Source organism: Chrysochloris asiatica, unplaced genomic scaffold, assembly GCF_000296735.1.
Source record: "Chrysochloris asiatica unplaced genomic scaffold, ChrAsi1.0 scaffold00003, whole genome shotgun sequence".
NCBI classification, from domain to species: Eukaryota; Metazoa; Chordata; class Mammalia; order Afrosoricida; family Chrysochloridae; genus Chrysochloris; species Chrysochloris asiatica.
Genome location: NW_006408521.1, coordinates 32145779 through 32217867, shown reverse-complemented (window position 1 = coordinate 32217867; position 72089 = coordinate 32145779). Strand labels below are relative to the sequence as shown.

Genomic DNA, 72089 nt, shown 5'->3' with positions numbered 1-72089 from the left:
TGGGACTCCATGAGGAGGAATAACTTATTGGTGACTGGAATTCCAGAATTAAAAGAGACAATAGAAAGTATGTAGAAAATTATAAAAGAGTTGCTGAAAGAAAACTTCCCTAACATCATGAAAAATGAGAAGGTAAACCATGCTGAATGGACCAAAAATAGAATATACTTCAAAAGAAAATCACCAAGACATATCATAATCAAACTTTCCAAAACCAAGCACATGGAAAGAATCCTGAGAGCAGTTCAGGAAAAATGAAAAGTTACCTACAAAGGAGAACCAATAAGACTAATCGCTGATTATACAAGACGGCAACTCCATAAAATCTGAAAGAAAGAAAATGCCAACCCAGCAATGCTGTCTTTCAAATATGATGGCCAAATTAGGGCAGTTTCAGATAAATAGAAATTAAAGGAATTTACAATAGCCAGATCAACTTCACAAAAAATACCAAAGGTTGTTTTTTGGATTGAGAGCCAACAAGAGGCAACAATCTGAGATTAATATAGCTGACACCACCACCTACAACTCAATCCACATTTAGAAGTATCCAAAGTGAAAGAAACTTATAAAACTGAAAATAGGGAACCAGAGATAACAACTCAAAGCCAGAAGTAATACTGTAGACACGAGGTAATACTGTAGACACGAACTTCCAAATTGCGAGGAAGTCCAAGTAGGTTTTGAGATAAAACAGATTTTTAAATGGGGAAAAATTATTACAGGGCAGACAAAAAATTTAATGCACCTTCCCATCAAAATAAAAAAAGAAGAAAATCAGAAAGATTTAGTAAACATTAAAACAATAGCAATGAAGAAAATGAAAAGAAAACCTAGAAACAAAATGAACTCACTGCAGAAATTTATGTGGAACAAACAAACTAGCAACACCACAAAAAACACACAGCAGAATGACAGCAATCAATTCGTACCTACCAATAATAGCACTGAATGTAAATGGATTACATGCACCAGTCAAGAGACAGAGTGTAGCAGAATGAATACAAACATTGGTACATACACACAGTATAACACTAAGCAACATGGAAGAATGATGACAAATTTGCAAAACACCTCATCACATGATGAACCCAAAGGACATTATGCTGCGTGAAACTGGTCAATCCCCAAAGGACAAATATTGTTTAAGATCGCTGTAGTAAAAAGTTAGAAAAAGGTTTTCTTGCTAAAAGTAAGATTCTATGATGGTTACCAGGGGTGGGAAGGAAGGGGAAAACATTCACTGAGTAAAAGGTAAACACATGTTAACTTGGGTGCTGGGGAAGGCAATATACAAGAGGGATATTGGCACAGGAAAGATGAAGGTTCTGGGAGGAGTGTAAGAGTTAAAGTGGACAGAATAAATACTGCTAACTGATGGCACATGGACGGGATTGCAATCATTGTAATGACACAAAGTGTATGGATTTGTTGAATGTGGGACTGATGATCTATCCTGTAAACCTTCACTCAATTCACAATAAGAGGTAAAAATAAATAAATAAATAAAATCAAGGTAGGGACTCATTTTCTATTTTAATAAAGTCATGTTGGTTACAAGACACAAAATGAGCAATCTTGAGGGTACAGTCAGGATCTACTGCATTCTAACTCATCTGAGAGTGAGGTCTAGGCTCTAGACTAGTTTTCAAATTCTCTCCCAGTGTAATGATTTAAACAAGCTCTACTATCAAAGATCTGGGTTTAAATCCCAGGCAGGCCACTTCCTAACACTGAGACCTTATTCAAGGTCAGCTCAGTTTTGTCAGCTGTATAATGGAATAATAGCACTGTCAATCTCATTGGGTTACTGATGAAAGCGAATGAAAGACTCCTGGTGATGAGGCTGGTACGACATCTGACTCATTGCACATACACACTAACAACTGCTGGCATGTGTGTTCATTTTTGCCCAGAGGAAACTCCCCAACTAGACCCTTTCACCATCCAAGGTGTTGTTGTTGCTAAGTGCCATGGAGTCAGTTCCAACTCATAGCAACCCTGTATTGGGTTTCTAAGGAGTAGTTGGTGGATTTGAACTGCTGACCTTGGGCATAGCCACCCAGTGCTTATCCTACAGTGCCATGTTGTTGTTGTTGTTAAGTGCCATCGAGTCGGGATCCGACTCATAGCAACCCTGTACAGGGTTTCCAAGGAGCAACTGGTGAGTTAGAACTGCTGGCCTTAATGGCCCACACCTACGTTGCAGTTTACCGCATTAACCGGCAATGCCACACCACAAGTCCATACTCTCCCTCAAAATGGGTTAACATAAATAGACATGCAACCCCCTCCAATAAACATTCAAGGGCATGAACAAGATAGTTAAAACCATTGCACAACTACACATTTACTAAAAATCATTTAATTGTATAATTATAATGGGTAGATTAAATGGTATGTAAATTATGGCTTAAATGGTTAATTACTTGACTACCAAGTGAAAAGCTGGAGGTTCAAGTCTACCCACAGGAGCCTCAGACGATAGGCATGACCTATTTCTGAAAAATCAGCCATTGAAAATCCTGTGGATCCTAGTTCTCCTCTGACACACATGGGGTCGCAATGAATAAGAGACGACATGGTGACAATCTTTAAAAAAATTTTTTTACTGCAATTAAAAAAATACCCAAAATATGAATGCTACAAAACATCCAAAATGTTAGCTGACGGAAAATTAGGAAATGGGATGAGATTTCATAAATTTATAAGCTATATGGTCTGGATGAGAGCGGAGGCAAACATTCTTGCCACTTCATTTCATTCTCTTTAAATAGGGCCATGTGACGTACTTGCTTAAGGCCCTTGACCCTCTGCTCTGTGTCCTGTGGCTGGGAGAACAGGTTATGACCCTTTAAGGCAAGAGTCCCACCTGTTTCCACACAGGAAATTCACTATGCTGCTTATCCTCCCTCTCCCCTCCCCAAAAGATACTGACAAGAAGAAACTGAGTGGAAATGAACAGTATTGGAGAGACACTTACCAAGAAACCAGACCCAGGAGTGATCTTGTTACTGAGCTAGGGGAGAGCTACCAGGAAAAGGCAATCCATTTTACCTAATGTTCACTGGTCCTGACAGCTCATCTCTCCCACACACTCATTCCCCAAATATTTATCTACCTTGCTTCCTCTCTGGGTACACAATGGGGCCTCTCTCACTGTAACAGAGATGACATTCTCCTGAAAAACGCCTTTTGCGGTGATGTCGGCACTCTTACTTTGGGAACAGCAGACATCTGGATGAGGCTGCAGGATGGCTATTTAGAGTCCCCCGGGCATCTTTCACAGGCACGATGTCTCTGCTTCCTCTTCATTCTCCATCTCTGTCCCATTGAGGTGGGCACGATCCAACCAGCATCAAGGTGGCCATAAAAGGAGGGACATAACGGGGCTCTTCACCTCTCCAGCTCCCTATGGCTCTGTTTTCTACCCAGTTCCTCTGCCTTTCCTCAAAATTGCACCTTCAACCTCACATGGTATGGTTTCTTATATCCTACTGAGTATTCTTGGGGATAAATGAAGTATAATTTCTTGCTGTCATTTTTTTTCAACAGCTCCTCAGCAAGTTTAACACAAAGCAAAGGACGAATGCAAACAAGAGCCTTAGGACAACCCCAGGGGGTCGCTGAGATGGGCAGATTGTAATTACCCTTGCTGGAGTCAGGCCAGGGTTTGGGCCAACACGGCCAACATGTCTGATTAAACTAACAAGAGCCAGACAGACCCAAACTCCCACCAGGGACCTGGATTTTCTCTCTTATTCAGGGGCAGACTACCCAGTAAGCCAGGTGTTCAGGGTTTACTTGTGCTTACTTAGTAATCTTTAGTGAACAATTTACATGGATTTCACCACACCATTAACGTGGTAAGAAACATGTGAGTCTGTTCGTTACACATTAGTAAGTAAGCCTGATACTCCATCCCTGTCAGAGATTGTAAATTTGAAAAGCAGCTTTGATTCTCTAGGAAGGTGCTGTGGGGTTAGGAAGCCGGTACCAGCCAGATCTCCGAGCAGAATCTTTGATATGGTGAAGAAACATAAAAGCGTTCACTACAGATTTGTAAGTAAGCTCATGCTTATCCCAGATGCCTTAAGGAACTTCGGGACGTGGTCCTGAAGCATCAGAAGTGGGGAGACAAAGACCCAGCTAAGGACAAAACAGCAGACACAGAGAGCCCAGGCTTCTCTCTGATTGTATACGGTTTCAGGGTTTCAGGAGGGCCTGGTGTGGCACTCTAGGATAAGCACTGGACTGCTAACCACAAGGTCACTGGTTCAAATCCATCAGCTGCTCCTCAGAAACCCTATACAGGGTCACTATGAGTCAGAATTAGCTCGATGCACTTAGCAGCAACTTTCCCATGAAACAAGCCCTGGTAGCACAGTGATTAAGTGCTTGACTGCTAGCTGGTAGGGTGGCAGTTTGAATTTAGCAGCGGGAGAAAGATGAGGCAGTTTATTTCTGTAAACTCTGTGGGGTAGGGCAGTTCTGTCTTGTCCTATGGACGTACGGTGAGCTGGCATCGACTTGACAGCAATGGTGTGTTTTGTTGGTTAACCTTCCATTCCCAGGACCTCCCCCACCTGACTGTGTCGTCAGAACGTTTCTGTCCAAACAGACCAATCCTGTGCTGTGTTCTTCAGAAGCGCAAATGCTGGAGCCTTCTGCCCTAAGGCCTCAGGTACGCTTGTGCCTACTCTTCAGTAGCACCTGTGGTTCAATGCTCTGGCATCTCCCTGAGCACCAAGGCCCGTTCCATCGTCCCATTTCCCCACCACCTAAGGGGACTCTTCATTCTTCAGAGCTGCCTTGCTGGTAGTGCAAGATGATGAATCAGATGTAGATTCAAACCTTGGCCTCCTTACTCCAAGGCAAGTGCTCATGCGTGTGGTGATTTTGCTCTCAAAGGGCCAGTCTTAAAAACAGGCAGAGACAAGACCTCACTGACACCGGAACTAAAAAGGACCCCGGAAGCGCCCCCACCACTGCCCCGAGAGTCCATCTGTCTAAGCATCCTTTCCCTAGTGGTGCAAATGACTAATGTGCTCAGCTGTTAATTGAAACAGTGGTAGTTTATGTCTACCCAAAGGTGCTTCCAAAGAAACACTTGGTGGTCTACTTCCAAAAGATCAGCCACTGAAACCCTATGGGGTACAGCTCTACTCTGACACATGTGGGGCCGCTACGAGTGGGAATCGCCTCAACGGCAACTGGTTTTCAATTTTTCTTCCCTGGTGGTATCTCTATAAATTGATAATTTATAGATTTATCAATCTGGCAGCCCTCGGCTTCCTCCAGCCAGGTCGGTCGTCTCAACAAAACCCCTTGTTCCTCTAAATGTTGTCTCAAAATGATACTCGGTGTCTGACTAGTCCCTAGCTCCTATGCCCTCTGACCTGCCTACATTGGCCTGTGGCACTTCCGCCACCTGAACACACTGATCAGGGCTAGACCGACAGCCCCTGTTTTTCCCTGATGGTGAAGATCCCATCTAGCATTGCAACTCTTGTCGGTCAGCCAATCAGCCATCACTAAGGCTCTCCTTTATCAGGTTCTCAGTAAATCAGGCCAGGTGAGGACAAGGGAGCTCTGATACCATCCCGTTACACACACACACACACACACACACACACTCAAAGGAAAGGTTGGCAATTCAAACCCAGCAGCTGCTGTGCAGGAGAAAGATGAGGTGGTCTGTTTGTATAGAGTCCACCTTGGAACCCCTGTAGAAGTCCAGGAGATACGGGGGTGCAGAGCAGTCTGCCATTCATCATCTCAGCTCTCTTCTAAGATGGCTTAGGTGGCACGCGTACAGGTGCTCTGAGCATCGCTCCAGCCAGCCCACATGGACTGCCTGTCACCCTGTGGTCCTGAAGAGGTGCTGTCAGCTCCCACTTGGCACCAACGACTTCTGGAGAGCAGTTTATAGCAAGCTCCTCAATGGGCCAGCCCACATCTTCTCACTCTGCTCAGCAGCCGAGTGGGATGGAGCCACAGCACGAGGAGGTGCTGCTGGCACACCTACAACTCGTGTTTCTCGAGCCGCCCTCATGTGTGGCACTGTAGGATAAGCACTGGACTGTGAACCATAAGTTCAGTGGTTCAAACCCACCAGCTGTCCCTCAGAAACACTATCTATACAGGGTTGCTATGAGTCAGAACCAACTTGAAGCCATTTAACAACTCCTCATGTGGTAGCCAGGAGTCCAATGCCAACAGCAATGGGTTTGGTATTGGGTTTACTTTTTCCTCTTGTGATCTCATTTGACTGCCCCATAGTTTTAAGAGGAAGGTCTCACCCCATTGTATGGTTTCCAGTGGCAGGTGGGATGTCAGTGGGGAAGTTCTCATTGGCCAGGAGACCACAGTGGGAACCCTGACTCCTCCCCTATGATGAAATGATCTGTCTCAGGGGTCAGAGGCTGCCTGTCACCCCTCCAGGTCCAGGACAGACATCACAAATGGATTCCACATGCTCTTCTACCTCGATCCTTTCCTGTGCTGTGTTCCATGTTGTTGTTGTTGTTGTCAGGTGCCATCGAGTCGGAACCAACTCATAGCGACCTCATGCACAGCAGAACAAAACAATGTCCAATCCTGGGTCAGCCCCACCACCGCTGCCACACTTGATGCCATCAGTGATGCCACCTGGCTGATCCATCTCATTAGGGGGTCTTCCTCTTTTTCTCTGACCCTCCACCTTACCCAGCATGACATCCTTCTCCAGCGACTGTTCCCTCCTGACAATATGTCCAAAGTATGAGAGACAAAGCTTAGCCATTCTGGCCTCCAAGGAGCACTCTGGCTGCACTTCTTCCAAAACAGATCTATTGGTTCTTTTGGCAGTCCATGGCACTTTTAGTATTCTCCTCCAGGTACCCAACCCAAACCCCACTGGTCTCTCCCCTGCCGCTGGGTGAGACCCTACACTAAGCTGGTGTGGAATGTTTCCATGTGAATAGGGAAGCATGTTTTCCAGCTCCAAGTGGATCTGCTATTTGGTGGGAAAAGCTAGATCTGCATGATGAAAACTCCTTTGAAGAAAACCACAGGATAAGGCATCTGTGAGAAGTGCTAACTGAAGGAAGGCCCCTCACATGTTGGTTGCCCTGTTCCTAAAGCTTGCTTACACAAGGATGAGTGAGAACAAGGTTTTCCCTCATAGAGATCAGTTCAGAGAAGAAACCAGGTAGAATGTGGGGCCCTGGGAAGATGGGGACTTCTGAATCTCATGGTCCTAGGTTTCAATTCCATCTCTGCTTTCAAGCCATGTCACCTTTTCTTTCCAAAGTCCATTTGCTTGTCTGTGAAATAAGATCAATCACATCTGCAATATCTACAATGTATTCAATAAAAGGGAAAAAATGTAAGTGTCAAATGTCTATCTAGCTCTGACCTCTCCTCTGAACTTCAACTTGTAAATCCAGCTCCCCACCAGACATCTCCATGTGGGAATGTGGTACCACTGAATACTCACCATGGTCAAGGAACAAAACTGGATCCTGTCCCCTGCTCTGTTCCTCTTACTGTGTCAGTACCGTCCACCCTGGTGCCCACGCCTCACACCTGAAGGCCATCCTTGCTTCCCTTTCCCACAGCACACCCATCTCCAGTATCAGTCCATCAGTGAGTCCTAAAAGCTCTACAATCAACAGACTTCCTACTCTCACTCAAATCTCCCCTCTGCATTGAGACCGTCGCTCTCCAGGTCATCATCAGGCTGTCTTCTCTGGATTCTGCATCAGCCCCTCTCATCTGTTTCTCACAGAGCAGCCTCTGTGATCTTCGGATGTGATCACCCCATTTCTTGTCTAAGAACATTCCAGAGGCTTCCAGTGGTATTGAGTAAATACCGACTCCCTGATGTGATCCACCAGGTCCTGCGCAGAGACAGTCTTCGCCGACCTTTCCAAGTCATTGTCTTTTCACATCATCAATAAAAGACAGAAGGGATGAATGTTTGGCTCAGTGCACATCATCCCCATCTCCCTTTGCTTCCGAAAGTAAACTGCAAACATTCCTGTGGCTCCTCACAGCCCTGCTGACAGCTGTCAGCAACTCCCTCCACTTGTAAATGCCAGCGTTACAGCCTCCTCATCTGGTCACAGTTTTCTACCTGGGGCGTAATCTTTGCTTTCCAACGCAATCCTTTCTTCGAGTTCCACACTATTTTCTTCTAATTGTGCACCTATCTGCTACACAGCAGAAACCCACTGCCATTGTCGTTCCGACTCGTAACAATCCTATAGGATAGAGTAGAACTGCCCCCCATAGGGCTTCCAAGACTGTAAATCTTTACACAAAAGCAGGCTGCCACATCTTTCTCCCGCAGAGCTGTTGGTGGGCTCCAGTGGCAGACCTTAAGGTTGGCAGCAGAGGGTTTTAGCCACAGCCCCACCAGGGTGCCCACAAGGCGGAAAAAGCTGGGAAAACAGGCATTCATTAGGAATGGAAACTCTTTGGCGCCCCCTTGTGGTCAGGTCTCGTTAGCCGGCTGAGGAGTGCCAATGACTGATTTCCTTTTTTGCAGCTTTGGAGGTAGGAAGAAGGTTGCTCTGGGGAATCTACAGAGGGAGTCTGAAGCCTCAGGGAGAAGTCTTTCAGATGCCAATTATGGAAATACAAATCCACCTCCCCCTGGGAAGAGTTCGGATTAAGATGCTCATAGTCTTGTCTCTACATCTCCAATTCCGGTTTGGTAAAATGTGTGCAGTTCTTGTCCGTCTATGCCATCACTGTGCTTTTTGTCGGTTTAAAAGGACTCTTCTCATGCTTCCCTTTTGGTGAATTCTACAAGGCTTCCTCTGCCCCTGCATTCTGTCTATTCATACGAACTTTCTGAGCTCACCAGATGAGTCAGGCAGGATGAGAATGAGCATGCATTTGAGAACACGTGTGTCTGACAAAGAAGGGCCCATATGCCGTTCCTCATCATAAGCCAGTGTACTAGAGGAAAATGTCAGTGACAGGATTCTGCATGTGATGCAGCAGAAAGGTGGGAGTTGGGTGGGATGGTATTATAATCACCCCTGGGTACATTCAAGGGCAGATGCTGGATTCCAGTGTTTGCAAAGGGACAGGAGCTCAATATGTATACGGAAATCAATTCTATCTCTGTATCTCCTGCCCCTTTTAGAGTTCCTATTTTAAAGCTCTTCATCTTTGCACCTCTTCAACCTATTGAAGTGTTTGACACCGAATAGGTACTTGTCATAGCTGCTGTTGTTGTTAAGTGTTGTCGAGTTGGTTTTGACTCATAGCGACCCTGTGGCGAGTTTGAACTGCCGACCTTGTGGTTCAAACTGACCTTGCAGTGGTGTGCTTATCCTACAACCCCATACCAGGAGTCATGGTTCTTATGTGCAGTCAAATTGGATCCACCTCATAGAAACCCTGCGTACAACAGAATGCATGAACAACCCTATGCTGTACATGCATGAACAACCCTATGCTATACGTGCACGAACAACCCTATGCTGTACATGCATGAACAACCCTATGCTATACATGCATGAACAACCCTATGCTGTACATGCATGTACAACCCTATGTACAACAGCCCTGTGCCATCCTCACAATCGTTCCTGTGTTTGAGCCCATTGTTGCTGCCACCATGTCAGTTGATGTCATTGAGGGTCTTCCACTTTTTCACTGACCTCACCAAGTATGATGTCCTTCTGTAGGGACTGGTCTCTCCTGATCACATGTCCTCAGTACATGAGATGTTGTTTCGCCATTCAGACTTCTAAGGAGGATTCTTTCCACATAGATGTATTTGTTCTCTGGCAGTCCATGGGACATCCAATAGTCTTCTCCAACACTGTCATTCAAATGCATCAATTCTCCTTTGGTCTTCAGTCTTCCTTATTCATAGTCCAGCTCTCACATGCCTGGGAGGTGATTGAAATACTGTGGCTTGAGTAGGCACACCTTACTCCTTTGCTTTTTAACACATTATTGTGGTCGTTTATAACAGATTTGCCCAAAGTAATGTGTCCTTTGATTGCTTGACTGCTGCTTTCATAGGTGTTGATTGTAGATCCAAGTAAAATGAAATCCTTGATGACTTCAATATTTTCACTGTTTATCATGTTGTTGCTTACTGGTCCCATTGTGAAGATTTAGGCTTTCTTTATGTGAAGGTGGAATCCATCCTGAAAGCTTCTATCAAAGCAGTCTTTGATCTTCATCAATAAGTGTTTCAAGTCATCTTGGCTTTTAGCCCACAAAGTTGCTATCATCTGCATATCGCAGGTTGTTAATGAATCTTCTCCAATCTTGATGCTAATTCTGCTACCATTCAGTATACAGATTGAATAAGTATGGTGAAAGGGTATAACTCTGACACACACCTTCCCTGATTTTAAATCACGTAGCATTCACTTGTTCTGTTAGAATGACTGTTTCTTGGTCTTCATAGGTACTTAATAAGTAAGAAATGCGTGAGGAAATGAAGGACGGAAGAGCAAATGAAGTCAGTCTTTAGGAAATGTTTGTAACATCTACAACCTCTGACTCTTAAGCTGCTTGGGATCCAGTCCTACTGAAGCCCCCAAGGACCCCAAGGACTCTGTGAGCCTTAGAGTTTCTCTATTATTTTGAGTAGAGCGAACAAAGACACATGACTCATTTTGTCATAAATTCCTCTCCTTGTGCAGCAAATTCTGTGTTGTCTGCCTATCGTGTTGTCTTAGTCTGATCAAAGAAAAACTGCCTCATTTCAAAGCTCAACCTTTTTTCTCCAAATCAGTAGTTCTTCATCCTGGATGCATGAACTGGGAAGCTTATGTGTGTGTGTGCACGCACACACACACACACACACACACAGGTGCACAATACCCTGGCCCCATCCAGACCAATTAAATTAAAATCTCTAGAGGGTGGAGCTTGGACATTGGTACAGGCAGTTCCTGGGTTGCAAAAAAAAAATGTGTCCTTTAAGTGTGTTTTTATGCTGAATTTGTAGGTAAGTCGCAACAGATGCCTGTGTATTTTATTAGCTTTACTTTTGTTCAAGAAAAGACCAAAAGCCTTTGTACTGATTTAAAACCTGCTTGTGGAGCAAGTAAAGGTGATTGTTTCAAAGTGAAGACAAATTTACATAATAATAAAGGACACCAAAAGGTTCTGGTGTAGGATAAGCGTGCTCAACCTCAAGGTTGGTTTGAAATGCAAGGTGATGATTCAAACTCAGCAGCTGCTGCTTGGAAACCCTATACATGGTCGCTATGAGTTGGAACTGAGAGCTCTTAAGAAAAACAGGAGTTGTCGTTGTCTGTAAGTCAGATGTCTGTAAGTAATCCCGAGCTCCTTGACTTACTATAATGGGCTTGCTGTTATGAATGAATGTGTCTTCACCCAGAGAAGGGACACCCCAGTTAAGAAGGAAGCAAGATGTTTTGCACGAGTGGAACATGGGACCTTAGCCAGGGAAGTAGAGACCCCAGAGATGGAGACAGAGATGAGGGCATGGAGAGGAGAGCAGCTGAGGACTCTAGACTTGTGGAAAGAGAAAGACTGCGCTAGCAGCCAGGTGCTGGTGGCTAGGGGACAGACTTACAGAGTGTGTCCTTTGGTTATTTAAATGATTACATATTCCTGAGTGTTTTGTGTACACTCCGCACACACACACACATACACACACAAATAACAACAACAGGGAATAGAAGCAAATACTATTGAATGATGATGCACAGAGGAGATTGTAATCATTGCAATGAAATGATGAGTGCAAAACTGATGTTCCTCCATGTAAACAAATCACTTAATTCACAATAAAAACTTTAAACATAAAAAAAAAATGAAGCAAGAGCCAAATTTCATGCTGTCTCAGAGCATCCTCAAACCCAGGCCAAGAAGAAAGGGAAGACCTCAAACCGAGGGGTAGTAAGGTGTGCCAGTCTTCATGCCTCCTTGGGAACCTTTCTTGTTGGTGGACAACAAGAATGGGACCCCAAGAAGCTAGGTTAGCCTCCTCCAGGTGGGCAGGGACATAGTTAGGGAGAAGGTTCCAGCAGGTGGGATAACACCAGCACAGGACTTTTTGTGGTCCATCCTGCTTGGGTTGAGCTGGAGGAAGAACCCTGGAGGTCCTCCATTCCATTGCATGGGCTAAGAGCACTGCCTGCATGCAAGGAGCCCACCAACCCAACCACCAGACTCATAACTGTCTATTCAGTTCCCACTCACAGCAACTCCAAAGGGCAGAGCAGAACTGCACAAGGGTTTCCAAGGTGTAAATCTTTACAAAAGCAGACTGCAGCAATTTTTTCTCCCACAGAGTGGCTGGTGGGTTTGAACTGCCAACTTTTTGGTTAACAGCCAAGCATTTAGCCACTGTGCTACTGGGACCCCTGCTAAGGAACCTGCCATTCACTTTAAAGCACACTTTCAAAAAGCTGCTCTCGGATTTCAAACACAGCGCACGCACCTAAATTCAGTCTGCTGCATTGTAATTTCCTGCTTGTAATTTAAAACCTCTGAGTTTCCACTAATTTAAGGGACAATCTGGTGATGAAAAGGAGACCATCTTCTTACAAAAATGTCATTACTGGACAGTTGAGACTTTCCAAATCCTACCTGCACTTGAGTCTTTTAAATTGTGCACCTGAGCCATCCGTATAAAATAAAATAAAATAACATCCATCTACTGAGTAGCAAATCATGGCTGTGCCTATCTCATGTGGTCTACACTGAGACACTTGTTCATTTAATGTCTCAGTGCTCTTAAACGTTAGACACCCGCCTTTGAAGCCAAAGAATAAACATGTGCACGGTTCATCACTTTGCCAGGTTCAAACAGCTATTGGACCGACGTCCTGCTGGCTCCTGGTGAGAACAACAGGCTTTGGTTCATCAGCCAGCACCACGCTGAGATCAGAGGTCCCATCCAGGTACAAGGCAGGGGTTGCTTATCACTAGTGGAGAGCTGTCAGACCCGTTCTTTTGGTCTGATGAAAACAGAAGTGAGACCCATCTTTCAGGGCCCACTGCAGGCAACTGTAACTGGCAGGCCCAGGGAATTGAAGGAACAGGCTCTGTGGGAGTACAGCCCAACTGGCATTTATTGTGATTGTTTCAGCTAGATCCAAACAGGTGCTCTGAGCTTGTTACCCTGGGGTGTCCTGCACAGGGAGGAGCCTTCAGAAGAATATTTGTCCACAGTGGGAAATAACTTACAGCCACCAGCAATAAATTTTTGAGCATTCACCTCCTGTGCTGTTCTGCAAAATTGCCTGTTTTCAAACCCCTGACTTCCCATTCCCTCACCCTTCACCATTTCCTCCGCTGTCCTTAAAAAGTGCTTGCTACATGTTGTTGTTGTTGTTAGTTGTTAAGTCTGCTCTGACTCATGGCAACCCCATGTGTGTAGAGTAGAAATGCTCCATGGGGTTTCCAAGGCTGTGCTTGTTCAGGAGCAAATTGCCAGGCCTGGCTTCTGAGGCTCCTCTGGGTGGGTTTGAACTGCCAGCATTCTGATCAGTAATCTAGCACTTAGTGTCTAGCCACCCAGGGATGCTTGCTCAGGTGTGGTACTGCAGGATGATGCACTACAAGGTTGGCAGTTCAAACCCTATACAGGGTTACTATGAGTCGAAACTGACTTGACAACACTTAACAACAAGAGATGCTTGGCACCAAAGTAGATATTTATAATAAAGTTCTCAAATAACAAAGAATCAGCCCTCCGTTATACAGCTAACCCAGGATGCAGAACCAGCTGGTAACGTGAGTGGAGCCTCCCATTTATCCCAGCAGCTTACTCGCTGAACAACCAATAAGAGCAAGCTCAGACTGAGGTCTCAGGAGTCCGGATGGCAGCTGAGGTGTTGGAGAGTCGGGGTGAGTTCAGAGCAGGGGAGAGGAGGCGCAGAGATGGCACAGAGACCGGGAGAACTTGATAACATCACGAGAACTCCTCAACACAGCCATTTGGGGGCTGGGCTGGGTGACCCCTCAAATGGGGAACTGAGGGAAGGAGCTAACCTGAGGAAACTGTAGCCTGGTTATTGTAAGGTGGTGCCAAATGGCTGTGGTAGTTTGCTGGCTATGCAACTGGGAGGGGGCAAAAGGAAACCAGGGTCCCAGGTGAGAGTGGTGGTGAACCTCAATGAGACCCAGGACGGGCAGACCCAGCATCCAGAGGAACTGCAAGGATAGTGGAGTAAGGGGGATACAGTCGTTTCTTGGTATTGATGGCCTGTGGATACCAAACTACATTCATGCTCAAGTCCTTTTATATAAAGTGGTGTCATATTTGCATACAACCCATATACATTCTCCCATATACTTTAAATCATCTCTAGGTTACTTATAATGCCAATGCTATATAAAAAGGGCTTTGAATAATTATTTGGACCACTGAATTGCTTTATAAAAATTTTTTTAAAAAATATTTCAATCTACAATTGATTGAATCCATGGATGTGGAACCTGCAGCTATGGAGAGCCAACTGTGCTCAGGCTGACGGGATGACCAACAGAAATGACCCACAGTGGGACACCAAGGGACATGCCTGGGCAGAGGCACCCAAGAGGGAGAGATATAAAGAGCCCCAACCTTCTCCCTAGGAAAGCTGAGCCACACTGCTATGTCACCAGCTGTGGACAACTAATCCCACCCCAACCACCTACCTGAGCATGCATATGGCATTCCAGAGATCAAGCACCAAGAACTCCTGAATTAGTACAGAAAAATAACCTAATGGTCAGAGTGGCTTCTAGTTGTTCTCAGGAGAAAAAAACCCACCAGTGCTGAGCTGATTCTGACTCGCAGCTAGTCTCTGAGGCTCCGTGGAGATGCCCATGGGGTTCCCAGGTCTGTGAGTCTTTGAGGAAGTGGGCTGCTCCATCTTTGTCCCATGGCACAGCAGACTTTCAGTTAGCAGATGGATACTTGGCCCCATGGGCTACCAGAGAGTCCAAGGAAAAACACTTTCTACAAAATAGAAAACAAAATTAAAAATTAATTAAAAAAAAAGACTTGCGGCAAGATGGTGGACTAGGCAGACACACTACTTGGACCCTCAACGACAAATATACGAGAGACAAAATGGAACAGAAATAGATGAAAATTCTAGCACCCTGAACTTCGGAAGAAAGTTTAGAAAGGTGGACAGAGTGCTTGCTGGGAGGAAAAGCCAAGCAGGGATGGTGAGTGAGGGAGACAGACTAGTGAACAGTTGGCCAGATGTGGCTTGTCCCTCTTGTGGGCAACAGAGGAAGGCCTAGCAGAGCAGGTATATGTGGGTGACAGAAAATGTGTGATTTCTTCTTTTTCTCCACTGTCCCTAGTGACCAGAAGTGTGTCCAGCTCCCACCCTCATCCATGTCCAGTTCAGATCCTACTCTCCAGAGTTTGGAGTCACATGATTGGGAGCCATGCCAGTGTGAGGTGGAGGCTGGCTGCACCAATTTGGTGTTCCAATTTGGTACCTAGATTCAGGTGGGCTCGACAACTGACCTACAAAACTACTGAGCCACCAGACCAGCATGTAACGAGTCACCCTGCCCCAGCTTCCCTGTGGTCCTAGCAGATACTGAAACCACCTCCATCAAGGGCCCCCACAAACTACTTCTGGATTGAGTGCCCTGAACACAGACAACACTGAAACCAATGGGAACTCTATCTAGGGGCAGGGACTCTGTTGTTACATCCCTCCATAACCACCTCATGAACTTCTTAATTGTTCATGAGATTTTCCCCCTCCAGGTCACTGCTCATTTTTCACAAATACAGCAACCCAACAATGTCCCCAAGGCAGACTATTGTAGCTCACATTAAGAAACAAGAGAGAATGGCTTAAACAAATGACCAAGATGCAGAGCTAGAAATCATTTCTGAGGAAGAAAATGCAATGGAAATAACTGAAAAGTAATTCAAAAGAATGCTAATTAGGTACCTTCAAAAGATCAAGAAAAGCAAAGAGAACACAATAAAACTTTAGAAGAATTCAGGAAAGCACTACAAGAACAAACAGATAAAATAAATGTTAATTTTGAAACAATACAAAACCTGCAATTAGAAATCCAGGAAATTAATACTAAGATCTCAGAAATGGACATTGAAAGGACAAAGGAGTAGATGCAAGCAATGGAAACTTGAATTAGTGAGCTTGAAGATAAATCTCTCAATATTGCTAGAACAACAATTAGGAAAAAGAATGGGAAAATTTAAAGAAAGTCTAAGAGTTATGTGGGACACCATGAAGAGAAACAACTTATGGGTGATCAGAATTCCAGAACAGGAAGAGACAAAAGTAACTTGTCAAAGAGTTGTTGGATGAAAATGTCCCTAACATCATGAAAGATGAGAAGATATGCATACAAGAAGCTAAATGAACCCCAAATAGGATACATCCCCAAAGAAAATCACCAAGACATATCACATCCAAACTTTCCAAAATCAAACATAAGAATCCTGAGAGCATCTTGGGAAAAATGAAAAGTTACCTGCAAAGTAGAACCAATATGACTAACCTCTGATTTCTTAGCAGAAACCATGCAGGCTAGAAGGCAATGGGAATGATATATATAAAACTCTGAAAGAAAAAAATTACCAACCAATAATCATATACTTAGCAAAGCTATCCTTCAAATATGATGGTGAAATTAGGACATTTCCTAATAAACATAAATTAAGGGAATTTGGAATGGCCAGACCAACTTTACAAAAAGTACTAAAAGGTGTTCTTTGGACTAACTACAGCAGACAACAATCTGAGAATACCATACATGACAACACCATCCAGAAATCAATCCAGATATAGAAGGATTTAAAGTAAAATAAACCTACAAGACTGCAAAGAGGGAACCGAGTAGGAGATATCAGTGCATATGAAGTCACCTACAAAGCAAAAAGAGGGAATAGTGTAGATACAGAACTTCCAAATGGCAAGTACATCAAGTATATTTCAAGATAAAACAGACTGTTTTAAGCACGGAAAAAGTTAATAAGTTAAAGAAAAATAATACACCTGCACATCCAAAGTTCTTAAAGAAGAGGAAAATCAGAAAGATTTAGTAAACGCTAAAACAAAAGAAATGAAAAGGAAACCCACAAACAAAATGAAATCAGCATAAAAATTATATGGAACAAAGAATCCAGCAGCACCAAAAAAAAAAAAAAAAAATCACACAGAAAAATGACAACAATCCATTCCTACCTATTGATAACTATACTGAATATAAACGGATTCAATGTACCAGTTGAGAGACATAAAGAGCAGAATGTTTGTCTTTATGAGGGGACATCAAAAAGTTCATGGAAACATGGAACTGAAAGACAATAGAATCTTTCCACTAACTTTGTGAAACCCCCCCTCAAAAACAAAGAAATGAAGCACACACACACACACACACACAAAACAAATAGCAAAATGAGTGTAGCTGACATTCATTGTAAGTAAAAAGATTAAATGTAAACAGTCTAAATGCCCATGCAAAGGCAGAGAGTGGCAGAATGGATTAAAAAACAAAGAAATAAAAAAGCCATGATCCATCCTGTTGCTGTCTACCAGAAGCACATCTTAGACATAAGGACACAGGCTGAAAATAAAGGGATGGAGGAAAAGATCTCATGCTATCAGTAAACCAAAAAAAAAGCAGGGGTACCATTTTATTACTAGCTGCAAGTTTGGGCATTGTGCATCTCCCCTCACATCATATCAGCTGGATGCTTCACTTTAATCTCTAGACCCCTGTGGCTATGTCCTTGTCCATGGGCTCAGGAATCCCAGGTCTCACCACACTTTGGACCAGCCAGCCCTTCGTCTTCTCTCTCTCATCTCCAGGTCGATGGGATTCTATGGAACGTGGTTGAACTCAGCCCGTATCTTCATTGCTGCCTTTCCCCCTCTTCCACTCACCAGTAGACCAACATGTGACCTTCTTTTTAGATGTTCTGCACCTGACCCAAGTCATGGTGTTTCACTTGCTACATATGCATGTGAAAGCTGGACAATGAATAAGGAAGGCCAGATAAGTGCTGATGCCTTTGAATTATGGTGTTGATAAGGAATATTAACTAAACCATGGACTGTATGAAGTAAGCACAGCCACAATGCTCCTTAGAAGCAAGGATGGTGAGACTTCATCTCATTTACTTTGGACCTATGGTCAGGATGGATCAGTCCCTGGTACCCTCTACTTTACCAGTTATACTTGGTTAAGTAGAGGGTCAGCAAAAAAGAAGAAGATTCTCAACACCATGGATTGACACAGGGCAGCAACCGTGGGCTCAAACATAACAACAATTGTAAGTATGGTGCAGAACAGGACAATGTTTTATCTTGTTGAACAGAGGGTTACTAGGAGTCAGAACCAACTCAAGAGTACCTAACAACAACAACAAGGACACTGAGAACTTAAGGAAAATTATAAGCCAATTGGATACAATACACATATATAGAACACTCCGACCAACATTAGACCAATGCACATTCTTCTCCAGTGCACACTGATAATTTTCCACAATAGATCACATGCTCAAGATTCCACAAGAAAACCATTTAAACTAACAGGAGAACTCAAAACCATTGCATGGGACAAGATTAACACACAAAACTCAGTATGAGTTTATCAACACTAACAAAAACTACTCTGAAAAAGAAATCAAGAAAACTGTCATTTACAATAGCCCTCAAATCAATATAACACATAGGAATTATCCAAGCAAGGGACCTAGAGACATACAATTAAAATTATAAAACATGATGATAAGAGGCCTTCAAAAATGAAAAGACATCTCATGCTCAAGTATTGAAGAGTTAATATAGTGAAAATATCATTTCCACCTAAAGTGAGCTATAGATTCAATGCAATCTGGTACAAACCCCAACATTCTTTACTGAAATGGGAAAACTAATGACCAACTTCATATGTAAAGGAAAGAAATCCCAAATAGCAATATTGAAGAAAAAGAGCAAAGCAAGAAGCCTCACTTTCCCTAATAAAAAAGGATGTCATACTTTACAGCCACTATCATCAAAATAGCCTGATATTGGTTGAATGATAGACACATAAACCAGTGGAATCAAATTGAGAACTCAGGACTAAACCCAGCCATCTATGGATGACTGATTTTCAAAACAAAGGACTGAAATCCACTCACTCAGTGGACAGAAGCAACCTCTTTAATAAATGCATAATTGAATATCTATCAGCAGAAAAATGAAAAAAGGACCCATACCTCACACCATACTCAAAACTAACTAAAAAAGAATCAAAGACTTAAATGTTACACCTTAAGTCACAAAATTCTTAGAAGATAACATAAGAAGAAAACTATGGGACCTGACCTAATGTTTTATAAAAATAGAATAACAAACATAACAACAATATTTATAGAAGACAAAATAGATAAATGAGACCTCATAAAAATGAATAACCTAGGCTCATCAAAAGGGTTTATTAAAAGTATAAATAGATAACCTCCAGATTGGGGAAGCATTTTTGGAAATTATTTATTCTATAGGGTCTAATCTCTAAAACTCTTTAGATAACTAGAACAATTCAAAACAAAAAGACAAACAACCAGAATATTGAATATTGAAACCTGATGAAGAAGAGCAGAATTTTGTCAGATTTAGTGCCAGGTGATGAGCCCTTCAGGTTGGAAAGCACTCAAAATACAGATGGAGAAGAGCTGCCTCCTTGAAGTAGAGTTGACTTTGATGACACCAATGGAGTTCAACTTCCAGGCTCTTCATTTGCTGATGGGGCACAACTCAAAATGAGGAGAAACAACTATAAACATCCATAAATAATTGGAACATGGAATGTACAAAGTATGAATCTAGGAATAGTCAAAGTTATCACAAATGAAGTGGCATTATTGAGCTGAAATGGACTGGTATTGGCCATTTTGAATATGATAATCACATGGTTTACTATGCCAGGAATGTCAAATTGAAGAGGAAAAGCATCACATTCATCCTCAAAAAGAACATTTCAAGATCTATCTTGAAGTACAATGCTGTCTGTGATAAGATAATGCCTATACACTTACAAGGAAGACCAGTTAATACAACTATTACTCAAATTTATACAACAACCATTAAAGCTAGTGATGATGAAATTAAGAATTCTATCAACTTCTTCAGTCTAGAATTGATCAAACATGCAATCAAGATGTGATGATAATTACAGGTGATTGGCATGCAAAGGTTGAAAACAAAGAGGAAGGATCAGTCGTTGGAAAATATGGCCTTGATTATGGAAATGATACTGTAGATAGTATGATAGAATTTTGAAAGACCAGTGACTTCTTCATTTTTTTTAACGACATAACACATGACTGTACACATGGACCTCACTAGATGGAACACGCAGAATTCAAATTGACCACATCTTTAGAAAGAGACAATAGAAAAGTTCCATATAATTAATCAAAACCAGGCCAGGGCAGACTGTGGAACAGACAATCAATTACTCATATGCGAGTTCAGGCTGAAGCTGAAGAAAAAGAAAACAAGACCATGAGAGCCAAAATATGACCTTGAACATATTCCCATATGAATTTAGAGATGACTTCAAGAACAGATTTGATGCATTAGATATTAATGACTGAAAACTGGAAGAGTTGTGAGATAACATCAAGAACATCATATAGGAAGAAACCAAAAGATTGTTAAGAAGGCAAGATAGAAGGAAAAGATCAAAATGGATGTAAGAAGAGACTCTGAGACTTGCTCTAGAGCATAAAGATGCTAAAGCTAATGAAATAAATGAGGAGGTAAAAGAGCTAAACAGAAAATTTCAAAGGGCATCTAAGATAGCAAAGTCAAATATTACAATGAAATGTGTAAAGACCTAGAATTAGAAAATCAAAAGGGAAGAATATGCTCAGCATCTCTCTAACTAAAAGAACTAAAGAAAAATTTCAAATCTTGACTTGAAATATTGAAGGATTCTCTGAGCAAAATATTGAGTGATATAAAAAGGAATACACAGAGTCACTGTACCAAAAAGAAATGGTCGATGTTCAAACATTTCAAGAGGTAGCATATGATCAAGGGCCAATAATCCTGAAGGAAGAAGTCCAAGGTGCACTGAAAGCATTGGCAAAGAACCAGGCTCTAGGAATTGATGGAATACAATTTTAAATCTTTCAACTAATTGATGCAGGACTGGAGGCACTCATTCATTCATCTCTGCCAAGACATTTGGAAGAGAACTATTCTGCCTATTGAGTAGAAGAGATCCATATTTGTATCTATTCCAAAGAGAGGTGACCCAATGAATGCAGAAGTCATCATACTATGTCATTAATAGTGCACGCAAGTAAAATTTTGTTAAAGATAATTCAAAAATGGCTGCAATATTATATTGACAGGGGACTGCCAGAGGTTTAAGTCAGATTCAGACAAAGACATTGAATGAGGGACATCATTGCTGGTGTCAGATGGACCTTAGCTGAAAGCAGAGAAGACCAGAAAATGTTTACCTGTGCTTTTTGGCTGTGTAAAGGCTTTCTATTGTGTGGATCATAAGAGACTACAGACAACATTATGGAGAATGGGTATTCTGGAACACTTAATTATACTCATGAGAAACCTGTACATAGACCAAGAGGCAGTTTTTCAGACAGAACAAGGGAACATTGAATGGTTTTAAATCATGAAAGGTGTGTGCCAGAGTTGTATTCTTTCACTATATTTACTCAATCTGCATGCTGGCAAATAACCTGAGATTATTTGGAGAAAAACATGGCATCGAGATTGGAGGAAGACTCATTAACTACTTACAATATGCAGCTGATATGGAAAGTGAAGAGGACTTGAAATACTTACTGATGAAGATCAAAGACCACAGCCTTCAGTATGGGCTGCACCTCACTGTAAATAAAACAAAAATCCTCACCATTGGGCAAATAAATAGCATGAAGATAAATGGAGAAAAGAATGAAGTTATCAAAGACTTCCTTTTGCTCAGAGCAAGGATCTTAGAAACAACAGTCAAGAAATCAAATGTCATATTGCAATAGGCAAATTTGCTGCACAAGACCTCTTTAAAGTGTTCAAGAGCAAAGATGTCAATCTGAAGACTCAGGAGTGTCTGACCCAAGTCATGGTATTTTCAATAGCCTCATATGCATGCGAAAGCTGGACAGTAAATAAGGAAGACCTTAGAAGAACTGATGCATTTGAATAATAGTGGAGAAGAATTTCTTAAATGTACCGTGGACTACCACAATCTGTTGCAGTAAGTACAATCTGAATGCTCCATAGAAGCCAGGATGGCCAGACTTTGTCTTTCACACTTGAGACATATTATCAGGAAGGACTATCCCTGGAGACAGATATCATGCTTGGTAAAGTGGAAGGTGAGTGAAAAAGAGGAAGACCCCCAATGTGATTGATTGCCCAGTGGTAACAGTAATGGGCTCAAGTGTAGCAATGATTGTAAGGTTGGCCAGGACCGGGCTGTGTTTCGTTTTGTTGTGCATAGTGTCGCTGTGAGTTGGTAATGACTTATAACACCTAACAACAACAAAAGCAAAAAGTGAGACTCCTCATAATGATGAAAGAATCAATTCATCAGGAAGACCCAACATTCATTCATGAATGTGTATGTCCTAATAACAAAGCCTCAAAACACATGAAGCAAACGTTGATGGCTTTAAAGAAAGAAATAGACAATTCCATAATCATAGCAGGAGAAATCAACATCCGTCTTTCAACAGTTGAGAGAATAGCTAGACAAAATGAAAATTACTAACAGCAGAGAGAATCTCAACACATCTTTACCTAACTGATACACGTACTTTTATCCATTGTAATGCAAAATATCTTTCTTACCATGACTCATCATTTTTAAGTTTGTAAACATTTTTAGGGTAAAACAAAGTAAATACTAACCCATACAACGAGAGAATCTCTTTGAAAATTTCTCCTCTTAAAAAAATTTTTGTTCAGACATTTTGATTCATTTTTTTAAATTGTGGCGAGCATTATATATAACAAAATTTTGTCATTTCAACAACATTATCTTGAATGAATGTTCACTTCAGTGACATTATTTTCATCATGTCGTGCAACCATCACAATTGTTTCCAAATGTTTCCATCATCCTTAACTGAAGCTCAGTGTACCCCAAGCAATACCTCCATCCCTTCCCCTCCCTCTCACCTCTTGTAACCACATCAGTTGCTCTACATTAAATTGCTCTGTCTTAAACATCACTGCCTTGATGGGGCTTTGTCAGCTCCCTAACATGTGATGAAAAGAAGTTGGAAGGAGTCTTAAAGGTTTCTGAAACAAACCCCATTCTCTGATAGAAGGAGGAATTGAGAATCAAAGAATTATAGGAACTTATGCACAAAGGAGCTCTGGTAGCATAGTGGTTACGAATCGGGCTGCCAACCTCAAGGTCAGCAGTTCGAAACTACCAGCAGTTCCACAGGAGAAAGATGAGGTGTTCTGTTCCCGTAAAGATTTACAGCCTTGGCAGGGTCACTATAAGTCGGAACCGACTCCACGGTACTTATCCACAACAACAACATGCACAATGTGGGGTCAGTGAATAACTGAGCAGTTAAGCTGCAGGGATTGTGCCAAGACCTCTGTCTCAAACCCCTAGTCCAGTGGTCACCCCAAGACAGCACCCCTAAGGGAAGCAGGTCAGAGGACAGCCTCAACTACTATCCTCCTTAAATGCTGCTCGGTTGTTTTCCCGTGTAGATATCCCTTCCTAATTCCTCTTCCCTCAGCTTTGGGGCCTCCATACTTGGTCAGGCATGGTTTCCAAGAAGCTGGAGAGATATGGCAAACCATGTTGCTTCTCACAAAATTGAGACATGCTAAGAACTTGAAAAGGGTTCAAGGAAATCAATCCCATGTTTAAAGAAGACTGTGCCAAGTGAGGTATAAGAATAGACTTATTAGCTAGAAGGGGAGGGTGGAGCTTAGGATAAGTCAGGAAATGCCCCAGGAAATGGGATAGGACAGATCTGAATACCCCTTCTGTCTCCCGTCTGAATGACCATGAAGAAGTTAGGATACCTCTTCTCATAAAAACTCTGTAATAGTGTCTTACCAGAACATTCCTGTGGGCAAGGTAATACTATTCTGTGAAAACTTGACTTCTTTCTCTCTGGTCCTAAAAAGTTATAGTGCAACTTAGTAAAATCTCAGATCATTCCCACAGCAAAAGAACCTAACTAAGTATTTTGCTCATCCTGTTTGACCATGCGCATTTTTCCTAGGAGCATCTTGAGTAATTAATTCTGTAGTAAACCAGTTTGTGGAAATGCTGAACTACAGCAGTGGTTCTTAACTGGGAGTGATTTTACCCTCAGGAGACATTTGGCAATGTCTGGAGACACATTTGGTTGTCACACTTGTGTGTGAAGGGGTATGCTATTAGTGTTTAATAATAATAATAATTGAAGTCAGGGATGCTGCTAATTACCCTACAATGCCAAGAATGATCGTTGTTGGTTTTTAGTGCCAAGGATTGGTTCCAATTCACAGCGACCCTGTGTAGAGTTTCCAAGAGCGGCTGGTGCTAACCTTACAGTTAGCAGTACAGTGCTTCTGCTACAAGACTCCAGCAAATAATTGTTGTTGTTGTTAAGTGCTGTCGAGTCAGTTCTGACTCATAGCGACCCTTGTATAGGGTTTCCGAGGAGCAGCTAGTGAGTTTGAATCTCGGACTTTGAAGTTCAAACCAGCCTTGTGGTTCAGTACTTATCCTACAGCGCTATACCAGGACTCCCCAACAAACAATTGTTGTTGTTGTTGTTGTTGTTGTTAAGTGCCGTCGAGTCAATTGCGACACATAGCGACCCTGTATAGAGTTTCCAAGGAGCAGCTGGTGAGTTTGAACCACCGATCTTGTGGTTCAAACCGACTTTGCAGTCCAACGCATTAGCCCACAGCACCACACCAGGTCTCAGGTCTTCCTTGTAGGTGTATGAATATTATCCTATCACAGACAGCACTGTACTTCAAGATAGATCCTGAAATTTTCTTTTTGATGATGAATGTGGAGCCATTCCTCTTCAATTTGTCATTCCTGGCACAGTAAACCATGTGATTGTCAGATTCAAAATGGCCAATAACCCTAACCCTAACCCTAACCCGCTTAGGTTGTTGATGTTTATGTGTTTATTTTTTGACAACTTTGAATTTTCCTAGATTCATACTTTGTACATTCCATTGTTCTGATTATTTGTAGATATTTACAGTTGTTTCTCCTCATTCTGAGTTGTGCCCCATCAGCAAATGAAGGGCCTGAACGTTTTACTCCATTGGTGTCATCATGGTCAACTCTACTGTGAGAAGGAAGCTCCTCTGTAGTTATATTCTGAGTACCTTCCAACTTGATGTGCTCATCATCTGGCACTATATCTGACAACATTCTGGTGCTTTTCACCAGGTTTCAATATTCACTCTGCTATATGACAGTGTTCCATTGTTATGCATAAGGTTTCAGTGACTAAATATTTGGAAGTTGTCCATCCTAGTCTGTCTTAGTCAGGAAGCTCAGCTGAAACCTATCCACCATGGGTGACCCTGCTTGGATTCAAAATACCGGTGGCATAGCTTCCAGAATCACAACACATAAGCCACCACAGTATGACAGACTGACAGACAAGTGGTAGTTTCACTATAACCATGTGACTAATGACTTAGGACCCAATGATGACTTCTACAAAAATGACAGGAGCAGATCTCTGCTTTGGAGAAGAAAAAAAAAAAAAAATGGGTAGATGTCTGTTTATTGTGTCAATAAAATATCTGTTGATATCTGCTGCATGTCAGGCACAAAAATGGACATGAACCGTGTTCACTTACAGTCTAGTGAGAGATACTGAAGCATCAAATAATCAAATGGACATATGTGAACTGCTTCTGAGATAAATGCTAAGGAGGGCTGCCTGGTAAGATGGCCTATGACAGGGTGATGGGATCTGGTCAGGATTCTGTAGACTCTGGCCAGTGATACTTGAATTAAGATCTGAAGGATGAAGCAGAAACTTGATGAAGAGAGAGGATGAGACTGTGTTCCAGGCAGGTGGGAGTTGTGTGTGTAAATGCTCTATGTTGTTGCTGTGTGCTATCATGTCAATTCTGATGCACAGAAGTCCTATAAGACAGAGCACAACTGTCCTATAGGGTTTCTAAGACTGGGATATTTATGGGATCCATCTTTTCTCCTGCAGACAGGCTGTGGGTTTGAACCATTGACTTACAGCTAGCAGCTGGGCATTTACTCATTGTCCCACTGTTGTTGTTGCTGTTAAATGCTGTCAAGTTGGCACCAGCTCATAGTGACCTTGTAAAGGGTTTCTGAGGAGCTGCTGGTGGGTTTGAACTGCCAACCTTGTGGTTCACAGTTGTTGTTGTTAAGTGCCGATGAGTTGGTTCCAACTCATAACAACTCTGTATAGGGTTTCCGAGGAGCAGCTGGTGAGTTTGAACCACTGACCTTGCAATGTAACACATTATCCCACAGTGCCACATCAGGACTCCGTGGTTTGCAGTAAGGCTCCTTAAATGCCCATGTTGTTGTTAAGTGCTGGTGAGGTTCTGACTCATAGCAACCCTGTATAGGGTTTCCGAGGAAACCTAGTGGTTAGCAGTCTAGTGCTTATCCTACACCACAACTCCATAGCAAAGTAATATAAGAAAAACTTGGAGTAGTTAGAGACAAGAGAGTGATGGGACCAGTCATGCCAGGGGATGCATGAAAGTTGATAAAATTCCGGCCCTGAAGAGCCATTTTGGGCCTTATTAAGAAGCTATGGATTTCATTCTAAGAGCAATTGAAGGCCGTGAGGGTTTTACTCGGGGAAGGTGGAAGGATGGCATAATCAGATCTGCTTTTAGAAACAGACCTGGTGGAAGAGGTCACAGTGGCTTAGAGAGCAGTAACAGTGACATAGCCCTACAGTATAGTTGGGAGCTGACTTCTTACATAACACTGAAGATGAAAACCACACATAATTAACATTACTCTCAAAAATCCCTTAAATAACTTCTGAATGTCAACAGAGGGACAGTACCCCAAAAGTTCAGCACAGCTAGAATTAGGGCACATCTCGTATTCGTCTATCAAGCCCCAGATGAAGTAGTTAGCTGGTGGTCACTGTTACTGAAATATTACAAAAAATAGATTCGATTAGCTAGGTAGATGAAAACCAATTCACTGCTACTGAGTTGATTCTGACTCATAGTGACCTTATAGGATAGGGTAGCTCTGTGCCCTAGGGTTTCTGACACTGTGAATCTTTATAGGAATAGACAGACTCATCTTTCTCCCATAGAGTGGCTGGTGAGTTTGAACCACCAACATTGCAGTCAGCAGCTCAACTTAACCCTTTTTTCTTCAGTTCTTTCAGCTTGAGAAATGCTGAACATGTTCTTCCCTTTTGGTTTTCTAGCTACAAGTCTTTGCACGTTTCACTATAACACTTTGCTTTCCATCACTTGACTGTCAGTTTGTTGTACTGTGGCGGCTCCTTTATAGGTAGATAGATACATGTATGCATACATACAAAGAAGATAGACAATATTCAAACACTTGATTCCATCAACATGGAGAGATGCTCACCCTGTTAGAGGTCTGAGAGAACTGAGCCAAGATGGGAGTTCACACTTTTAATCTCATTCCCACTCCTGGGCTCATTTTTAGTGTGTGAAGTGACAGATGAAATCTTTCTCCCTTTCCCTTTTTCTGCAGCAGGAGAGTAGAGTTTCCATAGCTTTATGCATACACTATAGAGGACTTCAAGGTACGAGATGATCCATGCTAGGTGGGTGGCAGGTACAGTCACTGCCTCAAGTTGGAAGAAGAGTAAGCTAGTGGAGAAGTGAGAAGGTTCACCAGTAGGTCAAATGAATAGTTGACTTCTGAAGGGCCCTTTGGATAACCTCAGGGAAAGGCATGGGCATTCAAGCAGAGGAAGCAGTGCCAGGAGAACCTGAGATGCTGGAGTAGTTTGGATGTGCACAGAGGTACCTTGAACGGCTGCCATGGTTGACTGGTGCAGAAAGTTCAATCCCAGAGGCAGGAGAGAAATTGGACTAGAGGTGAAGTCAAATTGGGTCAAACATCAGAGGGCCTTGAACGCTACAACTAAGTATATGGCCGTTAATCTGGAGGTGGTGGAAATCCATTCAGAACGTTGAAGAATGGCACATTGGGGAGAGGAGAATGACGGCTTCATATAAGAGATGAATCCAAGAGATATTATAAGGTTGCAAATAGCTAGAGACTCAGGGTGACATAAGACTTCCTGCAATGCTCTGCTCAAAGTCAAGGTCAGAAATAGTTATTATGATCTCAGCCTGAATATTTCTCCCACTCCATATATAACCTTCACGTGACTCACCAGCTTCAAGCCACTAATCAAAGCCCAGAAAACTAACCTCATGCTGACAATAAAATCAATTTCGGTTTTGTCCTTTGCTTTACACACCATCTAGATTTTCTGAGTGCAGTAGGAGAAATAAGGTAACTTTTCCAATAAGATGATTTCATGCAAGAGACGGTCTTCTTTTCAGTAAATAGTTTTAAACCATTCTCCCTGGTTTCTGAATCACACTACTCTCTGAAGATATATAAATATCAGGTAGCAGTTTTATTTCCTGTGAGTGGGGAGCTTTGGTTTAATAAGGAGGCAAGAGGCAGGGTGATAGACTTTGGGAGATGAAGCAAGATCTATTGGATCATCTAGGCCATTTCGCTGGGCCTGCCTGAGATTGCTCCCAGCTGCATTGGCATATTCACTGCTGCTCAGTCTAGTCCAGTTTTAAATGATTTAAGGGTCATAAATTAAGGGCTCATGACCAGCTATAAAGAGGTGCTTCTTCCTGAGACACTAGTGAAGCTTGGCAAGAATTGTAGATGGATGCCCTTCCTTCCAGAGGACGAAGAGCACCTCGCCGCCCTTCAGGCTGTGCCACACCAGAGCCCTGGAAGTCACATCCATCCGACAGTAGTCATCGTCCCAGGGAAAGTACAACCACCATATGCATTTATCAAACTGCAAGTAACCACAGACGTGCTGCTGAAGTAAAGAACTACATTCCTAATTCCACTGCACTGGGGCTATGCTCATTCCATACCTGTTTAAGCCTGATTTGTGTACAAGGTGGATGCCTACCTCAAGGAGGCTAAACCCAGTGTTGGGATGGTAGGCTCCAATAAGACAGACAGAGTCACCTACTTCTCTTTCCTATCAATAGTGCACATTGTTCCCACTAATTCCAGGAAAGCACTGGAGAGTCCTGGGAGTGAGCCATCTCAGGCCTTGGGGACCCAAGAACCAGGAAGATCCTTAATCTTATACTCCTCACCCCATCCTAGGCCAATAGAATGAAAACATGCTGAATATATCATATCCATTTGAAAGTGTTGGTGGCATGAGCCAAGCTTAAAAATCTCAGGAGCAGATAAAAAGAATTAGGGTTATTCAACCAAAGGATGAGAGGGCATTGGTAATTTCTAAGCAAATCTTTGTAGCTATAATAATAACTAGATTTAGCAAGCACTTACTACGTACCAGATACACTGTGAAATGTTGTATACAATTTCTCATTTAATGCTGACCACCCTGGGGTACTTAGCCGTTACTATTCTTATTTTAAAACCAGGGAAGCTGAGATTTAGGACTGTTAATTAATTGATCCTTATTTTCACAGCTGCCTATCCACCTGCCCAATGAGCAGTGTCTGGGTCCCTGGTAGACCAGTTGTCACTACCCTGCACCTGTCATTGTAGTGCTGGTCACCCTGATGCACACAGACATGTAAAGGTCAGGACTCTCCACTGTGGGATTTACTGATTACAGAGGTGGAAGGGAAACCAAGTACTGACACATGCTACGCCATAGACAAATCTTGAGACTATGAGGTTGAGTTAAATAAATCAGGTTCAAAAGGACAAATAGGAGAATAAGCTCAGTTATATGAAATACCAAGACTAGGCAAATGCAAAGAAGCCAAAGTTTGTCCGCGGTTACCAGGGGCAGAAAGGAGGGGGAGGGGAGCACTATAGTGTAAGGCACACTGTGCTTTTGTTAAGGGTGATGAAAAAGTTGGAAACAGATAGTTTTCATGGGGATAGTTGCACAATATGGTGAACCTCATTAATGAGTTGTATGCAGAAACATGGTTGAAATGATGCTCTGAATTAGACTGTGCTCCCCCAAAATGTGTTGGAATCCTAACCTCTTTACTGTGGATGTTATCCTGTTTGGAAATAGCATTTTTCTTTGTGATGTTAATTAGATCATATCTGAGTGGGGTGGGTTCTGAATCTCATCACTTCTGAGTTTTAAAAAGAGTAGATTAGATGCAGAGACATACATATAGGTTCCATATGAGGATCACTAAAGAATGCCCAGGACTTGACAAGGCAGGAATTGACACAGCAGAGACCCTGATTTGGACTTCAGCTGCCAGAACTATGAGAATATAACTGCTCTTTCAACCCACCCATTTGTGATATTTCTGATACAGCAGCACCAGGTAACTAAAACAAATGGCAACTATTTGTTATATATCTCTAATTCCAACGAAGTCTTCTTCATAGAAAATATAAGATAAATTTCTTCCAAACATCAGTATTTGACATTGCTGCCTGGCTTCTGAGGCACTAGTGAGTTTTTTAACTGGAGACATTACAAAAACTTACAACTGCTGCTGTATTTCATTTTGCATTTGCAGCTAGGAAGCTCAGGTAAAATTTCTAACTTACCTCTAGCAAAACGTATAGGACCTTATACCATGCACTCGGAGTACCGATATTACTAGTTTTGCGTCCACTTTCATTACTATCCCTTCTTCCCACTTTCCTCACTTCACATTATTTCTCTCTCAGTAGTACTATATGCATTTTTAAAAAATGTTTTTATATGCATTAAAAAAAATGTTTTACTGTGAATTATGTGATAGTTTACATGGGAGAATATTAGTTTTACATTCATCCTATCGTATATCATTTCATTGCCATGGTTACAATCCCCTCCATGCATCATCAACCAACCAAAGGGTATACCTTGCAAGCCTGCCCCCCAGTTGTCAGCACACAGCCCCTCTCCCTTTCTGTGTCTAAAGTCCCCAGTCACTCCATCTCTCCACATCATCATCTCTGCCTCCATCTCTGGCATCACTGCTTCTCTGGGTAGGGTCCCGCTCTCTGCTCTTCTCCCTTGATGGTCCCAGGGACCTCTGCTCCTAGACTGCAAAGTCAATCACTACCCTTCTTGCTACAAGACGTCTACCTTTACATTTCCAACCCTCATAATCAGTCCTGGTAACAATTATTTGCTATTGTATCACAAGAGACCTATCCGCAATTCCTTTCATCAGCTCCACTTACACAGATTGGATACTATTCGGTGGAGATTATACCTTCCTCCACACCCGCTGGATCTAGATTCCTTATTGAAAGCTTGTAAGCCACTCACTTCTTGCCTTTGAAGCCCCCACATTTTGAGTAGCCAGTGTCCAAGTAAGTTGCCCATTCATGTCTACTCTGTTTAGGGAGGGGGACTATATTCATTTTTACATGTCATCACAACTAATTTTTGAAATGAGATAGAATACAAATAAGTATTTAAAAACAAAAGGATTTAGAAGGTGGTTCTAGAGGTGTATAAATTTGTGCAAATGGAAAATTTCTTCTCGATATACACTTATGAATTGTATATTTTTATGAATGCATTGTTGTTGTTGATAAGTGCAGTTGAGTCAGTTCCAACTCACAGAGACCCTGTGTAGAGTTTCCAATAAGAGGCTGGTGGATTTGAACTGCCAACTCTGTGGTTAGCAGTCTGGTGCTCATCCTACAGCACTACACTAGGACTCCTTATGAATACATGCTCTATTTAAATTCAACAGTTTATTTATGAAAAGAAAAAAAAGCTCCCTGAATGTTGAGATCAAGTCTCCTTCACCTTTTGCACCCCACACCCATAACTTTCAGTACTGCTGAAGTATGGCTGATAACAGCAACGAATGGTCATTGGTTGTTGTTATGTGCCGTGGAGTCGGTTCTGACTCATAGTGACCCTGCATAGAGTTTCAGAGACTGTAAATCCTTATGGGAGCAGAAAGCCTCATCTTTCTCCCACGGAACAGCTGGTAGTTTCGAACTGCTGACCGTGAGATTAGCAGCCTGATTCATAACCACTATGTTACATGGTCACTTGGACAAGTGAAAATGTGAAGAAAAAGCTGTATATTAGCTTTTTCAGAGATTTAGAAGTTTTAAAAGATCTTCACCGTTCATTCACATGTTTAAAACATTTTTTGCTTGTTGGTTTCATTGCTTTTCTAGATTTTATTTCTCCAACTACAAAGAGATAAGAATTTCTACCCCTCTGCCTTTGACTCTCATTCCCAACACTGCCACTTCTCCATGCACACAAATAGTAGGTTCCCCCTGCTACCAGATTAACAGCCTGCTCTATATTTTTCTGCTGTTTTCTCCATCTTTATTCAAGTAACTCCCAAATGATGCGTGCAATCCATTGCTCAGCCATCATCCCAGCGTTAGCATTCTGAACGTGAATTACCCTGAGCTGTATTTCATTGCCTCCTTCCCTGGGAGGCTGAGAACCAAGAGGGAATGGTTAAGAGACATTTTTCCAGGTCAAAGGAATGGCATTTCAACTGCTACATGCATTTTCTAATTACACAAAGTAGGAGTTGATTGGAAACTTGAAATGAGAAAGTTTGAATGGGTGAGACATTTGGCAACACCCATTCTCTCACCCCTAATTTATGCTTGTCCTTACTTTATAACCAGCCTCATTCATCAAAGACAACAGCTAACTCCCAGCATAGTTTTATACAAAAGTGGTTCAACTTGTCACCAGTTCAAAGATAAAATTTTATCACATTCTTATGTTTTCTTACTTATTTACTTATATTGTGTACTATCAGCTTTCACCACCAGCATGTTACCTCCACAGGGCAGAGGTTTTCATCTGTTCTGTTCATTGATGTCTCCCCTATACCTAACATACTGCCCTGCACATAGTGGTGGTGGTGGTGGTAAGTGCTATGGAGTTGGTTTCAACTCACAGCGATTCTGTATAGGGTTTCCAAAGCTTGAAATCTTTGTGGAAGCAGAAAGCTTCATCTTTCTCCCATGGAGCAGCTGGTGGGCTCAAACTGCTGACCTTGTTAGAAGTTAGAAGTCCAGTGCTTATCCTATGGAGCCACTGTGCTCCCTGGCACATAGTAGGTGCTCAAAAATATCTGTTGAATGGATTTGTATACGATCTCTCCTTGGGGCTTCTTGTAAAAGTCACTTCTCTCTAGAAAAAGTTGGCGGGTATAAATCTGGATCTTTTCATCTTCTCTCCTCTCCGTCCTGGTTCCCCATGGATATTAAAGTCAAATAAAGGGATGGGGTGCACAGAAATAGACTGTCAGGCTCTGGCTTGCCAGGAATTCCCAGTTTCTCAGTCTTGTGAGGTCCCCAATGTCATTGAGAGATGTGCATTTCCCTTGAGAATCACTGAGTCCTCCCACATAGTATCATGGGGACTTTTGGCCATCCTTTGTGGAAAGCAGGGAAGGGATTGTCCCCATTTCTTATGAGAACTTCTAGCAGGTCACTGAGTGACTGCAGAGATCTGAGACCAGAAGCCACAGCCACACTTTGCTTAGGATTATCACCATTGCCAGAGAGATGCTCTGTTTCTGCCCCCTGAGTCTGCATTTTAAAACCCCAGTATAATCTCCTATTTTCCTACCCTGGCAGGATGTTTCCCCCAAAGCTATTTGAATACAGAGTACAAAAGCAAAGGCTCAAGTTTTCTCGAAAAGATGTTGGGTTGGTCAGTTACTTTGTTAAATGTCCCTCCATGATTGAGTTGAGGTTATGTTTTTGTTTTTGTTTTTTTCTCAAAGTTTTTATTGTGATTTCAGTAAAACTATACAGGGCAGATCATCAGTTTTACATTCAACAAATCATATACTTTGCTTCATTACAATGATTATAATCCCCTGCACATACCATTGGTGGTGGTGGTTATGTGCTGTGGAGTTGGTTCCGACTCATAGCGACCCTATATAGGGTTTCTGAGGCAGTAAATCTTTACAGGAGCAGAAAGACTCATCTTTTTCCCGTGGAACAGCTGGTAGTTTCGAAATGCTGACCTTGTGGTTCACAGCCCGATTTGTAACCACTACGCTACCAAAGCGCCTTAGTTAACAGTATTTCTCTTTAATCACTTTAGTATGGGGTGTTTTTTTTTAAACACTGGCATATATAATAATTTAATCACCGAAGGACACATTCTGCAAGTCTGCCTCCTAGCCACCAGCTCTCAGTCCCTCTCTTTCCATGAATCTAGAGTCCTCAGCTGCTCCCTCTCTCCATGGTGTGATGCTATAGAATAAGCACTGGAATGTGATTCACACGGTTGATGGTTCAAACCCACCTGTTGCTCCTTGGAAACCCTATACAGGATTGCTGTGAATTAGAACTGATTTGATAGCACTTAACAACAACATTTACCTGGAAAGGAGAAGTGGAAAAGACACACACTCTTCCTACCTCCTTCCATTCACGATGGAAGATATTTCCACTCCCAATTCAAAGGAGAACTGGAAAGTGCCAAGTAGCTTCTAGGCTTAGAGTTGGGTGAGTGTTCAGTGGCCTCGTCATGGATTTCCAGGATGATCCATTTTGAGCAATTGGCTGAAATTTTTGTTCTCATTGACTTAGTTTTGTCAATAAAGGAACCAGAATAATGGTCCCAAAGATCAAATGCTCTACTTAGATGGGTGGTTCCCACTCCTCACATGTTTGCGACCACCCATTTCTTTGTATGCTGGACCTTACCTAAGCATACAATACTTCTTCCCTCTTATCCCTAACTCTGTCCCCAGCTTAGGTCTGACACCTTCTGCCTTCATTTAGATGTGCACTGTATGTAGATCTGTGCGTGTATGCATAGACGTACACTACTATAATCATTTTCTACTTAAACTGTGTAAGTTTCACACCAACAAACCATACTCAAATTAGTACTTTGTTAATACTGGTGAGCTGAAAATTGAGTCACTATCAATTGTGAGTAGCCAAAAACAAATGACTTCCAACAAACCCTTATCTGCTCCAGTCAGGCACTCAATAAGTATGTATTGCAGACATTCCGTGTGTCATACACCATGGCACCATGGTGAGGAAGTCACTTTCAGTCTTGTAAATGATTCACTTCCTACTCTGCCTCTACAACCCAGAATAAATGAACTATCTTTCAGGAGCCTAGACCCTTCCCATGACTCTTCAAGAGGCCATCCTTAGATGTCCTCATGTGGCACAAGATGCACGCACACCCACAAATACACAGATATCAAAGGCTAGGATCTATGTGGCAAGTTTGTTTTAACGACGCTGTCACCCTGTGTTAGTGATCACACCAGTTCTTCCTAGGTTGGCACCTCCAGGCACCATACACAAGTTACCAGTGTTCAACGATGAAATCAATAATCTTTCCAGTCTCCCAATCAATCTGAATGGTATCATTCACTTTGATGAGGGGACCAGGGTAGCATATGGTACAAGCATAATGAGTCACCAGATGAGGGATTCCTTTTGTGCCCACAAAGATCTTTCTTACTTTGCACAACTTGCACTTTGCCTCCTCAGGTGTGGTACGATGGATGAACAGCAAATTGACCCTTAGTGTCATAGACTAGACAGAAATTCACTCCATTTTTGTTAATGCTGATGACATCCATAAAACTAAAAGGATAGGTTATATCTGTTCGGACCTTGCCATCAATCTTAATGAACTGCTGTATGCAAATCTTTTAAACTTCATCTTCTGTCAGTTACTTAAGAAAATGATCAGTGGGAGGCATTCTCTCATCTTGTGGGAACCAGTGGATGGACAAGGAGCAAATACACCAGTCAGTTTGTCCAGCATCCAATGCTTTGAAGCAGTCACATGCTAAAGATGCTTCTTGGGCCATGACTGCGCTGAACATGAGAGAAGACCCAAAGATGTTTTAAAAGAATAAACCAGGACCATAAACTATGAATTAGCTGTGGAAGTGTCTGAAAGGAGAAAAGGAAAGAATCATAGAAAACATCCTTCATTCCTATTTTTACATGCCCACGGCCAACATCTAACCTGAGCATTCTTATCAATCAACTTCAGTCTCTTTTTCCTCTCTTAGTCCATTAAATCCTGGACTCATCCTTTTTGGGGGAAGTAAAAAACAGGAATGAATCTCACTGCAACCTGAAATTGACTTGAGATGTTCTAGACTCCTATAAAGGGGAGAAGTCAGAAACACATCAGTTTTGGGAACAGACTCAGGAACCCAGAACAGGCCTTCAAGCCCCACCCAACTTCTAGATTTGACAGTGGTGCTCCAGTGGCCACTGACCACACTCAGTTTCTCTCTGCTTATGTCCACCAGACTGTTTTGGCTGCTGAGCTAGAAAGGTGACGAGTCCACAGAGCTCAGAATCACCTTCCCTGGAAACTGGGAAAAGTTGCTGTTTGGTTAGTTCCCTAACTTGTTCTCAGCATGAGTGAGATGCAGCCAGCTACGTTGTTGCCCAACATGTCAGGGAAGTGCGGATGTCCCACATCTGTCCAACCCATATTTCTAATTGCTTAATAATAGTGAGTGGGCTTTCCTGCTCTTCGCCAGCATAGCAGCGTGGGGAGCTTTGACATTCAAGGTTGGTGTGTGGGCAGGAAGCACAAAGGAGGCTAGGGAAATGCCAGCCTCCTACAGCGTCTCTCCTGATTAATCACTGTGCCATGTGACAGGGTACACCTCAGATGAGGAGCGTTGGGCTGATGGTCCAGAGAACCTGGCTCCTGTCCTAGCTCCCTGGCTAGCTTAGCTGTATGATGTAGAGCAAGAGACTCAACATGAGCCTCAAATATCTATGGAGTTGAAATTTTTTAAGGGACCAGAAATTGGAAGAGACTCTTTAAGGGATGGTTTTATGGGGTGGTGATCAAGAACCTAGGTTCATGACCAGATCACTTGGGTCCACTTCTGACTTTTCCAGTAATGTCAAGGAAGTTACTGGACATACATGGAGCACAAGTCCCTCAACTTCAAAACAAGCATTTGTTGTTGTTAAGTGCTGTCAAATTGGTTCTGACTCATAGCAACTCTGTGTAGAATTTCCAAAGAGTGGCTGGTGGGTTTGAAATTCTAACCTTCTGCTTAGCAGTCCAGTGCTGATCCTACAGTGCCACATCAGGACTCCATAAAGCAAGCATAATTCATCCTAAATAAAGATTTGGAGGTGTTATAGTTCCCCCAAAAAATATTTTCAAAGATAAATAAAACATGAAACTGGCTACTAGATACTCACAGTACTATGAGGAGCCAGACACATGCATTAAAGACTGTGGGGAGGGACGAGGACTGCCTGTGATGTGCCCTGTAACACTGATAGGTGATAGCACCCTATGCTTACCACGTGCCAGGCATTCTCCCATTTAATCTTCATGGTCATCCTTTAAGGTTGGTCCCATTTCACAAAGTGAGAATTAGTCTCAGAGAAAAAGAATTTGCCTTTATTCACATATCTTCTAAGTGACTAAGACAGGATTCAAACTGAGGTCATTGCTCTTAAACTGCATCCTTGGATAATTGGGTGGGATTTGGGAAGGCTTCACAAAAGAAGTAGCATTTGAACAGTGCTAACATTCCACACTCTTTACTACAGGAAAAGCAGGATTTCTGGAGTATCTTCCAGCAATGCTTACTTCTTAGCTATGTGGGTAAGTTGTTTTGTTTGTGTTTTTTTGTTGTTGTTGTTTTTAACTCTGAGTCCCAATTTCTTCTTTCTTTAATCAGTTATAATAATAGCTCCCATCACAGAACTAATGGGAAAAGTAAATAAGCTTATATATGTAAAGCTCCTAACACAGTACCTAGTATGCAGTGAACATTTAATAGATGGCAGCTTACATCATTGCTATTGTCACCATCACTGTCTTCAACATCATCTGTGCCCAGATTCCCTTCAGCTGACAGAACCATTGGGACCATTCATGGCTAAGAAGGAACCTCCATTTTTGTGAAGGCTGTCAAAAATCCGCCCCTGACTTCTTTGTAGAAGTTGACAAGCTGATTCTATAATTTATATTGAATTACAAGGGATAGAGAATAGTCAAAACAATCTTCAAAAAAAGAACAAAGTAGGAGACTCATGCTTCCTGACTTAAAAACAGTGTAAAACAATGGTAATCAGAGCAATGTGGTATCGGCAAAAGGATAGACATATATGAGGGGCCTTCCACTGTCCATGAAAAAATTCCATTATCTTCTAATCCCACTTTCCCAATAATTTTTGAAGCTTTGTAGATCAGTGAAATAGGATCGAGAGTCTAGAAATAAAATCACATATCATCTATGCTCAACTGATGTTCAACAAGGTCCCTAGAACATCTAATGGGGAAATAGCAGTCTTTTCAATAAATGGTGCTGGCACAAATGCCAAAGAATGAAATTGGATCCTTACCTCACACTGTATACAAAAATTAAGCCCGTTTTCAAGACCTAAATGTAAGAGTTAAAATTACAAAACTATTTAGGAAAACAAACAAATGAACATATGGATAAATCTTCATGGGAATTGCTGGATGGTGTAGATGGTTAAGCGCTTGACTATTAGCCAAAAAAAATGGCTCAAACCACCTGGAAATACAGGCTGGAAGATCTGCTTTCAAAATGTCACAGCCTTGAAAATTCGATGGAGCAGGGGTCACCATAAATTGGAATCAATTCAAAAGCAATTAACAACAACAACAAATCTTCATAATCTTGAATCTGGCAAAGCATTTTTAGATATGACAGCAAAAGTAGAAACAATACAAGAAAAGATAGATAAACTAGACTTCATCAAAACAGTCATCAAATACAAGTCTATGTATTTCAAAGGACATCACAAAGAAAGTGAAGAGACAGCTCACAGAATGAGGGGAAATATTTGTAAATAATTTATCTGATAAGGAACTTGCATGTAGATATATAAAGAATGCTTACAATTTAATAAAATGACAAATAACCCAATTAAAAAATGGATAACGGATTTGAATAGGCAATTCTCCAAGAAAGAGATTCAAATAGTCAATAAGCACATAAAGAGTTTCTCAACATCATTAGTCATCAGGAATGCAAGTCAAAGCCATAGTGAGATACCACTTCACATTCACTAGAATGCCTAGAATCAAAAAGTGTTGGCAAGGACATGGAGAAATCAGAAATCATTTATTCTGCTGGTGGGACTGTAAATGGTGAGATCACTTTGGAAACCAGTCTGGCAGTTCCTCAAATGATTAAACATAGTTATGTTGTTGTTAAGTGGCTTCAAGTTGATTCCAACTCATAGCAGTCCTGTATAGGATTTCCTAGGAGCAGCTTGTTGGTTTTAACTGCTGACCATGTGCTTCACAGTCCAGTGCTTATCCTATAGTGCCACACCAGACGTCTATATGACCCAGAAACTCTACTCCTAGATGTATGCTCAAGAAATAAAAGCACATGTCTACACAAAAACTCGTTCACAAGTACTTATAATAGCTTTATTCAAATAGCCAAAAGGTCGAAACAATCCAGACGTCTATCAACTGGCCCCAGACAACATCCAGACCTGCAGGAACTTCATCTATGACTGGGCGTCATACCCCCTTCTTTCCCCGCTCCCCACGCCTTCATGGGCTCCTGGTGTGGCACTGTAGGATAAGTACTGGATGGCAAGGTTGGTTTGAACCACAAGGTCAATAGTTTAAACTCACCAGCTGCTCCTCAGAAACCCAACACAGTGTGCTATGAGTAGGAACTGACTCCACAGCACTTAACAACAAGAACACATCCACATGAAGAGCCTGGTGGTACACAGGTTAAGTGCTCAACTACTAACCAAAAAGCTGATGATTTGAATCCATCAGCCACTCCATATGAAAAAAAAAAAACAAAAAAACTAGTGTGGCAGCCTGTTTCTGTAAGATTTATAGCCTTGGAAGAACTTCTGGCAAGATGGCCAACTAGGCAGGCATGCTACATGGACCCTCTGCAACAAAGACAAAAGAGACCAAATGAAACAGATATTAATAATGACAAGAAACCACAAGCTCCAGAGGAAAGGATAGAGAAGTGGATTGAATATCAACTAAGAACAAAAGCAGTGAGAGAGGAGACAGACAGATGAATTATCAGCTGTCCTGACATGCATGGTCATTTTGAACATTTACATCTTGACAACACAAACACACTCTAGTAAGCTGGCAACAAGAAAGGTAGAATTTTCCCTTGCTCCCCACATTCGCCTGGTGACCAGAAGTATCACCCAGCAGTCAATAACATCCCTCACCCTTCCCAGCCCCTGCTCTGCCTGAGGTTGGAACCCTGCAAGGTGCACCTCCCCGCAGTCTGGAGACACTTGTGCAGAATGTGCAGCGCCCATCCTCACCACCCCCAGGAGGCTGAGAACTCCTTCTATAACCTGTCACCCTGCCTAAACTGCCCTCTAGGCCCAAAAGATATCCTTCCAAGAATGAGCCCACTGACCTCAGCCACCTTCTGAGACTGCACAAACTAGTTCTGGATCAGGTGCTCTGACCCCAGACAACATCTAGACTTGTAGGCATTTCCCCCAGGACTGGGTAGCATACCCCCTTCCTTGCCCACTCCCCACACCCTCATGGGCTCCTTGGCTGGCCGAGGGTGTTGACCATACTGGGTGCTCTGCTTCCCACAATTTTCTCCATTTTAGGTTCTGCTCTTGCCCTACTTTTCTCCTTTGTTTGTTTTTCTTTTATTTTCTATCCCTTCCCTTGTTTATCTTTTTGTTTTCTTTTGTTTCTCTTTTCTTTTTTCTCCTCCCTAGGACTCCTGGTGTGGCACTGTAGGACCAGTGGACTGTGAACCACAAGGTTGGCAGTTCAAGCCCACTAGCAGCTCCTTTAAAACCCTATACAGGGTCACTGTGAGTCAGAACCAATTCTATGGCTCTTAAAAACACAACACGTTTTGCTTATTGTATTTTTTTTTCTTTTTTTCTCTTCCCTTGTTTTCAATTTTTCCCATTTGTTCTTTTTAGTTATTAAATTGTGTTTTCTTGCTGTTGTTTGCCTGCTTTCCCCTGCTTATTTTTTTTAACCTTTTATTGTGAATTGAGTGCAAGTTTATAGAACAGATCATCAGTCCCACATCCAACAAATTATATACTTTGTGGCATTACAGTGATTGCAAACCCTTCTAAGTGCCATCAATTAACAGTTTTTACCTTTGTTCACTTTAACGCATGCACTTCTCCCTGTGTCTTCCACTGCCTTCATCTTTCCTGTTCCAGCTTCTCTCTTGTTGCAAATTGCCTTCCCCATCACCAAGTTAACATGTGTCTGCTCTCTACCCAGTGATTAATTCTCCCTTCCTTCCCACCCCTGGTAACCATCATAGAATGGTTCTTTTAGCAAGAAAACCACTTCTTAACTTTTGACAACAGTGGTCTCATACAATATTTGTCCTTTTGTGATTGACCAGTTTCACGCAGCATAATGTCATTCAGGTTCATCCATGTTATGAGGTGTTTTGCAGATTTATCATTCTTCTTCCATGTTGCATAGCATTCTATTGTGTGTATGTACCAACATTTGTATCCATTCTGCCACTCTCTGTCTCTTGACTGGTGCATTTAATCAATTTACATTCATGTAATTATTGATAGGTATGAATTGATTGCTGTCATTTTGCTGTGTGTGTTAGTGATGTGGCTGGTTTCTTTGTTTTATGTGAATTCTTTTCAAAGCTTTTATTATTAATTAAGTGATAGTTTACATTGTCAAAAATTGGTTTTGTACTTAATCGTATTTTGTTTCATTGTAATGATTACAATCCTCTCCATGCATGATTGATTAACAGTATTTTCCTCTATTCCCTCTTTTTTTGATGTACACAAAAACATGCAGGAACATATAATCATTTAATGACTAAAGGGCACAATTTGCAAGTCAGCCTCCTGCTCCTCAACATACAGCCTACTCAGTGGGGACTCTACCTTTCCCCCACTTGCTCTGAAGCTAAAGTCCATCTTGAAAACTTGCAAGCCAGCCACTTTGTGCCTTTATAACCCTCCCATTTTGGTTAGCCAATGTCTAAGTTGCCCATCCCTATCAACCCTGTGTACTGAGGGGATCTCCTGTTTATTTGTTCTTTATTATTTCTTTTTAACTTTATTTTTTGGTTTTATTTTTCTCTTATTAATTCATTTTTTTATTGTCCCACCCAACAGGAGATATTGTGCCCACATGGCCCAGTCACACTTTTCTCTGTTGCAGTCCCACCTACTGAACCAGGATCACTGTCCACTCCTTCACTACCTGATCAGTGATACACAGTGGTCAACACTAGCCCAAAAACTGCCCTTAACTGTGCTATGTGAACAGCAAACAGAGAACTGTGCATACACTTATAATCTCTATCACACCCACCAGGAAACAGGCAATGAATAGACCAACTTACAATCATCAATTAAATACAAATACACCACCACCACAATGTCTCAGAGAAAACAGACAGTTGTAATTTACACCAAGAAACAAGACACAGTGGCTCAAACAAGCCAAAAAATACAGAGCCAGAAGATAATTCTGAGGAACAACCTGATGAAAATTTCAAAAGAATGACATGAGAGAAAGATTGAGGAAGCTATAGACAAAATCAAGGGAAATAGGTGGAAGGGACACACCCCAAGTGCAAGTCTGTGAGAAACGGCAAACAGGTCTTTTCGATTCTACCCCACCAGGTTCCATTAGAGATGAGATGCACATTTGAGAAGGCACTTGCTGGTGCCCAAACTCTTGTTGAAAGACTGAGAGATGATGGGGATGCAGCAGAATCTCTCACTAAACAAACCACAGCTCTCAACCAGTGTGGAGAAGCAATGGAGCAGTATCAGGACGAAACGCAGGAATTTAAGGAAGTTACAAGACAACAACCATGGTCCACATTAGTTATGGGAATCCAGCAAGAAAACAGACAAATCAGAGAGTTACAACAAGAGAACAAAGAATTACGTACATCCCTGGAAAAACATCAGTCTGCTTTGGAACTTATAATGAACAAATACCGAAAACAAATGTTTAGACTACTAATGGCAAGCATAAAAGACGATCCAGGTATAATAATGAAGCTAAAAGAGCAACACTCCAAGGAATTACAAGCACATGTTGACCAAATACCTGAAATGGCAGCAGTAATGAAGAAAGCCACTGAAATTGATGAGCAGCAGGGATTGCAAGGAACAAGAACGAATATTTCAACTTGAACAAGAAAACAAAGTTTTGAGAGAAATCCTTCAAATAACTCGAGAATCATTTTTGAACCTTAGGAAAGATGATACATTGGAAAGTACGTCTTTGTCAGCATTAGTGACCAGTGGTGACCTGAGTCTAAAGTAATGCTGAAGAGCTTCTAAGCATGTGAGCTTCTTTCATTGGCTCCAAACAGTCATTGAGACAGGCCTACTAAATGTATGATTGAATAACATAAACATCAATCTCAATCAAGCTTTTATATATTCTATGTATATACACATACATACTATTTACAGTATACTGGTAATGACATTTTAAGAGATAACAAAATACATTCATTATTTAAGTGGTCATTGACTTAATTCCAAAACATTGGTGAATGGAGTCCTGGTGTGGCACTGTGGGTTAATGTGCCAGACTGCAAAGCCATTTGAACTGCAAGGTCAGTGGTTCAAGCTCACCAGCTGCTCCTCGGAAACCATATATAGGGTCACTATGGGTCAGAACCGACTTGACGGCACTTTACAACAACAACAACAATTGGTGAACAGATGAAGGGTTTCACAGTAACTGCTGAATATAAAGAGAGCTTTCAACAGTACTCGTGGCTAGTTCTGGATGATGTTTTGGTAAATTTGAATATTTCTAGTTAGTGTTTAGAGATTAATAGACTTATCCCATTTTAAAATACAAATTATGCCATGGCTTTGTGAATGCAGTTGCTCATACTAAGTTTTATCCTTCCTGTTTGGTGTCAGAATTAACAAATGGCTTATGGACTGGGTAAGACTTCATCTTTAGTGACTGCATGTCTACCTTCCCATTAATTCAAATTTTTGTCAAAAGTGCTTTAAAGGCTTTAAGAATGTTTTGTACTCAGCATAAATAAACAGGTGATTTCATTTTAGCTAATTTACACTAATTGATACTTGGCTAACATTTTTTTCATAACTTGCTAAGTGTATGAAATATTTCAGGAATGAAAGAGAAGGAATATTACTTTCTAAGAAAGATCTTTTGAGAGACAAATTTGTGGGTTAAACTACTCCTTTGAAAGAAAGTTTTGGTTCTAAGTCATTAGTGAAGATGAGATTTTTCTCTTCTTTGGTTGATCTTGAAGAGTAATATATAGCTCATTTAGCTAAGAGTGGAAGTATGTGATATATAACACACAAAGTCTGGTAATTTCAAAGTACATTGGGAATTCCCCTGGCCTTTACTGTTTGTTAAATAATTGCTTTGTAATACAAGCAGTGAAAGTAAATTTTAATTTCAAGAAACTATTTGGTCTCATACAAACTTCAGTCAAAAGGGGGTGAAAATCTATGGACTTAGAAGTGATTTCACAAAATGTCAAATATCTAGTACATTAAAAAAAATTAAAGGCCACCAAATACAGAAATGTATTTACTATCAACTGAAACCTAAAGTGTTCTTATTTTGTGATTATAGAATGTGTCAAATAAGCTTTAACATATTTATATTAAATATTAAAATTAGCAGATAGAAAATTCTACATTTGAATGAATATTTTAAAATATTCCTTCATACAATTCATGTATAATTTCATATATTGCTGATATTCAAATTACTTTTCACTTCAGAATTCTTCTGTCTTACGTTTGGGTAAAAGAGATTGACAGAGCTGATTGAATAGGAACAGGCTAATGGTCCAAACATTAAATATATTTCTTTTCTAATCCAAAGGTCTTTATTTGATATTTTATAAATAATTGAGAGTTTTTAAACTTTTCTTATGGCTTTTTGGGAAAATATCCCTTAATTTGATGGCAAAATTCATTCAAACAGTTTTTGTCCCAAGTAAGAAATAAGTCACACAGTTGAGTTTAAATTTGAGGCAATTCATTGAGGCAGCTCTATTATAAAACATTGCTTAATAATTATTTTTGTAGTAAAAAAACTAGGGTTAATTTATTCTTGGTTTTCTTGCTTGGATATAATTTTTAAGGTCTTGGTATAAAGGCATTTACTTTGTTATATAGTGACAGTTTTCCATCCCTTACCTTTTGTTTGTCTTACACAGGAGGTTCTATTTATGTCTGGGAGTACAGACTGCACAGGAGTGTATTTCATCAATAAAGATGAGTGGTTAAAAAAAATCAAGGGAAATACAGACAAAACTTAAGAAGAATTCAGGAAAACACTACAAGAACAATCAGATAAAATGCATGAAAAAAATTAGAAACCAAACAAAAATAACAGAGAGAAATCTAGAAGATTAATACTAAGATTTCAGAATTAAATAAAACCCTGAAAGGGCAAAGGAGTAGAACTGAATCAATGGAAGGTTGAATTAGCGAGCCTGAAGACTAACCTATCAATACTAATCTGATAGAGGATCAGATAAAAATAACAAAAAAAAAAATCTGAAAAATGCCTAAGAATTATGTGGGACACCATCAAAAGGAATAACTTACTTATGATAAAAATTCCAGAATAAGGAGACCAAAAAACAACATAGAAAAAAATTGTCAAAGAATTGTTGGAACAAAACTTCTCTAACATCATGAAAGATGTGAACATATGCATTTAAGAAGCTAAATGGATCCCAAAAAAGGATAAATCCAAAAAGGAAATCACCAAAATATATCATAAGCAAATTTCCCAAACTGCAGCCTAATAAAGAATCCTGAGAAAAGCTTTGAAAAATGAGACATTTTAAGACTATGTTCTGATTTCTCAGCAGAAACAGTACAAACAAGAAGGAAATGGGATGACATATATAAAACTTTGAAGAAAAATTATATACCCAGCAAAATTGTTCCTCAAATATGATGGTGAAATTAAGACATTTCCAAATTAACAGAAATTAAGGGAATTTGTAAGAACCAGACCAACCTTACAAGAAATACTGATGGGAGTTCTTTGGACCGCTGGACAGAGAACCAACACCAGTAAAAAACAACCTGAGACTAACAGATGCCAAGAGTTCCCACAAGTCAACCAAGATCCAGAGTATCCAAAGTAAACTACAAGACTGAAAATAGGGAACCAGAGATAGCAAGTTACAACAAAGACCATGACAGAGCAGGAAGAGGGAATAGTGTACAGAACTTCCAAGTGGAGAGGATGTCAAAATTTCAAGATAGAACACTGTTTTAAACTTGGAATACACATGTTACTTAGATGAAGGGAAAGGTTATATACGATTGAACAGACATGTAGGCTAAACAGGTGTGAGAGGGAAAGTATGAGTGTACCCCCCCACACACACATATATATGACTCAATGCCACTCAACAACAACATGTATAGATACAGGAATTGACTGAGGATATTTGTATTGACTTTTGCTGTAAATATATCTGTGGATAGGATGGAGCCTACAGGGAACAAAATTATGAAAACTTCTTAGATATAATCAAACACTTTGAGAGAATAAGTCCCTCAGCCTGGTGGCTCAGGACCATAGTCTCAGGGACACCAAGGTCAACTCACATGAATTGTCCACAAAGACAGTGTTCCATATACTATTTTGGTAAGTAGCAACAGGAGTCTTACAAGCTTGTGAGAAGCCATGAAAGGTGAAACTATTGGTCTCTCCCTGGCTAGAAGAAAGAAGAGTGATGAAAATCTAATAAATATGGAAACAGTCCATCAGACTAATGGACCACGTGAATATCAGTCTCCATAACCCTGAGACCAGAGGAACTAGATGGTGCCAAACCGCTCTGAAAGGGATCGAATTAGATGGTCCTGGATAGAGTGGAAGAAAATGTAGAACAAACTCAAAATCCTAAAAGAGACCAGGCTTACTGGTTGGCTAGAGACTGGTGGAACCCCCAAGACTATGGCTCTTAGTCTCCCTTCAGGTCTGGAAGAGAACTTACTTCCGTGGCTCAACGCTCAGCCCAACGATAGATAGGTCTCTGTGGGGAACAACACTAGTGAGGCATGCACACCTTAGAACAGTCAACCGGTTGTGATCAAAACAACAGCAATTACCCAAGGACAAAGTTCAGAAGGGTTAGAAATGAGGAGGCATAGAGCTAGGAAACCGAGAGAGGAAGTGGTATAACTGGTGTTACATTGAGGGGATGGTAATCAATTAGATGAAACAAATGTGTATGAATTACTGGTTGTAAAATTAATGATCTGCTCTGTAAGCATTTACCCAATTCACAATAAATTTTTTTTAAAGATTTACAGCCTAGGAAACCCTATGAGGCAGTTCTACTCTGCCTTATAAGCTTGTTTTGAATCAGTGTCAATTTGATGGCAGGTTTTTGGTGTGTGTGTGTGTGTGTGTGTGTGTGTGTTTGTTGTTTGTTAATATCAGTACTATGGAATATACTGGGAGTCCTGATGTGGTATTGTGGGTTAATGTGTTGGACTGCAAAGTCAGTTTGAACTGCAAGACCTGCGGTTCAAGCTCACTAGCTTCTCCTCGGAAACCTTATACAGGGTTGCTATGGGTCGGAACCGACTCGATGGCACTTAACAACAACACCATCACCACCATGGAATATTACTCAGCAATAAAAAGGAAGTGCTGACACCAGCTACATAGATGAAGTTTGAAAATATAATGCTTTGTGAAAGAAGGCGGTCCCCAAAGACCATATATTATGTAATCCCGTTGATATGAATTGTCCAGAACAGGGAATTATATAGAGACAATAGATTGTTGTTTACTTAGGGCAGGTATGGTGATGGGGGGGGGGGGGGGGGTGCGCAGCATAGGGGCTGCAAGTAATAGCTAAGGGAAGTGGGGTCTTTTTTCTGTTTTTTGAAGTCATAAAAATGTTCTAACATTACTGGTGATCATTACATATATCTGTGAATATACTAAAAACACAGTGAATCATACACTTTCAATGAGTGGATTGTATTATATGTAAATGATATCACAATAAGGCTGTTACAAATAAATGAATTAAAATTTATTCATTAGGGTTAACCATTTGCCTTATGCCTGGGTCTCCCTAAAAACATAAAAGCCACCCAGAATAATACCTTAAATTCTTAATGGTTTTCAGTGAGTTGATTTGTGAAAGACATTTGTGTCTTCAGAAAGGGCAGAGGTAGAGGAAAACAAGAGAACGGCCATTGGAAAGAGGACTAGGAAATACAGAGGGGACAGAATGAAACTCTGTCTCTTTCACAAGTCCCCCAAAGGACGTCCTTTCTGAGTTTGAGGGGAGCTGAGCCCCTTCCCTACCCAAGCCTTTGGCCAGGATGGTATATGAGCCAGGCTCTCATTAGCATGTACTGCCACCATCGTCAGAGCTGAGTGATGGCTCCTGCAGAATGGAGGAGTGTTGAATACAGGCTTGTCAGCGTACCATCCTTCACCAGGACCCGGGGCCAAGATTCATATCCTCTGTCAGACGCTCATTCAACATCCTGAGCCAGCCTCCACCAGGGTCCAATTTTTATACCCTCTCCCTGGGAATGGCAGGCAATCTTTCAGGCCCTGGAGATGGGGAGACACACAGGAATGTTCCACTTTCCATGAGAACCACTTAGGGGTTGAAGTCAGAGAAAGTCAGAAGAGGCAAAAGGGGTGGAATGCATTAACATGGTTTTTTACCTGTCCTCTGCCAAATTTGCACCTGCCTTCTGCTCCCCAGTTCCAGCTTGGGCTTCCCAGGAAACATCATCTGGAATAATAGTACAGGCAGGGCACCAGGCATGTCAGTCCAAGACTTCGCTTCTCCACAACAGACAGGTTACCCACCAATAGGAAATGGTGGCAGGGTATGCCAAGATCAGGCTGTTGTGAGAAATAAAACGCTCAACTCAAGATGAAGCAATTTGACTTTATGAGTTGGAAACTCTGTATTGTCTCTTCTCCATTTTGTGTGGCACGTATGTGCTGGGCAGAGAAATATGTTCCAGAGGCTGGGAAATATGCAATGATGAGTATGTTTGAGTCCCTTGTCCGGGGATCATAGCCACTTAATACGCCCATCAAGGTCAAGAATTAGTCTTCCCTGTGCCTTCCACAGTGACATACAGTGAGCACTCTACAGCTGACTCTTCTGAGCAAAATTTCAGTACCATCTTCCCCATAAATAATACAGAAACCAGAGGGAACCTTATTTTATATGTAGCATAGTGGTTACGAATTGGGCTGCGAACCGCAAGGTCAGCAATTTGAAACTACCAGCTGTTCCACAGGAGAAAGATGAGGCTTTCTGCTCCTGTAAAGATTTACAGCCTCAGAAACCCTGTACAGGGTCGCTATGGGTCAGAACCGACTCCACGGCACATAACCAACCAACCAATCTAGTTCTGGTGTGGAGCTGTAAAATAAGCACTGGACTTCAAGGTTGGTTTGAATCACAAGGTCTGTGGGTCAAATTCTCCAGCCTCTCCTCAGAAATCCTATACAAGCTTGCTATAAATTGAAACTGATTTGATGGCACTTAACAATAATAACAATCCAGTTCAGAAGCCTTGGTGTGGTGCTGTAGGATAAGCACTGGACTGCTAATGATGAGTTCAGTGGTTCGAACCCACCAGCCACTCCTCAGAAATCCTATAAAGGGTAGCTATGAGTCTAAACTAACTCGATGGCACTTAACAACAGTCTAGTTCAGGAAGGAGGCCTGGTGGCACTGTGGGATCAGTATTGGACTGCTAACCACAAGGTCACCAGTTCAAACCCACCAGTTGTTGTTGTTGTTGTTAGGTGCCATCGAGTCGGCACCGACTCATAGTGACTTTATGCACAGCAGAACGAAAGAGTGCCCGATCCTGGGCCAACCTCACTACTGTTGCCACACTTGAGTCCATCGATGCTGCCACTTGGCCAATCCATCTTGTTGGGGGTCTTCCTCTTTTTTTCTGACCCTCCACCTTAACAAACATGATATCCTTCTCCAGTGACTGGTCCCTCCTGACAATATGTCTGAAGTATGAGAGACAAAGTTTGACCATCTTGGCCTCCAAGGAGCACTCTGGCTGCACTTCTTCCAAAACGGATCTATTGGCTCTTTTGGCAGACCATGGCACTTTCAATATTCTCCTCCAACACCATTAATGCAAAAGCATCAATTCTTCTATGGTCTTCCTTATTCACTGTCCAGCTTTTACATGCAAATGAGGTTATTGAAAATACCATGGTTTGGGTCAGGCACACCTTAGTCCTCAAGCTGACATCTTTGCTCTTCAACACTTTAAAAATGTCTTGTGCAGCAGATTTTGCCTAATACAATACGTCTTCTGAATTCTTGACTGTTGCTTCCATGAGTGTCGATAGTAGATCCAAAAAGAATGAAGTCCTTGACAACTTCAATCTTTTCTCCTTTGATAAGAATGTTGTTTATTGGCCCAGTGGTGAGGATTTTTGTTTTCTTTACATTGAGATGCAATCCATACTGAAGGCTGTGCTCTTTGATTTTCATCGGTAAATGTTTTAAGTCCTCTTCACTTTCAGCAAGCATTAACCCACCAGTAACTCTGTGGAAAGAGATGAGACTGCTTGTTTCTGTGAAGATCTACAGTCTTGGGAAGTTCATATACACAGTCACTGGGAGTCCGAATCTACTCAGTGGCAGTGGGTTGGGCTGAGTTTGGAAGCTAATCTAGAGAGAAGAGTGTTTTCCTCATTTTCGTTAAGATTGGGCAACAGGAAAGAAGCAACCAACATTACATCACCCGCACAAGCATCTTCACCTGGCATTTATGAATTCCTGGTGGGAAAAGTCATGAGTCAATGCTGGGTCTGCTGTAAGGTAACTAACTGCATGACCTCTCTGAGCCTGGCCCATAGTGGGCTCTCTTCAGTCTGATCTTTTTGGATTAAAAAGCAGCAGGATTTCAAAATGCTCTTGAACAAGAATTCTGAGCTGTACTCTGTGAGTTCTGTTCTCAAAACCGGAAACAAAACAGTGGCCCCAAATGTAGGTTTTTGCCCATGCAGCGTTTTCAGTAAAATAGAATTCATTCCAGTATTTTAAAATTCAGGAGATTTTAGATGATAAAATCTGGATTTCCAGTTGTTTTTTGTTTTTTTTTTTTAAATGTCAAAAGATCTGGCTTAGTAACTGAAGAGTGGTTATGTCACTTGGAGTGGGCATGTGCTTTCTGAACCACAGTATAATTGCTCTCTAAGGCTACCCAGCATCCAAGACAGCATAGCTAAACGTGGTTTAGGGACTTAAAGTTGTCGGCACAAGATGGCCCCCCAAAATACAAAAGAAAGCATTCATTGTGGAAACGATATATCAGCATGTTGATGGAAGAGTCAGAAAGGGGAAGCAGAGGAGGGGGTCAGGGAAAGGAGCAAGAAATATATGTAATCCTATTCCCAGAGCAGGGGAACCAAAGGAATAAGGCTGGGGAGGGCAGGTTGAGCCGCTGTAGTGGGAATGAGGACCCATCATGCCAAATTACATTATTCTCAGCTTTTCATGCCAGAAATTCCAGATAGGATGTGGGTCTCAGGGATGAAGGCTGCCAAGTTCACCCTACATACACTCCCACCCACACTATAACGATGAGTGCTTAGTAGGAGTCCAGGCCTTTGGAAATACAAGCCTAAGAACAGAGTTCTGAAAGCCATCCTCAGCCTTCACAAACTTCACAGGCTTTCCTCCACAGCCGGAGGTGGCCCACAAAGCCACAGTGACAGCAGGAACCAACCGTCAAGCACCTCTGGGGAAAGAATGGGTGAAAGAAAGGGGAAAAAAACCTCCTTTCAGCTTCATTAGAGCTCTTGCTTAACAGAGCTAAAAATAAACTAATTGCTTTTGCTATTCTAATGTGAAAAATCAGTTTTTAAAGGATCAAGATTCTCTCCTTGGCTGGAGAAATCATTGAATCGGTAATAGACTGACTGCCAATAAATTATGAATGTCGTAATCAAGCCTTTTTGGAAGGCCAAAGCCTTGGTTACAAATGGGCACTATAATTGGAGATATGCTGAAGCTGCCTCAAACAGAGCCCTCTTTGTCTTTTTTTTTTTTTAAAGAGAAGCATAGATTGCTCCTCATCAGGTGTCTGGAATGTTCTTGAACAATGCCTTGTTCTCAGCCATAGAGGAGGCATCTACACAGAGGAGCACAGGAACCCCATCCCTGTACCCCTTTCCTGTATTAATGTACTTAGTCTGAAATAGATGGAGGTGTTATAGACATGTGGAGGCTTGTGCTCCTTTAAAGGTACAGAATATTGGTTCTTTCAAAAGGAAACTGAAGGGAGCAATGCCTCAACAACAAGGATTCAGCATGAGCAGTGGAATTTGAGGACCAGTAACAGCTCTGATAGTGTAGTGGTTACAAATGGGCTGCGAACCGGAAGGTCAGCAGTTCAAAACTACTGGCGGCTCCGCGGGAGAAAGATGAGGTTTTCTGTTCCCATAAAGCTTTACAGCCTTGGAAACCCTGTGCAGGGTCGCTATGGGTGGGAAACGACTCGATGACATTAACAACAACAACACATCAAGGAGGCAGGCACTTTAAAACTGAATGAAGAGAGGCACCTGAATACCTAATTTTTTGGTTGTTCCTCCTTCTTGTGTAATACCACAGGGCAAGAAGCAGTGGCATCACTCATGTTGCTGTCACCCAGCATGGCAACTCATGGTGTGATCCCCACCCCACTGACCCTTCTCCTACAGGGCAGAACATCTCATCATACAACCCTACCCTGCTGGCTCTACTTCTCCCCATAGCTCCTTGAAGATTCTTCCCTCCCCCATTGGCTAAGGTGGAGTGCCTCATCTCCATTCACTGGTGGATGTCATGCTCTCCCACCTGCTCCCTGACTGGCAGGTGGTATGGGTGACACCAACTCAAGGGACATCAATGTCTCGTGTGACCCACTGCCACCACTATGGCAAACTCTGGGGGTCATTTTGATGTCATTGTCTCTGACAATGTTGGGGTGTGGTTTGCATCCCCGTAGTGACACCACTGGCCAGAAGACTCTAGAATTTCCAGGTAGATGGATTATTTGATTGGTGTACTGTTCCTAGACATGAAGTTCACCTTTCTAAGCAAGAACATCTAGGGCCATCTCTGTCTCTGGCACCTCCAGCAAGAAGAGCTCCTACAGCTCTGGATTGTAGAGATCAAGTCTGCCCCAAAGTCAAAAACAACTTGCTAGCAAACTCCAGGTGCTGGTCCTTTATGAGCACTCCTCAGGTGTGTTGTTGTTGTTATTAAGTGCCGTCGAGTGGGTTCTGACTTATAGGGACCCTGTATAGGTTTTCTGAGGAGCAGCTGATGGGTTTGAACCACCGACCTCATGGTTAGAATCCACTGCTTATCTTACAGCACCAGCGCATTTCTCGGTCTTCCCTCTCTCCAAGAACACCCTCTGAGGTGAGAAGACTTGAGCAGAAGGACCGGTGGACTCAATTCCCTCTTGTTACAGACGACTGCACTAAGTCTTAATCAAATGGCATCTCTAACCCAAAGTCAGAGAGTGAGGACAAGGGACTGTTCCATTGTCAGAGGAGGAGCCAGAGGCTGCATTATAGCAGGAATCATACAGGCAGAACAGGAACATATCCAAGAGTTCGTGTTCCAGAGACCTGGGGAAAAGAACCCTCAGACTGTAAGCTCACCTGTCCTTGGAGCATCCATTGTCAGCCACCACCAAACATTGCCTGTGTAAAGTTTCCTATAGAGGAGTTTTCATCAGGTGATAGAAACAAAACACTTGGATTAGAGGGTTCTTGTCCCCAGATCTCTGTGGTCATGATGTCCTGGAGATGTGCCTTGAGACGGTTACCAGTATGATTCCTGCCATACTGCGACATCTGACATACTGCCCCCTCCTCTGACAGTTGGATAGTCCCTTGTGGCTGCATCTTCACCACCAAGCAGCTTGTTCGTCACCTGGAGAGGTTCCTAGTTGAAGATGCTCTAGCGCAATATCAATATGACCAAAAACCTCTGACCAGAAGAGGACTAAGGGCATTTAGGGGAAAATCTCATCAATACAGTCATATCTAGTCTCAGAGAATGAGAGATAGCATGTAGGGGATAGGACTAGATCTCAACACTCTCAACTAACAAACATCCTCAAATAGCACTCAGAAATGTCTAGGTCTCCCAAGCTTAAACATTAAATCCCTTTCTACACACTACAAAAATAAAAGTGTATTCCAGAAAACTGTAAGGTGATAACTTTATGTTGTTGTAAGTCATTTAGTTTGTATCAATATGTTAGCACAGTCTTAGAAAACTCATACATGTTCAATGCATGGCCAAATTTTGTTGCACAGTGAGGAATGTTTAATGAGTGTGAATCATTATTTCTTTACTCTGAACCTCAACTTTGGCCTTTATTTCTTTCAGATACCCATTTCAAAGAGTTCTCAGGGAGTCCTAACCAACAAGTGGTGAATGTGGAAAAGGTCAAGAAAAGACAAGAGAAGGATACTGACAGGTATGGGTAGTTGGAGAGGAGAACCATGGACTTGTACAGTCTTAGAGCTTTTCTTGCAAGAAGCATACTGCTGTTATCAGAACTCTTTTTGTAATAGTTAATTAGAGTGGACCACTAAGAGCTGAATGAGATGGACACTTTAAATCTGCAGCAGAAGTAACATAAATCAGATCCAGTAAGGAGAGGCTCTGTGTCAATTAGGTATCTGCTTCATGCTTGGATCTGGTCTGAGAGATGGGCCTTTGTTAGTATGCCCAAACCTCACCATTGTCCTCCACATTGAACATGAGGATCTGAGGGACAGAAAGATGGCATCACTTGCCCAAAGGCATGCAGCTAATGAGCAGAGAAATGAAGAGGAAAGTGGAGGACACTTTCACACCAGAGCCCATGTTCTCCCAGCTTCAGATTTTAAGACCTGGGTCACTTGGGAGATGGAGGCCCTTGTTCCTGAGAGAGTTCAAAGACTCCAGAACTTGTAACACTTCTTTCTTCAACACATCTTCATTTCATCTGGGGCCATGCTGGCCAGTCTTCCTGCAGTCTGTAGAGCAGGGGTGGGGAAACTTTTTTCTGCCAAGGGCCATTTGGATATTTATAACATCATTTGCAAGTCATACAAAACTATTGACTTAAAAATTAGCCTGCTATATTTGGGCAAACATTTAATTAACTCACCCTTAATGCGAGGGAGTCCTGGTGTGGCGCTGTGGGTTAATGTGCCAGATTGCAAAGCTGTTTGAACTGCAAGGTTGGTGGTTCAAACTTACCAGCTGCTCCTTGAAAACCCTATACAGGGTTGCTTTGGGTCAGAACTGACTCAATGGCACTTCACAACAACAACAACAATACAATGGCTGGAACTGCACTTGCCTTGGCAGGGCTAGACCAAATGACTTCATGGGACTTATATGACCCACGGCATAGATGTTCCCCACCTCTGCTCTAGACCCTTCTGTATGCAGCTACTCAATGGGAACCACTGGGAAGCCACTCTCTCACCCTTAGGATCCTTCTTTACTTGCAGGGGTCCCTTAACCTTCCGGCAATGCCCTGAACAAGCCAAGGCAAGAATTCGGAAGAGAATGAGTCTGGAACAAATGAGACTGTCTGAAGACTTGGTGGCTCCCACTGCCCTCCCTGCTCAAATAGGGCCTGAATGGCAGCTGCAAACTGCCTATGAAATCCTTCCCTTACTGCTGCCAAGTGTGGAGGAAGGGAGTGTTTTAAAGTAAAGCTATAATATGCCTGCAATAAAAGTTTACCGGCATTTATATAGATTCCCAATAATGAGGGGAATGGTTTCATCAGCTTAGACTGTGCCGTGAGAGGAAAAGCAATTCGCAGCCCCACCTCTTTGAGGAAAGAATCTGCCTGCCCCCACAGGGTTCATAACCCGGAATTTTTTCCACTTAAAGGGGACTGCATCAAGTTATGTGTCTCTTATTCCTCATCTGGCTTTATAATGATTCTTCAAATCCTCTGAATGAAAAGAGTTCATAAAATGTAACTTTGCATTGGAGGTTGGTGTTGATTTTTTTCCAACTCTTGGAAAAGTCAAGAGTTACAGCAACAGGGTGAGGAGGTGAGCAATTTTGGAGTGTTGGAGGAGTTTCGAGCTGGGGACGTGGAGAGAGGACGTGTCCTTGAGCGGTCCCCATTGCTGTGAAGTTCATTCTCACTCATGGCAATCCTGAAGAACAGATAGAACTGCCCTGTAGAGTTTCCAAGGCTGGGATCTTTATGAAGACAGACAGCCACATGTTTCTTCTGTAGAGCAAGCAGCTGGTAGGTTTCAGCCACTGATCATTTGGTTAGCAGTCAAGCACTTAATCACTGTGCCACCAGGAATCCTCTGTCTTTAAGGAGTGGTGGTGGTGGTGGTGTGTGCCATCTGGTCAGTTCTGACTCATAATGACCCTTTATAGGGTTTCTGAGGCTGTAAAACTTCATGGGAGCAGAAAGCCTGCTCTTTCTCCTGCGGAACAACTGATCAAGTTAAACTGCTGACCTTGCGGTTAGCAGCCCAACATGTAGCTTCTTGATTCTCTCACCCACCAGTCACAGGGCTCCTTTGTCCCAAGTAGTAGACCTTGGGAAATTAAATTGAGATTAGACCGAGTACTATACCCCTGTTGTTGTTGTTGTCAGGTGCCATCGAGTCGGAACCGACTCATAGCGACCCCATGCACAGCAAAACGAAACAATGTCCGATCCTGGGCCAACCTCACTACCGCTGCCACACTTGACACCATCAATGATGTCACCTGGTTTATCCATCTCGTTGGGGGTCTTCCTCTTTTTCTCTGACATGACATCCTTCTCCAGTGACTGTTCTCTCCGGACAATGTGTCCAAAGTAGGAGAGACAAAGCTTAGCCATCTTGGCCTCCAAGGAGCACTCTGGCTGCACTTCTTCCCAAACAGATCTATTGGTTCTTTTGGCAGTCCATGGCACTTTCAGTATTCCCCTCCAACACCACAACTCAAAGACATCAATTCTTCTACCAAGAGGACTTTAAGAGGTCATGTTTCCTTGAAAAACTGTAGGAAGCAACTCCCTAGGTGATCAGAAAAAAGGGTACAGCTGGGGAGCCAGAGAGAATGATTGGTCACCTGGAAGCAGAAGGAACGCCCTCAAAGAGACTGGAAAGTGGGCAGAGAAGGGGTAGAGTTCAAGGCAGAGTTCAAAGAGGGAGGACAGCATGACAGAAGACTGCTGATGGTTATGTGCCATGGAGTCGGTTCCGACTCTAATCGACCCTGTACAGGGTTTCTGAGGCTGAAAATCTTCACGGAGCAGAAAGCCTCATCTTTCTCCCACGGAACAGCTGGTAGTTTCGAACTGCTGACTTTGAGATTAGCAGCCTGATTTGTAACCTACACTACCAGAGCTCCTTGAGGGAAGACTAGACAAGGGCAGTGAGAGAAGGAGGTAGGCCTGCTTGCCCACAAGCTAAGGACTCTCCTCTATACCAGGAACTGAGGGCAGCCAGTGTTGAGCTGCCCTGTGGTTTGATGCAGACTTGGTGCGGGGGCCCAGCATTCACTGTGTAATGGGCATCGTGTCGAACCTTATTAACAGAAACAGGCCTGCTTTCAGACTTCTGATCATTTGGACACAGACAAGACTCAAGTTGACACATGAGCTTGCAGTGGAAATAGAGTTTGTTACACATATCAAAAGTGTGAAATAATTATGGGCAAGAGGGATAATTAACCTACTTGGGAAAAACCAACTGATTTCTAGAACTTTGAATAACATTAGCTCCTCTCTCTTTGCATCCAAACAGTGTCACTTACAAATAATTGCTGGCTAACCTTAGTATAAGGAGCTCTGGTAGCATAGTGGTTATGAATCAGGCTGCTAATCTCATGGTTAGCAGTTTGAAACTACCAGCTGTTCCGCCGAAGAAAGATGAGGCTTTCTGCTCCCATAAAGATTTACAGCCTCAGAAACCCTGTACAACCTTAGCGGACTTCTGGTATGGTGCTTTGGGTTAATAATGCTCTAGACTGTAAGGTTGGTTTGAACTGCAAGGTCGGCGGTTCAAGCTCACCAGTGGCTCCTCAGAAACCCTATATAGTCACTATACATCAGCACTGATTCGATGGCACTTAACAATAACAGTAACAACCTTAGCATGGACTCCTGGTATGGTGCTGTAGGATCAATACTGGACTGTGAACCACAAAGTCGGCAGCTCAAATCCACCAGCTGCTCCTCAGAAACCCAATACAGGGTTGCTACGAGCTGGAACTGACTAGATAGCACTTAACAAGAACACCAACAACCTTAATATCTGTTCAGCAAACCCTCTGTGTCCTACCACTTTGTCAGACTCTAATTAGAATTGCTTCACATTCTTACCATTCTGATAGGAACGCTCCCCTTCTTTCAAGGTCAATTTCCCCTCCTCCACGAGGTCTTCTAGGACAGCTCAGCTCACACACGTTTCCCTAAAGCATTCAGGGCCTACGCTACCTTTGTGCCATTCATAGACTACTAGTATATTTCCTGTGCCCAAGTCTTACAGCTGTAACTGCATTGAAAGTACCTGGGGCCCAGAGTGAGTCTTACTTATAGCAATTTGCACCTGTTAGGTCAGGAAGAACTCTGTGCTGGTTAATGAAAACTGAAGCATGCTTGTCCAGCAAAATCATATACTATGAAAAATTAGGAAACAATGAAAAAGAATTAGTTGGAAGTGTGGCACTGTAGGATCAGCACTGGACTGCGAACCACAAGGTCAGCAGTTCAAACCCACCAGCTGCTCCTTGGAAACCCTATACAGGGTCAGTATGAGTCAGAAGTGACTCGACAGCACATAACAACAACAAACAACATACATATTGATGAATCTTATACAGATAGTGGGAAAAATTGATTGCAGGGTATGCATATTGTGTTATTCCATTTTTGCAAAGGAAAAAATATTCTCAATTATTTTGTCAACATTTAAATATATGTCTAGAGAAAAGTAAAAGAATGTCTACCAAATTGTTCAAGTTTGTTTTGTTGGGTTGGGGAGTTGGGATTCGGGGTAGAGGAAGAGTTGACTTTTCATTTGTGTATCTCTCTGTTGTTTGGCTTCTTGACAGGAAAGCACAGTACGTTGTCTTCTGGGGGCGATTCAGTAAGCAAAACCAATAGTGCAAAGTCAAGTGGTGTGCCTTTTGCACTAATCTAGACAGTATCCCCTTTATCCTATGAGGACCCCCACAGATCATCTCTTCCTCCTGCAACCCCATGCGGGTCACCACACACAACCTCCCTGGGGAGCTCTCTAACACAGAGAGGTTACTAACAGCAGCTAGGAGGTTCAGCAGAGGGGTGGTGATAAAGGCCACACCTCCCTGAAATCCCCCATTCTGGGGTTCCTGTCTCATCTCTCCCTTCCCCATTGAAGGAACCACAGTGAAAAGGGTCTTCATTTCTTACGTCCTGGTGAGTCCTGTCTCTAACAAGGAGACAGCACATGAGAGCTGGATCCTGTGGACTTTTCCTTCCAAATCCATGTTCCACCCTCCTCACACTGCCCAGTTTCCCCAGGAGGCTGGCACCAAGAACTCTATCAATAAGACTCAGTCAATGGGAGGAACCAGCAGGAGGCTAGAGGGTGGGAGGATCTTCATCCTTCCCATCACACTCCAGCTCTCTCCCAGTGCAACTCCAGGGTGGTAGTAGCTGCCCTCTGCTGCTAAAAGCCATGCTGCCTGTCCTGGAGCTATGGCTTCCTCAGGGTAGCACTAGTATCCCACGGTTACCAGTCAGTCCCCAACTGGTTCCCTTAAACTTGCCTACATCCTTGGAAGCTGTCCCTTTAGGAAACCCTCTTCAAATACCCTATTTTGAGTGTGCCATATGTTTCCTGCCAACACCTGAGCAGCCTCTCCATTCTCTGTCCCCAGTAAAGTGGCCCCTGGGGCCCTGGGACAGGGGACAAGGCTGCCGTCAAATCCTGCCTCTCTTGCAAGAAGCTTCCGCAGACTGGAGATGTACCCGCGCTGGAAGCACCTCTCCAGTGGACTTTCCAGTCATGCTTCTTGTATCTCTCACCTACCAGCCACAGACAGGTGGTGAACAAGCCCAGCTTACCCCAGGCAGGTCTTTGGAAGAAAGGAATCAAGGCGAGCTGAAAAAGATGGAAAACTCCATGGCCCCTCATAGTCAGAAACAATCAAAGGGCTACAGCCACTGTAGCCAAATATCTCCCATAGCAAAGTTATGCTCCTGTGTCTCTCACCAAGTGGGTGTCAATCAGACAAGGACTAGGGAGAAAACAGATGCAAACAAGCCAACTAAAAATATACCCGATGCAGACTTCATTAAATGTGCAGGAATATTCTCAGTCCCCAGGGCAATGGTGGGACCTGGGAAATCTCAAGGCCAGAGGATGATGGCAATGAAAGTAAAACCTAATATAAAAACAACAGCAATACTGACAACAGTACATCTCCAACACACATAACACACAACCTACCAAGACCTATCCAAATCCTGGAGAACGCTGACACCTAATTATGAGTCAAGCTGAGCAAGAGCCAGCTATGGGCTCCAGCCAGCTTCTTTCCACTGTCCAGAGCCCTTCATTAAATCCAGATATGCTATCAATTCCATGAATTCTTGAAGATCCGTGAAAGGAAACACATCAAAAGTCAATTCCCAGATGTGGTAGGAGGCTATCTTATCCATAGATGATATGGGATGAACAAATCAACTCTCCCACTGCCCTCCCTCTATTACTGGGAGCGGGACAGTGAAGGATGAAGGTTTCCAACATCCTGGAAGACAAAGGATCCATTTTCACATCTATAAAGACAGGATGTGAGAATTCATCAGAATTTTATATTAGTGCCTAGTCCAGTGGAGTGGATTTAGAGGAAGTTCAACTTAAAGTGTGTTAAGCTGAAAAAAAGGCTCACAGAATTGAAGTCCCTGGTAGTTCAGCCTTGGGTCATCCAGGTGCACACAGGATGTCTGCAGGAATCGCTAGCTGTCCACCTCACAATTTGCTTTCTTTTGATGGGCTGGGATTCTAACTAGCCATGGTGGGCAGAAACAGTTTGAACTGGTAAAAACCAAAGTGGAATGAGCATTTAGCACAGAGGGGAGGCCGGTCTATGGGAGCGGCTTGGGTAGATGAGGTGGGACATAGGTCTGTCTGAGAACAGGCCTGCCATAGCACTTCTAGAAATGGGTTCTGGAACACCAGCCAGGTTTCAAGGATTTATCCTGTTGGCTGTGGGGAGTCGTGGTCACTTTCTGAGCCTGTTCATTTCAGTCAACTAACCTACAAACAGTATCTATCACTTCCAATTGCTGATTGCAAGAAAGCACCAGGGTCTCACCTGCCACCTGGCTGCAGCTACAGCATCTGTAGTCTACAAATTGCCCTCCTGTCTTTTCCGTTTCCAGCAACAACAGTACAGCTCGTCTTAAAGAGCCACGTTTCTCAGCATGCGTGATAAACTCCGCTTTAAACTGATTATTGAAATCTACATGCTGTTAATCCAGTGGCTGCCAGCAAAGCCCCGTTCTCCCCACCGTTTAATCTTCACTTCCAGTGACAGAATTCATATGTTCCCTCAGCTGCTCTCAACAGCCCCCACCGTGGCTTCCTCAGCCTCTGCCACAGTCCTCTTCACAGCACACACTCTCACACGCACTTACACACGCATTCACCCACACGCTCACACAGACATACACACACATGCACACAAGACATATATACACACTCACATAAACATACACACGCATTCACCCACACGCTCACACAGACATCCACACACATGCACACAAGACATATATACACACTCACAGAAACATACACACACATTCACACACTCACACAGACATCCACACACTCACTCAAACACACACTCACAGTTACATCCTGCTTTCCTCTCCTCTCCCCTCCCCTTCTCCTTTCTCCTCTTCCTCTCTTTCTTTCCTTTTTCTCTCTCTAGAATAAGTCTGGAAATATCTGAAATTACTTGTCAAGCAAAGAAGGGAATTATGTACTGATGGGGAATATGTTTAGTTGTTCCTGGATTTTTGCCAGGGTTTGCAGCAGAGCAGGTTCAGAAACCAAAGGGGGTTTGCTCTCGGACTGCTGCTTGGTTTGATGAGTGAACTTGGCTATGGTCAGGTTGGTGCTCAGCAGAGCATCCTGGGGTAACTGAGAAGCATCCATTGCAGTGGTGTGCTCCCTCCATCACCCCATTAAACAGCTTTACCACTGGCCTGGGGACTCACAAGGCACTTTTGTGGCTGAATCCCCACACTAGAAAACACAGCAGCACATGGAGCAGACCTGGAGTCCCACATCACCTGCTTTATTCCTTTTCCATCTGTTCCCCACTCATAGCCAAGGATGAACCCTTAAATGGATCTCACTAACTTCGTCAGCCTTCCCTGGCTCCACCTCTTCACGTAACCTATAGCTGTTGTTATGTGTCATCGAGTCATCTCCAACTCACAGCAAGCCCAGGCACAACAGAGCAAAACACTGCCCAGTTCTGTGCCATCCTCACACCCATTGCTGCTGCCACTGTGCCGATCCTTATTGTGGGTGGTCTTCCTCTTTTAAACTGATCCTCCACTTTAACAAGTATGATGTCCTTCTCCAAGGACTGGACTGGTCCCTCCTGAAAACATGTCTGAAGTATGAAAGATGAAGTCTTACCATCCTGGCTTCTAAGGAGCATTCTGATTGTACTTCTTCCAACACAGATTTCATTATTATTCTGGCAATCCATGGTACTTCTGATAGTCTTCTCCAACACCATAACTCAAGTGTATCAGTTCTTCTATGGTCTCCTTTATTCATTGTCCAACTTTCACATGCATATGAGGCTACTGAAAAACACCATGGCTTGGGTCAGGCACACCTTAGTCCTCAAATATATCTTTGCTCTTGAACATGTTAAAGAGATTTTGTGCAGTAGATTTGCCTAATGCAATAAGTTGTTTGATTTCTTGACTGCAGCTTCTATGAGTTTTGGTGGTTGATCCGAGCAAAATGAATTCTTTGACAACTTCAGTCTTTTTCGATTTATCATGATGTTAGTTATTGGTCCAGTTATGAGGGATTTTGTTTTCTTTACACTGAGGTGCAATCCACACTGAACACTGTGCTCTTTGATCTTCATTTAAAAGTATTTTAAGTCCTCTATGGAGTCCTGGTGTGGCACTGTGGGTTAATGTGCTGATCTGTAAAGTCAGTTTGAATGGCAAGGTCAGTGGTTCAAGCTCACCAGCTGCTTCTCAGAAACCATATACAGGGTCACTATGTGTTGGGACTGACTCAATGGCACTGAAGAAAAACAACAATGTTTCCAGCAAGCAAGGTTGTATCTTCTACATATTGCATGCTCTAATGAGTCTTCCTCCAATCCTGATGACACAACCATCTTCTTAATATAATCCAGCTTCTCAGAGTATTTGCTCAACATACAGAATAAGTCAATAAGATGAAAGGATACAACTCTGGCACACACCTTTCCTGATTTTAAACCAGACAGTATTCCCTTGTTCTGTTCAAAGGACTGACTTTTGGTCTATGTACAGGTTCCTCATGAGCACAATTAAGTGCTCTGTAATACCCGTTCTTCACAAACTGTCCATAGCTTGCCATGATCCACATAGTGGAACACCTTTGCATAGTCAACAAAGCACAGGTAAACATCTTTCTGGTACTCTGCTTTCAGTAATGATCCATCTGCTGTCAGCAATGATATCCCTTGTTCCACACCCTCTTCTGAATCTGACTTGAGTTTCTGGCAGTTCCCTTGTCAATGTCCTGTTGCAGCTGTTTGCATCGCTTCCTGTTCCCCCTGCTACCCTTTCTTACCTCTGTGTCTGTGTTCCCTTTGACTCTTCCAACAGGCCACCCACCTCACTTTCTCCACCCCTCACAAACACCCAACTCCCAACATTCTCCCTGAGCTACAAGATCCTATATCACTCATTCACAATGCCTTGCCAACTTCCTGCACACACGTGGCACTTTCTCTGAGCTCCTTGTGGCGCTGTGTTCACTTATGGACACCCAGCTATCCCATCCTGCTTTGCATTACAGCAGGACAGCATACAGTCAAAGATCACAGAGTTTCGCTATTTGACCTTGGAAAAAAATCAGTTAACTAACATCTCTGCACCTTGATTTCCTAATCCACTTAGTAGGAATAGCATGCCTACCTCAGTAGTTGAGAGAAATAAATGGGCCAATATTTTAGAGCATGTCTGTCAAGATTTGGTATATAATTGCAGTGGTGGTAGTTGTTAGTGCTATGGAGCTGATTCTGAGTCATAGAATTCTCCTGTAACCACGTAGAACTGCCCCATAAGGTTTTGTTGGCTATAATGTTTACAGAGTCCTGGTGTGATGCTATATGATAGCACTGGACTGCAAGGTCGGTTTGAACCACAAGGTTGGCAGATCAAACTTACCAGCTGCTCCTTGTAAACCCTATACAGGCTGCTATGAGTCAGAACCAACTCGAGGGCACTTAACAACAACAACCACAATATTTACAGAAGAAGCTTCCTAGCTCTTTCTCCTGCAGAACTACCTTCTAGTTAGAGTCATAGAGACCCTGTATAGGGTTTCCAAGGAGTGGCTGGTGAGCTTGAACCATAGACCTTGCAGTTTAAACTGACCTTGCAGTCCAGCGATTAACCCACAGCACCACACCAGGACACTCCTCACTTAGGGTCAACAGAACATGTCATGGGTAGTGTCTGTTTCCATCACTTGATGGATGGCCTGGAGGTTAGCAGAGACTGATGACATCCACAGCCTTCTGCTTGGTTCTGTCTGGGAGGGGAAGTGACACGGGAGAGTTATTGTTTGGCCTGAAAGAGCATCTAAGTCATTGCAGACAGAAGTGATGCCCACAAACCTCCTAAAACAATTACATGTGCCAGCTGTCTCCAGGACGGTCACCAGAAGCAGACATGTGATGTCTTTGCTAACATCTCATCCTTCAGATATGAATGCCACAGCATTCATGGTGGAGATGGTGCAAGAAAGCTTCATAATGTGTGTGTGTGTGTGTGTGTGTGCCCACAAGTGCCGATGTGTGTGTCTTCACACCGGCCTTTGGCAGAAGTGTTAAGTCAATGACCATCCCAACCTCACACTAAGTGCTCTTCTCCTTTTCATCAACACCGTCTGCCTCCCTGTCCTCATCCTTTCTACACCCACCCACAATATGCATGAGAACCATGGCACTCCTCCAGAAACAACCCAGTTAGTAGTGATTAATGGTGTGACCTTCACCAGAAATAATGCCTAGCCTGCAGGACTCGTCTCCCATGAAGGGTGTTATTGTGAAGTGCCGTCGAATTGGTTCCAACTCATAGTGACCCTGTATAGGGTTTCCAAGGAGCAGCTGGAGAATTTGAACTGCCGGCCTTGCACTTTAAATAGACCTTACAGTCCAGCGCATTATCCCACAGCGCAACACCAGCACTCCACCATGGGAGGGAGGGTGGGGCTTTCTAACAACTTTTGACTGTCTTCTCTCAGACATGCACAGAACTGTCCATGTTCTTGTTTATTCCTTCAAGACACCCTGAGGCTCCTTTATCAAAAAGGGAAACTAAGGCACGGAGAGGGGCTATGAGCTTGCCCAAGGTACCCCAGTGGTACAGCAGGGTCTGCCCTTTTCCACTACCCTATGCTTTCAGGAACTCTGGTAGCGTAGTGGTTACAAATTGGGATTCGAACTGCAGGGTCAGCAGTTCGAAACTACCAGTGGTTCCGCTGGAGAAAGATGAGGCTTTCTGCTCCCATAAAGATTTACAGCCTCAGAAACTCTGTACAGGGTCGCTATGGGTTGGTTCCAACTCCACGGCACATAACCACCACCACCATGCTTTGATTAGACTCCGGGTGTGGTGCTGTGGGTTAATGAGCTGGAATGCAAAGTCGATTTGAACCTCAAGGTCGGCGGTTCAAGCTCAACAGCTGTTAGTCGGAAACCCTATACAGGGTTGCTATGGGTCGGAACCGACTCATTGGCAGTTAACAACAACAACATATGTAGATTAGGACAAAATATCAGGATAGGTTAGGGGGCAGGTGGGAAGCCAAGTTGCTAGGAGCCCCTTTAGGCACAGTGCAGCGGGTGCACTTCCTTACTCCCAGGCTAACCCCACTTCCACAAGGACTCCTGTCCTCCTGGACCCCCACCTTCACCCCTCCCTCTGTCCTCTCTCTTCATTCCTTTCACTTTGAGAAGTAATTAAAGAGGCAGGCAAGGCTGGATTACTCTGTCCTTGCAATTACGCCTCCCAATAGGAGGCAGGTTTGGGGCCACCCCTAAGCAGTTTTTAAGAACTAAAAACTCAATCTAAACTGAATAGAGTGCACTTACCTGCCGCAGATTTTAGCAACGGTGTCATTTCTCTGGGAAATAATGATAATGAAAAATAGCCTCCAATTTTTCAAAGACTATTTTCATGAATTATTCAGGCGCAAAGGAGCTTGGGCTCCTTACCTGCTTGTCAAACTGCCCTCTCCTTCCGCCCCCTCCCTTGTTCCTGGGGTGCTTCTTTAATTCCCCAGAAATGATTGTAACTCTCTGCCTACTGATGCACCCACAAACAATCCAGTACAGTTGCTGTTGTTGGTAAGTGCCATCAAGTCGGTTCCAACTCATAGAGACCCTGTATAGGGTTTCGGAGAAGCAGCTGGTGGGTTTGAACTGCTGACCTTGTGGTTCGCAGTCCAGTGCTGACCCGACAGCACCACTGTAGGGTTGTTGTTGTTGTCAGGTGCCATCGAGTCGGAACTGACTCATAGCGACCCCATGCACAACAGAACGAAACAATGTCCGATCCTGGGCTAACCTCACTACCGCCGCCACAATTGACACCATCAATGATGTCACCTGGCTGATCCATCTTGTTGGGGGTCTTCCTCTTTTTCTCTGACCCTCCACCTTACCCAGCATGACATCCTTCTCCAGCGACTGTTCTCTCTGGACAATGTGTCCAAAGTATGAGAGACGAAACCTAGCCATCTTGGCCTCCAAGGAGCACTCTGGTTGTACTTCTTCCAAAACAGATCTATTGGTTCTTTTGGCATTCCATGGCACTTTCAGTATTCTCCTCCAACACCTCAACTCAAAGGCATCAATTCTTCTACGATCTTCCTTATTCACTGTCCAGCTTTCACATCCATATGAGGTTATTGAAAATACCATGGCTTGGGTCAGGCGCACCTTAGTCCTCAAGCTGACATCTCTGCTCTTCAACACTTTAAAAAGTTCCTGTGCAGCAGATTTGCCCAATGCAATACGTCATCTGATCTCTTGACTGCTGCTTCCGCGAGTGTTGATAGTTGATCCAAGAAGAATGAAGTCCTTGACAACCTCAATCTCTTCTCCATTGATAAGAATGCTGTTTATTGGTCCAGTGGTGAGGATTTTTGTTTTCTTTACATTGAGTTGTAATCCATACGTAAGGCTGTGCTCTTTGATCTTCATCAGTAAATATTTTAAGTCCTCTTCACTTTCAGCAAGCAAGGTTGTATCATCTGCATATCTCAGGTTGTTAATAAGTCTTCCTCCAATCCTGATGCCACGTTTTCCTTCATAGAACCCAGCTTCTCGTATTATTTGCTCAGCATACATATTGAACAAGAATGGTGAAAGAACACAACCCTGCCGCACACTTTTCCCAATTTTAAACCATTCAGTGTTCCCATGCTCTGTTCGAACAACTGCCTCTTGGTCCAGGTACAGATTTCTCAGAAGTATAATTAAGTGTTCTAGAATACTCATACTTCTCAATGTTGTCCATAGCTTGTCATGATCCACACAATTGAAAACCTTCGCATAGTCAATAAAGCATAGGTAAACATCCTTCTGATATTCTCTGCTTTCAGCCATGATCCATCGGACATCTGCAATGATATCTCTCATTCCACGGCCTCTTCTGAATCCAGCTTGAACCTCTGGAAGTTCTCTGTTAATGTATGATTGTAACCGTTTCTGTATTACCTTGAGCAAAACTTTACTCGCTTGAGATATCAAAGAAATTATCCGATGATTTCCACATTCCGTTGGGTCACCTCTCTTTGGAATGGGCACAAATATGGATCTCTTCCAATCAGTCGGCCAGATAGTTGTCTTCCAAATTTCTTGACAGAGATGAGTGAGTGCCTCCTGTGCCGCCTCAATTTCTTGAACGATTTCTTGCGCAGACCTGGTGGAGGCATTAAATGAAACCCAGACCACGGAGCGGCGGGATGAGAGGTGTCCGGAGACCAGGTCGATGGGGGAGATGCTGCCTAGTGAGAAGAGACTGCAGTGGCCGGCCAGGAAATCCTACTTACCCCGGACACGAGAGCGCCTTCCTAGCCTAACCGTTGGATCATGGCTTTGAGGTGGGGTTGACCAACTTAGAGACTGTAGGGTAAGATGTGGTATTTTCTACATTTTACAGAAGAGCAACCAGGGCTTAGAGAGGGTGAATAATTTACAAGGTCATAAAACTAGAAAGGAGCTCTGGGCTGCTAATCTCACGGTCAGCAGTTCGAAACTACCAGCAGTTCTGGGGGAGAAAGATGAGGCTTTCTGCTCTCATAAAGATTTACAGTCTCAGAAACCCTCTACAGGGTCGCTATGAGTTGGAACAGACTCCACAGCACATAACCACCACCACCAAAACTAGACAGTGATAGAGCAGGATTTACACCCAGTGAGATGCCACCTAGACCTGCCACCACCGCCTTCGCATGCAGATGTCCATTTTTGCAGACAGATTGCACTCCTGATCACCATCTTGCCTCTGAAGCAGGATAGCACCTTTGGTTCATTCCAGTACTTTAGGATTTACCCAGAATCATCCCTCTACCCTAGAGGTTACAGGAATCCCCTGGATGATAGCACTGACTCCGAGAGACCCATTTGGTTGATGGAAACCTGGAGTCCTCTGGCATTCAGGGCAAGCTTTTCTTGACCTCAAATCTAGTTCCTTAGAGGAAACTTTTTACAAAGTTTGATGTGTAGTTAAAGCAGCCTCGACATTCACAATCCCGTCTTTCATCTTCTCATCACCCTAACAGCCCCCACCCCATTGTAACCAACAGAAGAAACAAGCTTGAAAACAGAAATGTGAGCATCCTGATCCAATACGCCGATACTTAAGTCTACTTCCTTGCTTTCCCTTCTCCTCGTGAGACTGGGCGCCTTGGTTTGCTGCTCTGTACTGGGCACAGGAAGGGGCCCAACTCCTCCAAGGCTGCCAGGGCCGTATTACCCAACGGGTCCCATTGTACCTTCCCACCAATGTGCAGTGCACATTTTCACCTGTATCCACCACATCAAAAATGTCATGAAACCCATTTGAAATTGCTCCCCACAATTAGCAAATAAAACCAGTTAAGCCTGTGTGTGCCTTACTCCATGGAAGCTGTGCATAGCTTTGTTGTTCATGTTAGGTGTCATCAAGTCAGTTCGGACTCATAGTGACCCTATGAACAACAGAGCGGACACTGCCTCATCCTGTGTCATCCTCATCACTGTGATTAGGGTTGGGCCTGTTGTTACAGCCATTGTGCCAGCTCACCTTGTTGGGGGTCTTCCTCTTTTGTGTTGATCCTCTACTTTACCAAACATGATAGCCTTCTCCAGGCACTGGTCCCTCCCAACAATATGTCCAAAACTTACTGGTTAATCCTCCTCTACTGGGAGCCAAACACAGTGCACCAAATCATGGAAGAAGAAGGAAGGTACAGTTGACTCTTCCTAGGATGTCATGTATGAAACTGTGGGTTAATGCACTGGAGTAAAGGTCGGTTCAAATCACAAAGCTGGCAGTTCAAGCTCACCAAAAGCTCCTCAGAAACCCTGTACAGGGTCGCTAAGAGTCTGAACTGACTCGACAACCCTTAAAACTTAACAACAACCATGGTTGAGACAGTGGGCTCCTGGTCTCCATTTCCCTTTCTTCCTTAGAAACAGAATCCCAAGTTTTATTCTGACTCACCATGTCCAGGAGTAAAGACTCTGATTTCCCGACCTCCTTAGGCTGCTAGGTTCTCGGCACATGAAATGTAAGCAGAGTGTGGTGTGAAGCCTGCAGCGAGTCTTTAAAAAGATGGAGTTTTCTCTCTTCCTTGCCTCCTTCTTATTTGCTGCCTACCATTAAGATGAGATAGCAGTTGAGGACCAAGCCCAGATGACACCATATGAAGAGTCCTCTCATCTCTTGCTCTCCTAGCTCCTGTTGGCCCATCTCACTGGTCAAACCATCTAGAAAACAAAGGACAAGGGAGCTAAGTGGTGAGTGCTCTGATTCTCTGAGATCAGCAGTGAGGGACGGGGGCTCAGAACAGGGCAGAGAATAGAAGAGGATGGGGGATCTGGTGAAGAACAACCAGCACAGTTACTAATATACAAAAACATCTGCTACTTACAGTCAAGGAAATCCCTGGTGTCCTTCTAAAGCACAAACCAAAACTAAATCCTAAGCCCACTGCCGTTGAGTTGAGTCTGACTCCCAAGTCTATAAATCTTTACAGCAGCAGATAGTCTCATCTTTTTCCCATGAGCAGCTGGTGGTTCTGAACCTGTGTGTGGCGCTGTAGGTTAATGCACTGGACTGCAAAGTTGGTTTGAATCGCATGGTTGGTAGTTCAAGCTCACCAGCCACTCCTTGGAAACCCTATACAGGGTCACTATGGGTCAGAAGTGACTCAACAGCACTTAACAATAACAACATCAAGAACCTTGTGGTTAGCAGCCAGCACCTAACCTCCAGCATCCCTAGGACTTCTTTAAAACACTAAAGTGTGTGTAAAATGCCCCCTGAGGACCTGAAGATACTGCTCTTACCCCAGCAACAACTGAGCCTTGGGGACTCCAATAAGAACCATCCATCTAAGGCAGGCTGGATCTCAGAAGACTCCTCATCCAGTCCCTCCTTAGGGAGAACCCAATATAGCTCAGATCATTTTAGGGGAACTCGCCCAACTCTAAACCAACCTCAGCACTCCCAATAAATGACATTTAAGCCTGTAGCCGATTTGTATACAGACTATTACTTTGTACTTGCTAATTTGTGTCTCACCATTGTTGTCATGCCCTATTGTGTGCCTGTGAGTGGTTTCCTCAAGCAGAGTGTATTCTTTCCCTTGCCCATGGTGAGACCAGGAGTGAAGGCTTCACCTGCTGCCATGCTGAAAGATTAGAGATTTGATAAGGAGATTTGATAATGGAGTAAATGAATGTTTTTGATTTAGGGTTGTTCTAAACAGGGTTTTGTTTGAAGGTAATTAAAGTGATAACTACTGCAAAGGATGGATTTGAAGGGAGGTGATTAGAGGCAGGACTCCAAGTTCAGAAGCCACTGCAAGTTTGGCATATGTCATATTATGATTGTTGAAAGCGATGCTGAAGTCAGAATGTGTCTCTGCTGGAGACTCTGGTAGGAGACAACTGTGCAGGGCATTTTGTAGACTACAAGCTCATCCTCTTCTAGCTAAGGGAGCCCATGGCATTGTTAGAGAGAAGGTGAGGTTTGCCCCACTCTGTTCACCTATGGCATGGATTCCAAGTCAAGAATTAGCTGGTTTTCTGTTGGACCCACTGCAGCAGGCATGAAATGCCAACCATTGTCCAAACTCTGGATCCTGACAAGTCCCTGCCGGATGGCTTTAATGCCCTGACTCCTTGTTCCAGGGTGGGGTTTCAGTTTCCCAGAGAACTAACTGCTGTGGGTTAGCAGTGGTGAGAGTTCTCGTCTTAAGAAAGAAGAACTCCCTCTTGCCCAGCTATCATCACACTCTGGCACTTCCAGAGTTTGAAGAGAGTGAATTGTGTGAAAACTCTCAAGACACAGGCAAGGGTGGAAACCCAATTAGGCTCCTTCACCTCTTGTGCCCCATTCCTTCTGTCACCCTTAATGCAACGAGCTGACTAGGGAACCCCATG

General features: G+C 42.9%; 1 pseudogene; it reads left to right on the top strand.

The window, feature by feature from the left end:
• Positions 1 to 42774: 42774 nt before the first annotated feature.
• On the top strand, positions 42775 to 43417 carry LOC102812182 (annotated as a pseudogene).
• The last annotated feature ends 28672 nt before the right edge of the window (positions 43418 to 72089 follow it).